The sequence below is a fragment of the Manis javanica genome, chromosome 3 (genome assembly GCF_040802235.1).
Source record: "Manis javanica isolate MJ-LG chromosome 3, MJ_LKY, whole genome shotgun sequence".
In the NCBI taxonomy this organism is placed as follows: Eukaryota; Metazoa; Chordata; class Mammalia; order Pholidota; family Manidae; genus Manis; species Manis javanica.
This window is the reverse complement of record NC_133158.1, coordinates 204642814-204698014: the sequence shown is the minus strand read 5'-3', so window position 1 is coordinate 204698014 and position 55201 is coordinate 204642814. Positions and strand designations below refer to the sequence as shown.

The window sequence follows — 55201 nt, the reverse complement described above, 5'->3', positions numbered from 1 at the left end:
CTGCGCCCCGCCAGCACCAGGGGAGTACAGTACCAGGGTGCTGTCCCCTCGCCCCAGACAGACGGTGGGCGCTCTGTGCCTGTGAGGAGGAGGCGAGCTCGCCATCATCCACAGGCAGCCATAGCAGGTGCTTCCCGAGTTATATGAAGAAGGTGAAGGTCGTGGGGCCCCAAATTTCTCCCCAACCCAGGTGTCACATAGCCCGAGACACCACCATTCCATTCATGCATGTGTGTGTGCATGTATTCATTCGACAAATGTGTATCAAGCACCTACTTTGTGGGAAGCTCTGTTCTAGAGCCCAGAAATACAGAGGTGAAAAAAACAGCCAGGGTCCTTCCTCCTTAGGGCACCTATGCTCTGGAAGTCCACAAACCAATCCGACAATTTTCCATTGTAAGTGCTCTGAAGGAAATAAACAGGATGTCCCAGGCCAGCAGTACACAGGGTGCTGATCTGAAAGGTGGGGGAACCCACTGAGCAAGGAAGCCTGGAGAACCAAAGTGTCCTCTTATTTCAACATTTTGGGAAATGGCCAGTCGCTGTCCCTTCCTGAGGTGGACCCGTTCCCCCAAATCCCGCTGCCCCTGCCCCATGCACCCTGGGCTCTCTGTATTGGAATCTCACTTCCTCTGGGCCCTCAGCAGACACCTTAACAGGCTGACTTGCCTGAGGCTCCAACCTCAGTTGTCTTACTGCCCCTAAGCATCCCCTGCAGAACCCTGCACAGCCCACACCCTCATCTTCCTGTCCCTTGGAAGCAACTCCACCCATGACTTCCCTTGGAGACCATGGAAAAGACTGAAGCAGTAAACATTGTTTTTCAACACGTGAAAACTAAAAGCAAAACTGTAAGATGACACAGTCCCCATAGGGATCCTGCAGTTAAAACAGTATCTTTTTATGTAACTTTACTGAAAAATGTTCAGCTTTGATTAATTTCTCCATTTATAATATGTTTATTGTTTGTTTGGTGGGAGGGGTCTGCTCTGCTGCGGTTCAGGGCAAGTTTATTCTGCCTACTGTGTCATCCAGCTGGTTCCTCAGGGTGTCTCTTTTCTGCCATCTCTCCTTGCAGTTTGGAGCCACTGCTGACCCCTGCCTTTCTGTCACCCTCTATCCAAGCAGATCTCAGAGCAGTGAAACCCACTTCTGAAAGTTCCGCCTTCCATCCTCTATGCTTCCTGCACCTCCTAGTGCAGCTGAGGACAGCAAAAGCATCACAGGATGCCCGACGTATCTTAGGACACCTCCTGAATCCAAAGGGGCAAAAGAGAGCAGAGAGGACTTTCTCAAGACCACACAGCTGCTGGTCCCCACACACAGGTTCCTGGGCACCCGTGCCAGTCCACTAGACCCACTGACACACACGTTCAGGTTTATCCCCCAGCGCGGCTCTGCCCATGTCTCTCCTCTGCTCAAAACCTTCAGGGGCTCCCCCCAGACCTGAGAATAAAGGGCAACCCCCTTGGCTGGCTTTAAGTCTCTTTACTTCATGGCTCCAACACCAACCTCAGCAAACCTGAATCTAACCGCAGGTGAAGCACATTCCCTAACACATCCCCTCCACCATCAGTAAAAGCCCAATAAATGCCGAGGCATTCCTGGTGCCTGTCACAGCTTTTGTGGACACCCCAAGCTGCCGCCTAGTCCTGTGTTCTACCCAAGTCCTGGCCACAGGGGCCTCAGTGGGAGGCAGTGTGGCCAGGGCTCAAGTGCTCAGACTGCAGAATCAGCGCTAGCTTAGTTCACCTCCAGAAGCGAGCGCTACTGGGCTGTGTGACGTGGAATTAGGTACTTAGCCTCCTGTGCTTCAGAGGGTTGTTTGGACAATTAAATGAGGTAATGCCCAATAAGTATTAACTAAAGTGTTGCTATTATTTTTATTACTATCATAATTCATTGCTACTATAATAATTATTATTTGTTACCATCAGGCCACTGCTTCAAGCTGTGATGAACTCCAGCGTGCCCCAAGCTCCTGCAGCCCAGCAAAGCCCCACCTTTTGCGGAACAGCTGACTTTGTTCTGGTCTGTTCTGTCTCACCCATCCCACCTGTGCCCCCGCTTTTCCTCGAACCCAGCTCTCCACCCCAGAAGGCTGGTTTGTGATGGAGCCCCTGGGAAAGAGGGCACAGCTGGGGAAGGCAGGAACAAAACGGGATTTGCAGGGGATGTGGTGGGGCCAGCCTGTGACACTGACTGAACCCCACGCCCAAAGAGAGCTGGCTCGAATTCTGGAGTCCCCTCACCACCTCCCCAGGGCAGCCTCTCCGGGCTCCTGGCTCCCCACCCCCACCCCTGCCACGCAGTGCCAGGCACACACATACACGTGCACATATGCACATGCAGGTCCCCACTGCACCCTCCCTTCTGCTCCCCCACCCCCACTGCTTCAATTACAGCTAATTGAGCAGTAAGTAGGCTCACGACAGCTTTTGTAAACAGGTAAGGCAAATTTAACCCCTCACACCAAAAATAACACGACAATTTGCCTGCCACAACCCATCAGCCAGTGCACCTTCGTGGCTGCGATGGCCCAGAGTGAGGTGGTGTACACTCAGCCTGACGTTCCAGGCCTACAGCTGCCTTTGCTTGACTGGGTCTTTCAGGCAGGAGGGTGGGCCCAGCACAGTAGGCAGGGTGCGGGGTGAGGGAAGCTGCCCACACGGAGGAGAAGGGGAAGCTGGCCTTTGCTGGGCTGGGGGCTGGGGGGCTTCCCCATCCCAGCACTGGCAGTAGACCCTGCAATAAAGAAGCTGTGGCTCGGGGAGGCTGGGCCCTCAGGGAGGGGGCCTGATCCCAGCCATAGCACAAGCTCACTCTGACCCAGGGCTGCCTCTTCCGTTCACCCTTATCCCAGCCAGGGATCCCACTGTCCCTGACTAGCCATATAAGGCTGTGTTCTGAGCTGCTCTTCTCCCCCTTCCCACAGACTGAGAGAGGCCCCAGCAGGCCCTTCCCGTCACAGTCCTGAAATTCTCCCCTTAGAAAGGCATGCCACTGGGCTGAGCTTCCAGAAGAACGTCTGCCCCAGGAGAGGAGCTACCTCAGGAGAGGAGACCCCTGAGTAAGTGAATGGGTTTCTGAGGCTTTTCCAGACCTGGAGAAAAATGGGGTCATATGAGATGGCCGGCTCAGGCCGGGGAGAGCTGGGCATGGGCACAGACAGCAAGGAAACGGGGGTGAGTCAAACAGCCAGGGTCGGTCCATTCCAGCCCGCCCTGCCTTACTCCCTGGCTGCTCATCACAGTGGCGTTGCAACCTCTGCAGGCCCACCCAGCCTCCAGTCAATTGAGCAAGCCTGTGGTTCGGCCTGCTCTGGCCCCAGCTTTGGCCAGGAGCAGACTAGAAGGAGTGGGTTGTCCCCCGACAGGTCAGCCTGGGAGGAACCTCAGGGCCACCCACCCACTCAAGCCTCTCATGTAAGGACAGGGAGCCAAGGGAACAGACCCGCCCAGGACAGAAGGCATGGAGAGGGGGCTGAGCACGTTTGCCTGCACTCCATTCCCGCCAGCCCCTGCACTAGTTTCCCGGCCCTGCCCTGTGAAAGCTAATGCTTTCCAGGGAAATGCTGGCTCTGGCTGCCATCTGGCTGGGCCTCAAAGTACTATACTTAGAAAGCGGGAGGGGCTGCAGCAATACCAACCAGCCGGCTCCAAGCAAGAGCTTACATCACGGAGAGACACAGCCACAGGAAGACCAGAGTAACCCCCCAGCCCAAAGGCCTGTTTCTCAAAATCTGGTTACCACCTCCCTCCTCTTCTTCCCAAGCCTGAGAAAAGCAGAGTGTTCCCAGGCTTGATTTCACACCATCTTCACAATATCTTAGCTTGGTAGAGTCTTTTCCTAATTACAGACTCCCAAACAGCACAGCTATGTCAGAAAAGGCAAAAGCCTATTAAGCTAATTTACTTCTCTTGGGCGCGCGCGCGCGCACACACACACAGTAAACCAGTAAAAAAGGCAGTTTAGCTTTTCTCTACTTTCTAGATTTTTGAAAATTAGGGCTTGAAAGGTGTGTGTATGTGTGAGTGTGTGTATGTGTGAGTGAATGTGCATAGGTGTATGTGGGAGTTGGTGTGAGTGTGTGCGTGTGGGCTGGAGGAGGCTGAAGGTGCTTCCGCATGGGAAGGGGCTGCCATGGAAAGGAGCCTGGGGGCATGTCATGTCATGTCATGTTGTGTTGAGTTGTTCTGTGTATTGTCCAGGAGCCAGAGGTCAGCTTCAGGGAGCCTCTGAGCAGTGGCCCCAGGAGCTGGGCCACCCGTCCTCGGCCACAGCGGGCACTCAGTACTTGGGAGAGGTCTCTGGATGGGGAGTCAGACCTACCATGGGGCTCCACTGCCAGTTTCCCCCAGTGACCCGGAGCAAAGGGCCCGGTTCCCCTGTCCACACGTCAATGTGATCTGGAGGAAACTCGGCAAACCTCTTACCGCGGGCTGCCTGCTGACGCCGTCCTGGCAGTAGATGACTGAGGAAACGGCCATTTCCAGGCTTCTGTGCTCTGCACAGAGGAGAGGGTAAGGCCGGGCGACAAATGGCTGACAATGGGGAGGCCAGCCTGGGAGGGTGAGGCTTCTCCATTCAACAGCCTAATGAGGCCAGTGGATCACTAAGGCTGCTTCAGCTTCCAGGGATGCGGCCAGGGCAGAACCAGGCTGGCAAGTGATCCCCTGCTTTGTGTCCCAAAAAGGGCAGGCACAGTAACTGGCCCTCTTTCCTCTCAGAGGCACTTAGAGTAGGGTGGCTGGCAACTCCAGACCCTGTGGGGAGAAGCACAGTTCACATGGCTTCAGGTCCCCAGCCCACCAAGGCCAAGGTGACCAGAGCACGGGTGCCCTGCCTGGCTGAGACATGGCCCAGGAGCACCCACATGGTTTGTGGCAGCTGCAACAACACTTCCCTGGTCCCCACTTGGGGGTCTTCTCCTTGTCATGCTCCCGTCTGCACCCCTGAGGCCATGCTGGCAGCCAGGAGGGAGGGTAACATCTGCCCATCTCTCAGACAATTGCCTCTGGCAGCCTCCCTCCTGTCCATACAGAAGGCTAGCAGGGTCCAAGCCTGAGAGAGGGAGAGGGTTCCTGGATCATCCACAAGCTGGCTTCTACTCCTTGGAATGTTGGCGGCTGACACCTCTGAAAAGAAACTTGGAGGGGGCTGTTCTATGGTGACGGGCCTGGGCTGTGGGTGGGGCCCTAACAGTGCTCGTGGATGCCAGCAGCCTTCATTCTGACCCATTAAGTCACCCACTGCCTCCTCCTGTTCACAAGCCTGCGACGAGTTGAAACATGGCATCCTTTATGCTTTCCTTCAGACTGTAACTGCTTGAGGGTGCTAACCCTGCACCAAAGCCAGCCAAGGGCAGTCCGCACTCACTGAGCAGAGGGGAGAGGTGGGCAAGGGTCGGTGCTGTTCCCTTGCTCAGGGCGGAGCCTCCATCTGAGAAGACGGCAAACGCGAGTAATTAGGGGCCAGGCTGTGCCAGCCGCACACAGGGCCCCGGGAGGGCGGAGGTGGGCCTGGGTGGAGGAGGGCGGGCTCTAGCTTCTCATCCAGCCTTCCTTCCATTTCATTATGTGGTTTCAGGGCCCTGGGTGCATCTTAACTACCGTGGGCTTAATGATGGCGCGGGCACCAGGGCTGGTGTCCCCTGCCTCAGTGCGGTGATGAGGTCCTTGGGAAGCTGTGTCACAGCGTGCTGTGCAGACAGCAGCAGCCCCACGACTTAGCTCTCTGCCCCAGGGAGTCGGGGAAGCTCCTGGAGCCTGTTTCCTCTTTAGTTAGACAGGGAAAACACCTCCTCCCTTTCAGGGGTCTGCTAGTGTCCTAGGGATGCCTAAAGTGCCACAAGCCAAATGACTGAAACAACAGAATCTCTTCTCCTGTAGTCCTGGAAGCCAGAACCCTGAAATCAAGGGGTTGCAAGTCTGTTCTCCTTTGGAAGCATCCTGGGGAGGGTTCCCCCTTTTCTCCCAGCTTCCAGGCCCCAGGCCCCCTCAGTGTGTGGCAGTACCACTCGGATCTTCACCTTGGGCTTCCCCTGGCTGTCTTGTCCCAGGGGCCTCGGTGCCCTATGTGCCATCCTCTCCATGCATCTCCTCTTCTTGTTAAGGACACAGGTCACATTGGGTTAGGGGCTGCCTCATCATAACTTGCTACATCTGCAATTACCCTGTTTCCAACTTAAAGTTATGTTCAGAGGTCCTGGGGTCAGGAGAAGAACACATCCTTCAGGGGACACAAATCAACCCATAACAAGGAGTGTTTGGGAGGTCTGAGGTTACAAGGTGGGGTGCACACCAGAGGCCCTTACCCCCAGCACACCAACACATCAGAAGGAGTGCTGCCAGGCCGGGAGGGCCCCCAGGAATGCCTGGCGAGTGGGTGGGCTTTAACTCCTGGGCTTGTTTAAAAAGCCCTCATGTTAAAGGGGCGGGGCCGGGTTGTATAACTCACTCAAAGCAACTTGATTTTTCCAGAATAGACCAGGTCCCCAGAGTGGAGAACTGGGGCCTTACCCTTTTGAAATGCAAATGTGCCCCTTGCAGCCTGCCCCCCAGAATAATCAGGCCTCCTCGCATCTGCGCCCTTGGCGGCCAGGAAGCGCCCTGCCAGCTGCCGGCTCTCCCAGTGCAGTACTGGCTGCAGTCAGGCGCTGAAGAACCAGGCCCCAGGCAGTCCCAGTAATGCCACTTAGCAGGAGGAGGAATTAAGAAAACAGGGTGTTTAATGTGTGATACGGCAGCTGGGTTCTGTTTCCCCCTTTGCCTAGAGACCTGCTGTCCCTGCTGGGCTGGGACAGGAGGGAGAAGGGGAGGGGAGGGCGGGCTCTTTGTCTAACAGGCAGCTTACTTCCAGACAGCTCCGGGGGCATCTGGGCCGGTCACAAGAGGGGGACAGGACAATTGGTGGCTTTGATAAGAATCAGAGAGTGAACTTGGTGATGGGGAGGTACACAGGTCCCCTGTGGCAGAAGGGGTCCCAGCTGGCTGCTCCAGTGACAGTTTGATCCATCTCAAACCCAGGGCCAAAGCCAGCACCCGTAACCAGGGGGCTTCTGCTCCAAAAGCTGAGGCTTGGCGATCAGAGCAGATTTGGTGACTATGGCTCACCCTCAGCCAACCTGGGGCTTTAGCCAAGTTAGCTGAGGCAAGCCCTAGTTTTCTCCTCTGTAAAATATGAGTCATAATGCCTCCTGGATCGTTCGTTGGGACGGGCAAGGGGCAGTGTATTTGGAAGGCCTATCAATACTATTTAACAGGCTTTTCCTCCACAGGAACCAGCGGGCCTCAGGAAAGTGCTAGCACCACCCCCAGAAGGTGGGCTGATGAGGTGAGGAAAACAGCAGGCGGGGTAGCTCCCAGGGCCGGCTGTGGCTCCCAGACGTGCAGAGGCAGGACTGCCTCCCTCCTTCCTCCCTCCGGCCCATGGATTTGCTCCTTCTCTGCTGCCCTGGTCTCCTTACCATGTCGGGCACAGGGTCAGTAGCCTCTTTCAGGGCCCTGGTGCACATCTAGATCAGCTGAGGTCAACAGGGCACTGTCCCCGAACAGCTCCCAGCCTGAGGGAAGACAGGCATCATCTGAAATGCGGGGCCCATCTGACACTCAGCGTCGTCAGTGACCAAACCAGGAGCATGGTGGCTGGGGCTTGGTGTCTAAGGGCCCAGCCAGAGCAGGGGGATCCGTCTCTCAGGCATGTTCAGCGGCAGCTTGGAGACGACGCCAAGGCTGCTGATCCAGAGCTTCTCCTTAGGGAAGGGCACCCTCTCTCGGACAGGACAGGGCTGTGTCACTGAGATTCTGCAGCCCGCTGGGGACAGCCTTCTGGAGCTGAGACCAGCTCCCACGCCTTCCTGGGCCCCTCAGGAGCCACAGGATCTGGGCTGTCCCTAAGGCTGTGAGGGCCCCCTAGTCACTGCCTCCCCTGTCCTCTGAGGCCTGCTTCTTGGTGGGCACCAAGGGGTGGGGGGTGGGCCATACCTCCCAGCTAACATCTGAGGTCTCTCCTGATCCAGTTGGGAGTGGTGGTGCCAGGTGAGGAGAGAATTCTGTACAGTCACTAGGATTTGCTGCTTTATTTTGATTTTCTGAAAAAGATGTCTGTCCTGAGCCCCTCTTGCCCCAAGGCCCCAAACAGTTTTGCATAGGAACACAACCCTAGCAGCCCTGAGATGAGCCATTCCACTGAGAGGGTCTGCAGACCCCGCATGGTGGCCTTTGGTCTCATTTCTCTAATACCACTTAAGGTCCTGGTCATGACCTTCCTATCCTAAAAAAACACTGTCTTGGGAGAACAAGCTGAGTTAAAGCCAGGTTAATTATATACTGTATGCGTGACCTTGGGCAAGTTACTTAATACCTAGCTTCTGTACTACATCACTAAAATGGAAAGTATCTCACCAGCCATAAGAGAGACACAAGACATTAGCTTCCCCTGGACACCTAAGGGTTAAGATCGTGAATTCTAAGAAACATGGAGTCTTCCTATTTCTACCTTGTTCTGAGATCATGCATTATAAAATGGTTTTCATTCACCTTTGGTTCCTACAGCCACCAGGTGATACCGGGGGACCCCAGCTCAGATGGTCTTACTGATGAAGAAACCAAGTGACAGAGTCGTTGAGGTGTGGGCATCTAATTTCTCCAGCTGCAAACCAGGTGATCATTAATAAAATAAATAGGCAGTTTTTCTTTTTTTTTTAAATAAAAGGTATAATTATTATCAACATAGAAAGGGAGGGCTAGAGATCACATAATATTTCAATCAGAAAGAAGCAAAGCCGGGATTGAAGAGCAGATACCCTCCTAGGTATTTTGTTTTCATTTAATTTTTAACAGTTTAGAGTGGTTATTACCCCCACCGATGTGATAAACAGAAATGGTCAGAGAATTTGCATAGGAACACAATCCTCAGCCCTGAGATTAGCCATTCCACTGAGAAGCTCTGCTCAATCTTTATATAATTTAGTGGTAGAGCCTAGACCGCCTCTTGGGACTGTTGTTCTCCAAAGCCCATGACTTTTCACGACAGGCTGCCGTAGTCTGAGGACTTCGAACCACAGCAGAGATACAGAAGGGTGCTTAACTAGAATTTAGGATCCCCAGGTTCCGATCCCTCTTCTACCATCAAGTTGGGTCAGTTACCTGACCTCTGCAAGTCTTGGCCAAGTCATCCTGCCCTGTCTTGGGATGGCTGTGAAGAATGTGCAATGTGGTGGGTTAAAGGGTGGTCAGGTGCTGAGAGAGCAATACACGGTCTTCCAAGAGAGCGAAGAACCTATTCCTTCTCCTTACACGGCAGCAGCAGAGAACTGAGCGCTCTCCCGGAGCTCCAGTCCCCTGCACCTGTGCTGACATCGCTTTCTGTATGTACATTCTTGGGTTTCAAGGACAGGGGAAGACTAGGGAACAGAGTTCACTGGCAGGGCTGGAGAAAATGCCAGGTCTGATCTGAGAAAGGTCTCCTGTGTTCCCAGACCTGGAAAAACAAGAATTCCCCCATCCCAGGCTTCTGCCAAGATCTGTGAGGAAAAATCAAGGGCCTCCCAAGAAATTATTTTTCCCTGTTCTAGAAAATGCTTTCACCCCTCAGAAAAATTGAAAAGGAGTACAGCCATGTGCCCAGCAGTGGTCTTGCCTTGGGTAAAATGGTTCCTTCATTGTGTGAAAGTTCTGCTGGCTTAGACTCCTAGCATGGCATCATCTGGAGTTTGGTTTGATGATATATGAGGGGCAAGAATAAGCCCAACATTACCTATGCAAGATGGTACAAAGAACCACAGGGTTTCCAAGGGGGACACTGGACACAGGCATGGGAACCCGGCATAGGTCAAATCTGAGATCCTGAGATTTAGAAATCATGTGGGGCCCCTTTCCTCACTCAGCTAGGGACCCTGAAATAAGAAAACCTGTTTTTGTGAAATCTGGGCCCTGCATTTCCAAAAGAAACACAAATGGCTAACAGGGTTGGGAATGTGATGGTTTACTTTAACAATATATACATTTTTATGCATTGAATTAGCAAGGCTTTCCCCCCCCTACCCCCATGGCATTAGAAATTAGGATAGTGGTTTCCCTGTGGAGGGAGTAAGGATGGTTGGTCACTGGAAGGGGGCATGATGGTAATTTCTGAGGTGCTGGAAATGTCCTGGTGAGTTGGCAGTGTTTACACTGTGAAAATATGTCAAGCTACATATTAACGATGTACGCAATTTTCTTTTTTTTTTTTTTCCCACGCAAGAGATTTTATTATCTGAAAGAGAGAGTGGCTACCCCAGATGGGGGTGGGGAGACAGAGAGAGAGAGAGAAAGAGAGAGAGAGAGAGGGAGCAGCAGAGAGAGCAGCGGGACAGAGAGCAGAGAGAGAGGGAGGGAGAGAGCACAGGGGGACAGAGACAGAGAGCAGAGAGCAGAGAGAGAGGGAGAGAGCAGGGGGACAGAGACAGAGACAAAGAGAGAGAGAGAGACCGAGACAGAGAGCGCAATTTTCTATATGTCACTTTAATAGAAAATTTTCCTTTAAAATTAACATTTTGTTTTTTAACAAGAAAGAACACCCAGGGCCCAGCAGAGCACAATGTAATTGTCACAGAGTGAAAAAGTTGGCATCTCTGCCTCCATGTTGTATCTGCCTCCTTTGCAGCTTAATCTTGGGTCAAAAAGCTTCTGCTTAGCCCTGCAGCCCCGCATGTGGGCCTGTCAATTATCAGAAGGAATTTTGCTCAAGACTTAAGATTGATGTAACCAGCCCCTTTCGTCAAACATGCCTGCCCCAAGGAGATAAAGAAGTACATACAAAAATGATGACGGGATTGTCAAAGATTTAGAGGAACATCATGACCAGACCCATGTCAATAAAATGATGAGTCAGCTAACCAAGGATAGTTTTACAGCCCTCAGACCCTTGCTGACATCCAGATGTCTGAGGTCAAATGTTACCTCCTGACCTCAGTCCCCATGTGTTCCCCCTTCCCTAGTGTAAAGAAGGTATTTTAGGACCTAGGTTCCCCATCTTCTCGTCTGCTGAATCTCCGAATAAAGTCATTTTCCTTGCCCCAACATCTTGTCTCTCAACTTAATGGCATGTCGTGCAGCGATTGGAACGAGCTTGGATTCTGTGACATGATGAACAATCATACACTGATGTAAGCTGTCATAAATATTTTTAAAAAATGGTTTGCCAGTTAAGTCAAGAGCTTCAGTGTTGTTCATATTCTGTGTCCTGTACTTTCAGAAATCTCTTAATATCTCAGCATACAAATATTTATATACCAACAAACTCATAACAGGGTAAGTGAAAAGTTGAAAATATTCTAAAAATTAAACAACAGAGGAAATATGGTATATTTGTGATACAGCATTATCTAGTCATTAAACACTGAATGCTTGATCAGTGCACCTTCTCATGTAAATTAATAAGGCAGGATGCATAATGTATGTATCTTTAGTTTCAACTGTATTAAAGCATTCGGTCTCAGAGTAAATAAAGGTCTATTTAAAAAAGAAGAGAAAGTTTTAAGTATATATTTAAAAGCACAGCAAATGATACAAGTTCTAGAAGCTCCCAAGCAAACGAAGTTCTTTGGCATTAAAAAACTCCACCCTCACACACTGCTGGTGGGAATGTAAAATAATACAGCTGCTTTGGAAAACAGTTCGGTAGTTTCTCAAGATGTTACTCGTAGAGTTACCACATGACCCAGCAATTTCACTCAAGAGAACATACATCCACATAATGCTGTGTACATGCATGTTCATTGCAGTATTATTCAGAATAGCCCCAAAGTGAAAACCCAAATTCCATCAACCAATAAATGGATAAATTAAAAAAATGAAGCATGATACATGCTTAGATCTTGAAACATTGGCTGAGTGAAAGAAATGGTCACAAAGGACCATGCAGTATATGACTCCATTTATATGATATGTCCAGAATAGGCAAATGCATAGGGACTGATAAAGTTGGGGAGGAAATGGGGACAACTTCTCATGGGTACAAATTTTGGGGGGGGGGATATCAAGATGTTATAAATTGATCATGGTGATGAATAACTGTGACTATACTAAAAAACATTGAATGGCTCACTATACATGGGTGAATTGTTGGGTATATGAATTGCATCTCAATAAAGAGTTTGTTTTAAAAGCCCCGCACAGTAGTACCCATTCTCCTGCACGACCTGCGATGGTCCAGGGCACATTAGTGCTCTAGGTTATGATCTAAGCAGATTCTCCTGAAAACCGAGGAATGCAGACAGAACCTGATTAAACTTCTTCATGCCAACCTTTATTGCTTAAAACACCTTTCATTCTCCTGTTCTTTTTATCTTTGGAATCCTTGGCAAAACACACACATAACAGCTTGGTATTTTCAGGTTATTGAAGACTGATGGGTATACGTCTTGGGCTAAGTCCCTCTCTGGCTGGCCCAGAAACAAGCACCCCAACCTCCAGCTTGGCCCTGCCCTGCCTGCCAGTAGGGGGCTGGGGGCTTCTGGCTTTGCTCACACTTCAGCCTTACTACTAGAGGCCTTGGCCTGACTCCACCTGAGGTCTCCTGACAGAACAGGGGAAGGGAAGCATGGGAAGGAACATGAGGGGCGGCTTCCTCAAGCCTCCAAGGTTTTGAATGAAGGAGTTGGAGAAGACAGCAGTGGACAGATCAGAAGACCAGAATTCCCTTGTGATCGCTGAAGAAATCCAAACACAAGAACTTTATTTTGAAATTCCTTTTTGTTGCTAGCTGTGTTGTTTTAACTGACACACATTAAGCCGCATGGCTCAGTGTTTTGTAAGTGTAGTATTAAAAGAGTATGTAGTTTAAATTCTTGACGTGACTCCCATGATCTTGTCTCCATGGTCTGTTTGATAAAGAACCCATCATGGCCACAGGCTTTGGCTTTTACCAAGATAGGTGGGCGCAGCCACAGTTGGTAGTCATGATTCCTAAGGGTTTTTGTGACAGAATGTTAATGGTTTCCTCTGAGTGACAGGATCATAAGATTCTTATTTCTTTGTACTTGTATTTTTAGAGTCTTACCTGGACAATGAGTATCTATTAAGTAAACCATTAATGAAACTTCCCTAGTGCTAGGGTTACACCTGAGTGCTAAAGAGCAGATCCTGAGAAAAAGTACAGCAGAACCAGGAACACAATGTCTTAACTCAGAGCATATGGAGATTTCTAGTACCCCAAGCTTGTATCAGAGTCCCGGCCTTGGTGAGAGTTGGTTCCAAAGACCGTGTTCAGTATTTCCAGCCACTGCTCTGGAGACCTTCTCCTGGGAAGAAGAGAAGTGGCCACAAGCTTCAAAATGATGGTGGTGGTGGTGGGGGGTCATCACATGGAAAAGGCCTGAGGGACAGGGGAAGGGAAGCATGGGAAGGAACATAATGAGGGGCGGCTTCCTCAACCCTCCAAGGTTTGGATCGAAGCAGTTGGAGAAGATACTAGTGGATAGATCAGAAGACCAGAATTCCCTTATCACCACACATGAACTTAGAGGCAAGTCATACCTGACTGGGAAGGGCATTCTAAACATGAAAGGCATCCCTGGAGTGGACTGCCTGCTTAGACACTTCCATATCCACCCAACTCACTGCACCAGATGCAGAAAAAAACCTGTTACAAGGACAGAGTCGGATCAGGCAATCTCTGCAATCCTCCTAACCCAGACGTCTTTATTCTAGTCCCAGGCTCTTTGCAGCAATTCTGTTTTGGCTTATTTTCATTAGAACACGTTCCCTTATAAACCCCAGGCTAATGTGCAGCTCCTAAAACCACCACCTGATTCAGTGACTCTTGACTGCCTGCTGCTGCAGCTGAAAAACCTCCATTTCCGGAGCTCCAAGTGCAGCCAGGGCATGGCTGCTCCCTCTTGTGGAGATGAAGAGCACAACCACTCAGAAAGGATTCCAGGTGCATTTTGAGGCTACTTGTCTGCATATATTATCAGCCCCTGCTCAAAAAGCTTACCCTTGTGGCATGAGCCCCGAAGTTCCTGACCCATGCCCATCAGGGCCTCTCGTTAATGTTTACACCACCATTATGTCCCATAAAATAATAGCATTTTAGCCACTATACAAAATACTGGTCTTCAGAGATTAGTTGGATCCTGTACAAACCAATTCAGTTTACGGCGAGGCCTGTGGATGTTACCATGCCATGGAGAGAGCACACTCGGTTTAAGGGCCCAGGTTCCAGCTCAGGTTCTGCCACTCCTTTTGTGACCTTGAGCAAGTCACAAATTTATTAAGTTCATCAATGAAATCTGTGGAGAAAAGTGCCCTCCACATGTGTACTACTTACAGCTGTTGAGCACAGCAAATGGCCGCGGGCTCTGTTCTAGGCTGGGGACCCTCATAAAAGAGACTGGCCAGCTGCGCATCCTACTCATCCTGTCTTCAACCTTGGGGAGGGATTTAACTACTCCCAGGTTGTCCATGTGTCTGAGAGCATTCACCAAGCTGTCTGGTCAGGTTTTGCCACTCTTGCTGAGGATAGAAAGTTCTGTGATTAGTCACTCGAAGGGATTTCTCATTGTTTCTCGACATCAGTCACAGCTCGCTGCTGCCACTGAGGGGCTTCATATGGAGGAGGGGGCTGAGGATGCCACATGGTTTGAGTGCTGGATGGGGGCTCAGCCCCCTAATAAAACCAGTTGGGAAATGAGTAAAGAATTTACCTTTCATTTTAAAAAACTTCTTTGTACTTGAGTTTTCCCACAAAAGATCATCTTCCCTGCTGACTTACCTCGCTATGGTTTTCTGGGTAGTCTCCAAATGGTGTTTTTAGCTTAGTCTCAGGAACTATTTTTCGTTGCCTCCTAATATTGGATTAAGCTAACTTGCCCTTACTAGTGTTAACAGAAAATTTCAAAAACAATGTGTTGTTGACCTCAAGACACTACACCACCTCCATTTACTGAAAATAAAATATCTTAGTGAGGTATTTATTACACTTGTCTGAGAACATTTTTTCACTTACATGGAATCTCACCAACTGAAGTGACGGTCAACTGCAAACAGTCAGTTCAGTGAGCTGTTTACTCAGCCTGATCTTCAGACACCTCTCCCTTCTCAAATACTTGAAGCTGACTGAAATGAAGTCTTTTTCTTAGAAAATTTAATTAATAGCAGGAGTCCATGTTAAAACTGCACTTTTTAATCAGGTTTTATCACTAGTACAAAAAGGCGCATTAAGAAAATGTTTTCACTAAAAAAATAAGTAAACTAACAAGAGTGCTAAACAATATTAAGTATTACATGAGAGTAATGAATCAAATCAAATCAAATGCCCTAATAAAGGTCTTTTAGTTTTCACTAAGCTAATTCATAGCCTACTACGGTGCCTACCATGGGCCAGGCACTATTCTAGGGTTTTACATGTAAAATTTCTACTCCTTATGACAACCCTAAAAGGAACATAAGCAAACATACTCAAATCTGTTAGATGACTAAGTGAGGCCACAGTTATTGACAGTCAGAATCAGAGCCCATTCTACCCAGTTCTTGCCCTGACTGAGCCTTTCCCCGACGTCTCCTAAAAGCTGCCTTCAACTGAAGAAGGGAGTGAAAGGGAAGCCTCCAAATGCCACACCCTTGGGCTTTAACCAGCATGTTTTTATATACAATTTTGGCTTCTTCAATAGGTATTTCATTTCCTATTTATCACCTTCTTTCATTCATGGGTCTAGAGGTTCTGAAAATGTCTGAAACAAAAAGACTACTCTCGATGACCTGCAGCAGCTTTTGTCCTTGGATCCGACTAGTGTGTTTGAGGAGACATTACTGAAAAGAGCTTGAAAGGGCAGCCTCGGAGACAGAGGGTATAAAACCTGGGCATGGCATGGCCCTACTACACAGGGGGGCTGTCCACAGTACTGGTTGTGATGTTCAAAACTGAATCAAAGAGTTGCATTTTATACATTATGTATGCGTTGCTACTGCTTTTTTGATTAGAAGACAGAATCACTTTATGTAACTTCCATTTAATTTAACATTTATTTTCATTTTATATCCAGATGTCACATTTTCTACATTAAATATAATCATGCTGTCTCCCCCACCCCACCCACTATACCCTCAGAGAAAAAAAGGAAGAACTTTACACAACTTGAAAGATGGAATGCAGAGAGCTGAGAAGTTGCTATTGTACCCAAGTGACAAGGAACACAGAGACCAAACAGGGCAGGAGTGCACAGAAGGCAGCTCAGGGCTCACAGCAAGAAGCAGCAGGAATTAACAGGCTGAAGCTTGTAAATGCTATCACCGTGCCACAAGATTACCCTGAAAAGGCAAAGATAGGTCAGAAAAGAACCAAACAGGATTTTCCAAAGGCTGCTCTCAGAGTTTAGAATATCCATACGTGAGCTTCCCGCCTTGCCTTCAGCATCTGGTAAACACTTTAGAAACTTACACCACTGTTAGCATGTCAGAATGTAGAACAGATACAGGTTTTCCTTTCTTCATCTTTATTACACCCCAATTCTTTCCAAGCAACAGTTCCAGTAGTTATTTTAATGATTCCTCTGCATGGAAAGCCAGTAAGGATCAAGGCCAGGCATCTCACTCTACCAGATCAATGCCAGCTGTGCAAAAGCTGCATGACTCAGTGCTACTCAGAGGGGGCGAGAAAGTTCACACACAGGAGTCCTGACTCACACGGACTAAAGAGGAGAGGAAACTCCTTTTCTAATCCCATCATTGAACAGGAAAGAGAAGGTAGACAGTAAAAACCATCTGCTTAGAGCAAGCAGTGTAGACCTGGAGGCACGCCAACCATACAAAAACAAATGCTCAGGAAGAAGCCTTTTGGCTCTTCCAAAAGGATGCTTTCAGACCTGATTCTGACCCTAATTTGGAAATCGAAGTATTTTAACTTCATATATAGATACTTTGAGGGGGTTGAGAGGTAAGGTCTAGGAGACCGAAATAATGAGGACGTGATAAGGCAACTAACTACACCACTGTGCACAAACGCATCAGGAAGAAAACTTCACCTCCATCCCTGCAGCTGCTTTAAACACAGCATTGAGGATCCAGGTTTTCTGAATAGGGGGATATTTTAAAACCTGTTAGCAGTTTAAGACATTGCAACAGTGGCACAATATGTTACCTATTCTGCATTTTTAATTACAGGGTAACACAGTAAACTCCAATTCAAGGTGGGGTTGGTGCACTTACAGGGAATAAAGAAAACAGAATCAGCATTTCACAAGAGTATTGAGCCGGTGATGGAGCAGCAGCTAATGTTTTGCAGAGTCTCGAGGGTAAAACTCGCTCAGGGTGCTCTGAGGGATTCTCTTCAGCATTTCTTTGGGGAAGATTCGGAGCAATTGCCAGCCAATGTCCAAAGTCTCAAAGACAGTGCGGTTTTCGTAAGGACCTTACAAAAAATTGAGATTGAATGAATAAAGGCAAACTACTTCCAACTTCTCAGTGTTATTCAGTATTATTCTGTTATATGACCAGCACTACGAGCAGAATATACAAAAAAGAAGAGAGAAGCAGTTAGATCTCCCAAGACTGTATGTGACGGACTGGAAATGAGGGTCCAGACAGGGAAGGTCAGATGCAGAGGTCTAGCCAGCACCGGGAACCAGAGGAAAGGGAGTGCCCTGGACAAGGGACAGCAGGCAGTCTAGAGGGAGTGGGTCGGGGGAACTTTCTTGACAACTGGGTAGGACCTAAATACCCTGCCTCATGGAAGTTAGTGTTTTGTCTGAAGCTCAGTGAAAAAGGCAGTTTCTCAGGAACAGAGGCTAAATTTGAGGGAGGCTAGTACAGACACTTAGAGAGCCTTAAATGCCACATAAACACCAATAATTTTCAGTTATTATTTTTTAATACGATAATCACCTTTATCCTGTAAATAAATCTCATTTTATAACTAAGGAGTCAGAGTGACTGGAGTTCTGGGTTATTTTCTCTACCAGAAGAATGTCATTTTTAAATTCTAAAGGTATTAAGGTTCTGCATAAAAAATCCAAACAAACAACAAGCACACATATGTTGGGGAGTTTAATGTTAACAAGAAAATGTACTGTATATATATATATAGGAAAGTGCACAAATCCTACGTGTGTAGCTTCATGCATTATTCTGAATTCAACACATCTGCTCTGAGTACCAATGAGGCCAAGCAGAGAGTACTGGCAGCTCTGGCACAGGTACAGTGGAGACAAGTGAAACAGCCTGAAAACCCTACAGGTGCTATGTAATGAAAACCAATACAGACTTTTTTAGTAGAGGAACAATTAATAAAATTAGTAATGAATTTACTCTGGTATCAGGAAGTCAGGAAAGCTGGAGAAAGAGCTGGCATCAATGGCCAGGGATGACGGGACAAGGGTTTGACCTAGGCCGTAAGACTCAGTGTGGTCCCACTCAGTGTCCGAGATCACCAGTATCACCAGCATCCAGGAACTTGTCAAGTACAGAATTTCTGGACCCACCCAGATCTGCTGAATCAGAATCTGCATATCAACAAGATCCCCAGCTGATTCAAAAGCATATTAAAATGTGAGAAACACTGGCCTAAGGTACTGTAATGGGACTGAAAACAGTAAGATATTTTAAAGGACAACACCACAAATTGGTAAATCTTGGATCCCAGGAGAATGTGTAAAGAAGGGTCAGGACAATGCCTAGGTACTGAGTTTGGGCTCTGTAGGACAGCTGTGCCAGAGGTGGGCAAAATAAAAAGGGAATTGTTAGGCAGGTAGTCAGTTGGCATAAAACACTGGTTCTGATCACTGTGACCCTGAGGTGACGATGGGTAAACAAAGGTATTCCAGCTGGAGATGCGGCATTTAAAAGAGCTTCAGAAGGCGGGTAAGGATAATACATGACAGTTCAGTCAACAGCATAGGGGAAAAGTCAAAGCTGTGGGGGGAAAAGCCCAGAAAGAACAAATAAGTAAGCCTTTGGGAACATAAATAATTAAGGAGCTAGAAGGGAGCTCTTTAAAATACTTAAATCTAAAATGGAGATAAAAATAGATGAATCAGAAAAGTCCCAAACCCCCAAAGCCAGAGCAGACCACTGCAGAGGGGTCAGGAGGAAGGAGAACCAGAAATGGAGGCAGCAGAGCAGAAGACCAGGTATAAGGAAGGGAAAATTCAGGTAACAGAGTTGAAAGCAGCGGGGAAGGAGCCAGAGGGCGAAATGCAAAGACAGGACAGGAAGCTGGAAGAACCTCATCTAATCAGAAGGAAAATCATACTGAGACCAACGTAAAATTCTCTCAGCCTGGGAAAGTCTTTAAAAGTACATATGCAGCTGTTCATGTTTAGAAGAAAGTAGTTATCTTACCCTGAGCAATAAAGTTCCGTTCAAATTTCTGCAGAAATTCCAAGTAAAGAAGATCGTCTGAGGTAAGGGCTTCTTCTCCAACTACGGCTTTCATGGCCTGTACATCCTTACCGATAGCATAGCATGCATACTAAGGAGAAAAAAGGTTTAGGTGAACAGAGATAAGATTTCTTAAATGTTAACAGTAATCTGGGCTACTTTAAGTGTACTGCTGTGGCTATGTCCATAACAGACCACAGAAAGAATTTCACATTACTTCCAAACCCAGTTCACATAAAACTTAAATTAAAGTATGAGACCTTTACTCATAAAGTAGTCTAAGCAGTCTTCAGGCATTCAGTACAAAGACATTACTAACACTCCAAAAAAAATACACATCAACTGTCAATGAGCTTACATTTTATACAGCATTTAAAAATAAGAACTCATACCATGGAGAAATCCATCTCTAAGTTCTATTCAAGAGAAATAAATATTTGTGGTATGAGCAGGTCTGCCATTTCTACTGTAAGGTGAAGCACTCTTGTTTGTGCTTTGTGATACAATCTCGTATGATTATAGAAAACAAGGATCTCAGAATATATAAAGCTATATCTCTTAGGTCTGGTGATTGTTGAACATGTTAAACAAGGAATACTTTATAATTATCATTAAGGCTATTAATAAACAAAATGGCTTTATGTCTTGGTTTTTTATTTAGAAATTATATAGCATTAGATGTGGGTTTCAAACACATGATTTTTCATCTTGGTCATCAAAATCAGTTCTTACAGAAAAAGGCTGCTTAGTTCTAATGAATGATTATATATTCCACATGACGCCTATACTAAAATTCTACTTGAATGTTAGGGGAGAAGTAAAGTGATATGGGAGAGAGAGAAGAGGGGTAAGAAAGGTATTTACTTCTTTAATTGCCACCCTTGCGAGGCTACACCTACCAGCTGGTTGGATACATCAGCGTGGTCCTTTCTGGTCATGCCTTCTCCAATGGCAGACTTCATCAGCCGTGATAATGAGGGCAGCACATTTATAGGCGGGTAAATCTTAGGTAGAATGGAAGGAAAAAAGACTATGTTTAAATATAAAATTCAAGCTTTACTGGTAGTAAAGAAGCAACTGAAACTCATTATTCTTTAAATTCCATAAAACTACTGCATTTGTTTCCTAGATGAGTTCTAGTATCTTCTCCTAGTAGGAAAAGGAAGTAACACTTTATGACATGTATTTCCTTTGGGAATCAAACCTGAAAAGTAAAATCTACAAAACAGCATATGATTATACTGAAAAACTTAATTTTCAACATCTACCTACAACATGAAATCCAAATGGTCTTCTGAACTCTGACCCATAAACTCACATACAAAATAAAGATTAACAATAATTCCACCTCAAAGCTGATATTAGAAACCAGCATCTGTTACAGAATCACCAAATACTGTTTTTGTTTTTCAACCACAAAAGGAATGAAATCTTGCTATAGGCCTTGATGGCATTACAATCAGTGAAGTAAGTCAGACAGAAAAAGATAAATACTGTATGATCACACTTATATGTAAAATCTTAAAAAATAGAAAAATTAAGCCAAAAATAAAAAAAAAAAACCCTAAGCTCAAGGATACAGAGAACAGATTGGTGGCAGCTGCCTAAGGCTGGGGCAGGCAACAATGGGTGAAGTGGGTCAAAAGATACCAAGTTCTAGTTACAGAAATGAGCTAAGTCATGGGAGTGCAATGTACAGCCTCCTGACCACGGTGAATAACACTGCAAGGCATATTTGAGAGTAGCTAGGAGAGTGGATCTTCAAAGTTCTCATCAAAAACAAAAACAAAAACAAAAACAAAAACCTGCTTCTTGTGGTGGTCATTTTGCAATATTAAATTGCAAAAATAAACTGTACAAACGGCAGTTTCATTACACTGTGTACCTGAAACTAATAGAATGTTAATTATACCTCAATTAAAAAAGAAAAAAATCTGTTTTTGTATTAATAACAAGATTGGTAGATTATGCCATTATGGAATAGAATACCCCCCCATATAGGTTCTTTGAGACAACTGACTCCATTTTAAGGCGCAACAAAGGAACATGGATATTTAATTCTTAATTCTGGCACTCTTATCCACATCAGGATTTTAGTATACAGAAATGACAATTTTATAGCCATATTAAAAACCAAAGTTGCTGTCTTCTCAACAAGTATTTCCAACAGCAAAGTCAAAGTCACAAAAGAGTAACTGAGGAGCAGACCTGCAAGCTCTACAGAATCGCTCAGGTGTCCAATACCTGTCTATTGTGCAGCTGTCTGTCCACGTAGATCTGCCCCTCTGTAATATATCCAGTCAAGTCAGGGATGGGATGAGTGATATCTACCAGAGGAAGACATCTCACATTAGTTAAAGTGTCCATCTCATAGGAACAAAGTCCATCTGCACTACCAGCAGCACTGCCTACAACAGTACCATACAGGGTAATTTTCTGTGGTGATAGGAAAGTTCTAGATCTGTGATATCCAGTACAGTAGCCACAAGCCAAATGTGGCTCCTGGGCACTTGAAATGTGGCTGATATGAGAAACTTTTTTTCAAACTTTATCTAATTTTAATTAACTGTGGGATTTAAATAGCCAAATGTGGCTGGAGGTCAACATACTGGACGGTTTAATTTGTTGAACTGAAGCACAGTCAGACCTGCGTTGGCACATACAGTAAATTAGCTGCATTCATAAAAAGTACTATTTCTCTTAGTTATATGAACCTCTCTCCAAAATATAAACAAAATTCCATTTTAAACACAAAGTTTCCCTGCAGAGATTTGCCAATTTGATGTATACTGAGAAAACATTCTTTATTCAAAAAGCTATCTGATGGATGGGCAACATTTCATGGAAAATACAGGGATGCCAGACATGTAAAGCAACGCTGTGTAGGCAGCTAAAAAGGTCTCACACAAAAAAGCCATTTCTGTTAAATTATATCAGGTAAATCTGTAGCTACCTCCTTGGAACAAAACAAATCATTTTTATGTCAGAGACACACAGTGTACCGGTTAGTGTGAATTACGGACTCAGACTGCCTGGGTTCAAAAGCTATCACCTCCTAACCTTGGCAGACACTTCCCCTCCTTGTTTCTTAGATTAGAGCACCTACCCCAAAGTCGCTGTGAGAAGCAGATGAGTCAATATTTATAAAGCGCTCAGAACAGTGCCTAGCTATAGTGAGCAACCCTATGCCCAAAACTACCTTATAAAAGCCCATTTTAAAAACTGGTAAGAGGAAAAAAAGGCAGTAAGAAAAGGCGGATGCTGAGCAGTGTCCCCCAAGGAGCACACATTTCAACAGGCATTGCACGATATGCTTCCGACATGCAGAAGAAAAGCAAGTACTTATTCATCAGTGTTTCTGAGGTCTTGTTGCATTACTATTTGTGCTCTTCACTTGGCACTTTAGTTACCTTACTGATGTATATACATAAAAAATATCCAACTAGACAGAGTAACTTACATTATAGACCATATATACATATTTTAAAAAGTTTCTTACATCTAGTCCAGTGTCCTACAAACGGCAGGCACTTTGTAGTACTTAATGAAAAATAAAAATTTAAATTACAGAGAAACTTATTTTTCTTCCACAAAAGGATTATTATTATGGACAGTTTTCACGTGAAAATGTTTATTTAGGTGCAAATTACTAGTTCAGGTAAACTCTTGGAGGATAAGTTGTCAAAAGAATTTCAACTCAGAAAGGTAGATGGTCTTCTCTCTTAGAATCAAAGCCCTTACAGTGAGGTCTGCTGAAATCCAAAAACCAAAAACTTACCATCATTAGGCATGGTGAGAATAGGGATTTGAGTAATAGAGCCATTTCTACCTTCCACTCGACCAGCACGTTCATATATTGTGGCTAAATCTGTATACATGTAACCTGGGAAACCTCGTCGACCAGGAACCTCTTCCCTGGCAGCTGACACCTGACAGTAAGTCAAAAAGGAGGATGTCACACACCAGGAACATGAAAAGTAAGGCTTGGTTAGAACACGCTTGTTTGAACAAGACAAATTACAAAGTTGGAAATACCATTTTTCATTTTGAATACTGTCTCTATAGGATGATATAGAAAAATCTACAAGTTCTAATTATTTCTGCAACAAAAATGTTGTCAACTGGGGACCAGAAGTTTTTTGCTAAAATCACATGGTCACAATGCAAATCTCCAAATACCTTACTAGAATAAAATCTATTTGCAATTTTATATATCAAAGGAAGTTAATTAAGAGAATATTCTTAGTTCACAAAATGTATTTCATGCTATGGATCTTGCCATATTTATGCAAGCTAATCCTGAAAAGGTTAAAAAGGAATGAAATATTTCATGCACTTCATACATATCATTTAATTCACAACAACCTTTTGAAAAAGGTAAGACTGCTAACCCCAATTTACAGCTGGAATCAAGGGTCAATTAAATAATTCCCAAGATCCCAGAGCCAGGAGTCCATTCATTGCACGAAATGAAAATAAGTCATAAGTGGTCTTTCTTTGAGACATGCATACTGGAATACAGGCATACCTATTAATCTACAACCATCAGGAACCCTAAATCATTAAGACCAACGTTTAAAGTGCTACTTTAGCACCTCCAGAGTGTGAGCTGCAGCAGTGCTACTCAGAGCATGGTCTGCATACCAGCTTTTATCCCTGTGCACTGAGGTAACACGGAAAGCAAGAAAAATATTTAGAAAACTGTAATGGCAACTTGACAGAATAATTTTATGTCTTTTGAACCCAATAAAAAAAGTCTGGGCTTATAAAGCATGTATCTTTTTAAAAATGTTCCCTTTTTACTGTATTTTAGAAAAGTATTGGTCTGTGGTGGATGGGGGAAGACAAGTCCTACACTGAAGTAACATGGTGATGGAGCTTAGGGATTTGAGAAGTTGGTTATTTATAGAAAATGTCTCTTCAGAAGCCTTTTCCTTTTACATGCTTAGAAGAGTAACTTACTCAAAATTTCAGTAACTTGCATTAGAACAAACACCCCAAACTCTGGGTGATAAATGCTAGGATTTTCTGAAGGAAAAAGTTCTTAAGAGGATGCTGCCAGACTACGGCTTTTATTTATTTAAATACAAGCATCATTAAAAATAAGACTCCAAAAAGGATTAAAAAAGATAATTAAAAATGGATGGAAACAGAACTCTCTCGCTAGAACATTAACTGAAATATCTATATCATTTACTCTACTTTAGAATCAAGGGGACAGTGACAGGGTGACCAACAAGCTAATGATTTAAATCTCATCCTCTAATCATTTCAACTAAGCTGACAGAAAAGAATGTATTTTCCTTTCTGATTAATTACGGTATTCTACAAATCCATAAGCAATGAAGTTTAAAAAACATGATTAAAGAAAGGCAAAAACCTGTGAAGGGACAAGATAACTCTGAAAATTAGTCCATTTTAATTGAGAAAAAAATTACCTCTCGAAGTGCCTCTGCATAAGAACTCATATCTGTTAGGATAACCAACACATGTTTCTCACACTGATAGGCCAGGAACTCCGCCGTGGTTAGAGCCAGGCGAGGAGTGATAATTCGCTCAATACTGAAATGGAACATTAAGTCCTTTGTCAAACAAAAAGGCCAAAAATAAAACAAAATGATTCTGGAAATAATAGTACAATCTCCCTTTTCAAGTTTTAAGTAGATTGATGAGGGTAAAGCAATAATTACTTTTAAAGTTCTTAAGTAAAGCACTTATTTTGTAATTATCTAAGAATTATTGAATGCTACAAAGTTAAAATGACTACCTATGTCTCAGAACCATACAGTTCTCAAAACTGAGACAGAGAGGAGAGAAACAGAGAGAAAGGGAGGGAAGAAATAGGGACCAGATTTTTCAGGTAAGAGAAAAGATTATTCATTGAGTATGGACTGTGTGCTAGGTAGTTTATATACATTATCTCATTTAATATGCCCACCCACCTGTGAGACGAGTGTTACTTCTCACATCTGATCAAAGAGGAAACTGAGCTTCAGAGCCTAAGAGCTCTGCCCAAAGCCAAGTAACCAGCAAGAAGCAGAGCTGGGTTTTACAGTCACCTCATTCCTGGCCCACGCTGCCTTCGCATTTTACCTCCCTCACCTTAGGTAACATTTTGACCTGAAGCCTGAGTGAACAGAAAGAAATAGCTCTATTTACTTACGTTGGGTCATTAGCCAAGTTCAAAAAGAGGCAGACATTGTCCATTGAGCCATTTTCTTCAAAGTCAGATTTGAAGAACCGGGCAGTTTCCATGTTTACCTAAATAGCAATGACTTCATCAGTGCTGGGAGGAGAAAAATTCTGAGTATTTATTTCTGATGAATGGTAAGCTATGGATCTGTATCTTTCCTTCAAGTTTCAAATACCCCAACACTTTTCACAAAGCCAACAGAGTAAAAAGCCCACTTCTCATACAGAGAGAATTATTCTTCAAGTTCACAAATGCCAAATTTTAATCCGTAGTTTGCCCAAAATGCCAAGTTGCAATTTCCCTACCCAAAGATATATTCAATGACATATATATATACACACACAGTTTTCTATATTGTTAAAATAACGTAAGAATTTTATATTTCATACTGAAACAGAAAAAGAAATACTTACACCCATAGCAGCAAATACAATTGCAAAATTTTCCTCACTGTAGTCTACTACATCTTTGGATTTCTTTACCAAACCAGCCTGGCGACAGATTTGAGCTGCAATCTGATGAAGAATACAAAAGAACTGAGCTGAAATCTAAAATAACATTCCTACAACAAAGTAACTTTTATCCTAAACTTCTGTGAATTGCAATTATAAATGAAACTGGGATGTTTTAAAGGACTTTAACTAACAAAATAATGTACTTCTTGCAAAGATTTGTAATAGTAATTAAGCAAGAAGCCTGGTATCATGCATGGACAGCCATTCAATGTAACTGGATTATAATATTTATGTTGAAAACCCCTTATTTGGTTTCTTATTAACAGTGAAGCATTTAAAGATCCTTCCTTGTTAAACATCACATTAAGCAGATCCTAGTTCTCACCTCATTGTGTGGTAAGCCAGCAGCAGAGAAGATGGGAATTTTCTGCCCCCTTGCAATACTGTTCATGCCGTCTATGGCGGAAATGCCAGTCTGAATCATCTCCTCTGGGTATATTCGACACTGAGGATTGATTGGCTGGCCTAATGCATTTCCAAAAGAGAAAATTTTAATACAGTTGTAGTTAAGACTAGACTCATATACAGGATTTCTTTCCATTCTTAAAAAAATCAGTTATTTTGGAAATCTGAAACTGTTTAAATTTTTTCCATTAGTCTTTTGTAGATGGATGAAAAATACAGTAGCAGAACTCAATTTCTATAGTGAAATAAAGATATAGCAAATAAGAAAAATCCTACTTCAGAGCAATGGTTTTACTATTTACATTTTGGGTATAGCCTCGTGTTAGTCTGAAGTATCTTAATATATTTTATATACATTTTAAGATTATTTCTAGAAAAATTAATTTATTATGTAATAAATAAAATAATTAAATACGGAATGTGTTGGTTATCTACTTATAATAGCATACACAAAAAATCACTATTTGGCACAGGTGTAAGACAGATAGAGGCTGTTTTCTCCAAAACACAGAAATTCATTTAATGCCCTTACCCATGATGTCAAGGAAGTCTTCAGCCAGTACAATAGGACCTCTGTCAATAGGTTTTCCTGATCCATTGAATACCCGACCTATGACACAATAACAAGACAGGACAGAGTGGATAATAACTCAAATATTCACATTTTTAAAAAGACTTTATGGAAACAGACCTCTGCCCAGTATGAGTTACAGCATTCATTTACCAAGCATATCCTCAGACACTGGTGTTCGGAGAATATCCCCAGTAAACTCACAGGATGTTTTCTTGGCATCTATACCCGAAGTCCCTTCAAACACCTATCAAGAAATAGAAGTAATCAGAAGGTTAAAAGAAATTTACATCATAAACACTTAATTTTATTTTTATCTGTTTAACAGCCCACATAAAGTAAAATACAATGTGTTATCAGATTTGACATGATGAACAAAGAAATGTTCATGGTGATGAACAACACTGTTAACCTCTAGACCAAGGGTGATGTCTGTGGGGCAAATCTATTAAGCAAGCTAAGAATGTGTTTAACACTTTTAAAGGGTTATTTAAAAAAGAAGAACAAAGGAAGAATGAACAATTCAGAGACTTTAGATGACCCCACAAAGCCTAGAAAGTTTACTACCTGACAATTTACAGAAATTCTGCTGACCTTGCTCTGTTAATTTTTTAGGGGAACATGTTATCTGAGAAAACTTGAATTTCCCAGAATCAGTAACATAAAAAACTAGGAATTATAATAGATAATTTAAAGAAACAGACTCACTCTTTCAGTTTCATCCCATAAACTGAATTCTGCTTTCACCTCTCCTATGATTATCTTGTCCATTAGACCCATTGCGGAGGCAGGTAGGGGGAAGGAAGCCATTTTACCAGTGGAGCTAACTGGGCTAGAATGGATATAGGTGTCCTGTACTTAGAAAGAAAACATGCAAAAATATCCACCCCTCCCCACCAGTCAGTAATTAATCTCTAAAGATATACTTATTCTGTGATGCTAGAAAAAACAACCAGTATTCCTTATGTTTTGTGATTGGGAAAAAGATCAAATAGCCAGGTTTTGAAAATGATGCTTACCTGAACTACTGCTTTGGAACCACTAACTTCTAGAACTTGCCCACTTCTCTTCGTGCCATCTGGTAACGTCAAGTGGACAATCTCAGCATATCTGGGAAACTATACATGAAAAAATAAGGGATCAATAACCAACATCTTAAAAGCTCCCCCAATTACTCTATATGCTCTACCATGGCATGTATACATGTACAATTCCCATCTCCCCACAGGTATATTATACATACAGGTACATTATGAGAGTTTGTAATATCCTCAGGTAGTAGTTTATATCCTTAAAACATTTAACACCAGCACACACAGCACAAGGTACAGAGAATTCATTAAAACAAAGCCATTAATTTATCTTTCACCTGTGTATATGTTTTATTAAAGTTCTGAGACTAAATAAAGGCACAAAACTTTGCAAATAACCATGTTCCCACTACTCAGAACTGATGTTTGCTTCTGGACTGAGTACGTAATCATCTTTGCGCTTTATGAGGTGAGGGGTAAAATGCAACTAAGTAATAAAATACATATTACTTTAATATAATAATGCTAACATTTCCTCCTCAATGTAATTCTAACTAGATACATACTCCTCTAATCTATTAAAAAAAATTTTAAATGCATGTTTCTAAAAATGTAGTGCCAAAACATTTAATATTTTAAAATGCATGTTTCTAAAATATGTAGTGCCTAAAGTATGAACAGCAACATACTTACTATATCATTCTGCAACAGGTTTTTGTTTTTTCACTTGACCTAATGTTGTGGTTCTGCCATGATAATATTTACTTATTTTGCCAACATAATCTATTGAAAGATGCATCAATATTTTGTGTGATATGAAGGGAGGTATCTGTCAGTTAAACTGTGGTGCACCACTGATTGTGATACCTGATTTTGGAGATGCTAGTATGTGAATAAAAGGACATCTTATAATTAATGTTAAACAGATGTAAAAAATAAAATCAAATGATGACACCACATTGTATTCACTTTTTCTTCCGCCAATGGAGTTCAAGCTTACTCCAACTTATGCTATTATGAACATGCGGCAATGAACATTCTCCCATGTGGCTCCTCATAAAATGGTCCAAGTTTTCCTAGGGTATTTGGTTACCTGGTGGTGGACTACAAGCTGTGCCATTTTCTGCCAAATTAATACTGCGAAGGACTGTAGTAATTTACAATCTCCCTAGCAATATACAAAAATACCTTTTTCCTATATCTCTGGCAATCGCGTATCATTGAATTGTAATTGCTGCCATGCCAGAAAACCAAAAAAAAAAAAAAAAAAGGCATCTACTCAATTTACATTTTCCTGATTCTACTAATATTGAGCATCTTTTGTGTTAATATTCAAACTTCATTTCTTTTGATTGGCTTATTAACATCTTTTCGCCACTTTTCATCTGGATCTGCTTTTTCTTACTTATTTGTATGAGTTTTATAGATTCTGGAAATCAATCCTCTTATAAATATTTGTCCTCAGTCTGTTTCCTGTCTTTTAATTTCCTTTGTAATATCTCATATAGAAATTTTAAAACTTTAATAAAATGACTTGTTTTTCTTTATGATTTGTGCCTTTTCTTTTTTAGGAAAACCTTCTGCAGTATAAAAATGGTCTCCTATACTCTTTTGTTTTTAACTTAAAGCACGCACAAAGGTCATCATATTTAAGTTTGGATTTATTTGTGGTATGCAGTTTTATTTTATTTTTCTCATGATTATTCTTTCTCATGTAGGAAGCCAAATGCCCCAATGATATTTACTGAGTAGCACAAAATGTTCTCCACTAACTTGTAATGTCACTTTTATAATTTACCAAGTCCTGGTTTAGGACTGTTAATTTTGTTCCACTTATACACTTGTTTATTCCTACACCAAATCTTTAACTTAATAACTCTAATTGGATTTGTTACATGGGACAATGAATATCTTTACTATTCTGAGTCTTTTCATTCACAATTATGGAAGCTCCATTTAAGTCTTCTTTTATGTCTTTCAACAAAGTTTTGCAGCTTTTTGTAAATTATTAGTGACTATTTTAATTCATTACTTCAGGCACATAGAACACTACTGATTTCTGTAGATTAATTCTTGCATCCAGCAACTCTGTTTTACATCACTGTTTTTGGTGAATATATGAAGTAACTGAAATATGACCAGGAGGTAAGCTTTGCTATGCTTAATCTTGAGATTAATTTGTGTAGGTATCTTGGCACACACAAAAATACAAACTTAGTGATAAAGCTGAAGAGACAAGGCACCTTGCCCTTTCTTTTAAGAAATGTTTTTTGACTTTTTTTTTTGTTTCCAGATGGGTCACATGCCAAACATACTTCATTTTACTTCTCCTAACAAATCAGTAATCATGTGCCTTTCCCTTGAGTCTACCCCAACACCAGCCAAGGTAGAATTACTGTTCTAGAGAGCATACTATATAATTTTCTCTGAGATATGTTGATCATAGAGCTCAGGCAGGTGCTTTTGCCTAGGGTATTCAATTAGACTATATTCAATGCCTCTTTTTCTAAGATAATACTAACAGTGTTTGTAGTTCTTATGTATAGGGGTGACTAAAAAAATAAGTAACTAAAGATCTTTACAACAAACTCAGTAAGTAAAAACTATTCCTTGCCTTTAGGGTTTTAGTTACTGTTGTTATAATCTGTTCTTATTTATTCATTACTTGAATACCAGAGTCAGGCCCCTAAAGACAAAAGTAACATTGTTTATTCAAAGACCTTAAATTTTAGTAGGGAAGACAAATACCATACTTAGTAAACACCTGGCAGTCTATGACAAGTGCTGCAAGGTATCACTTATCTATATGGTGTCCTACAGGTTATGCAACACATTCATAAATGTTGCTGCTACCTGATAAACCTGTAAGGTCAGACTGACCAAAAATAGATAAATATTAAAAAAAAATTTTTCAGACAAAGGACTCTAGCCACAAGCAGTCTACAGTAGATGGAGTACTAGATTCTAGTCTTCTTTTGATCTAAAATTCTTGTATCCTATATAACACTGACATTCAGACCAACGAATGGCTTAAAAATCGTAACATAAAATTTATAAAGTGTACTAAACAGGACTTAATACCACGTTTTTAACTATATTAATACGTAAACAAAAAATGAGAGTGGTATTACCTTAACATGATCTAAGATCACTAGTGGACCATTGACTCCTGATACTGTCTTGTATGCTGGAAAGGAAATAGAAGAGTCAGCTTTAGTCAACTAGGACAGCAGCATAAATAATGTCTAGTATCACCCAAAAGCTCTCTCTACTTTATCTTACCTATTATAATATGTAGCACTGTTTTAAAATTTTTTCACCGAACTTATAAAATATGCCTGTGCAACTTTTCATAACCCATTCTCATCCAATCAAAGGCATTTTGAGTCCTTACTATATAAGTCACATTGTTTTAAGGACCCAGAATACAAAAACAAATGTGGAAAGTTATGAGGTTAGAGGTTCATATGGAGACACGGGGAGGCAGGGGCTCTGACAGAGGTGCGCAAAGGGTATGTGGGAGCATAGGAAAAACCTAGCAGTTCTTACCTTAAAGAGAAAAGGGAAAGCTTTATAGAACAGGTGGCACTTAGAAACATAGACAAGGAAGGGAAAGGAAGTCATTAACAACTTTAAGCACAAGTGACAAAACTCACAAAAGGAAATTTGAGAAAATGTAGTCTGTACGGTAAAAAGCCATGATTACATGGTGTCATAAGCACTATGGGAAAAGAGCTTGATGAAGGGGGTGGTGGGCAATGAAATCAAAGGCCAGAGGGTTGAGTAGGAAAAATATCCAAAGTAGTCAAATGTTAGTATCAGTTTAGAGACTTCCATTTGCCACTGTAAATTATTCCCTAGGAATAAACCTGCACTCTGTAAGGTATCCAAATCTTGAACCCTATCATATGTCATGTGTAATCATAATTAATAAAACAGAACACTCAGAAGGAGAGTAATTCTAGCATCAGAATTGGTTAAGTTTCATAATCAGCTGAAGAAACAAATTAAATGTTTAAAGAAAACTTAACACAAGGCCTAAAATAATTTGTAAGAAACTGTCAACCAAATAGGAATTTTTCACTTGCTTGATTTCTTCTTAGGTCTTGGACAGAGATTTCTGGCACAAATGCAGACTCCCAAGAATGAGGAAACCATTTAATAACCAGTCTGTCCACTCAAGGCGCTTCAGAATTTAAAAGCACAATTTCTTCAGTCAGGAAGCAAATGCTCTAGTACAAACACTGGGAACGGACAAGCACTAAAGGGCCCTCCTCTTTCTCACTGGACATTTAAATTCTGACACCAAATATTCGCTTGAATGTGTGTAATTGTGTATTTGTGATAATTGTGATAACTTCAACAGAAGCCCCAAAATGACCTATTTATTTTTAAAGGACAACTCACAAATTTAAGTTACTCGAATGGGTAGTACATGTAAAAGAATTAATCATTCCCTTAAAATTATAGAAAGACCCTAGTTGTTACATTTTTTTGCTACTTTTATAAAAATCCTCTCCATGGTATTAAAATAATCCAATACTCTCACAAATAATTCCAATCCCTAAGAAAATTTCTTCATTGTTCTCACTTAGAGTCCATTCTGATTTTTAAAGACTTTCTAAAATTGCTAGTGGAAATGCAAAGTGAGCTACATCAGAAACATATTTTCTTAGGACCCATTTTTTTCAGAATATAGAAACACAGACCTTTTCAAAACCCTTATCTGAACAGTTGGGATGGGAGGAGGGAGTGCATTGGTGGTGGGGGAGCCGTCTCTCTCAGATTTACAGGCCACTCCTTATTGAATAAAATGTAACAAATAGAATTCTTTGGATTCTGAAAAATCTCTTTAATTCTTTGTCCAGATGCTCCTTTGAACTTCTAACCTCTACAACAATGATGCTTCAGAATCTCATGCTTAAATTCGAGCTAATTTAAATTACGAAGTTTTGCAGGTCAAGAGCAAAAACTTGACGAAGAAAAATAATCACTAGTCACTGCTGTTTCTGGAAACAGAATCAAGTTGACTTCTACTACAGAAGACCAGATTCTACTTCATAAAGCAGTCTCCAAATTTGGGACAACGTATATAGCCACACACACACACAAAAAAAAGGCAGCCATTCAAATCGATGAACACCAACACCACCAACAGATATTTAACAAATACTTGTCAGAAACTATCATTTAATTGTCATAAGAGGTTTATGAATTAATTGACACCACTCCAAGTTTTAGAAGAGAAATAGGATTCTCAGAAATTAAGTTAACAACCCTGAGGACCTGAACTTGCTCCAGTCTGATTCTGGAGTTGCTTTATTCTTTAACTCTGTACTGCAGCTCAAATTCTGAAACTGAATTGGTTGTTTTTTTGAAGTCTGATACACACTTGTAATTATTTGCAAGACTTCTTTTTATTGGCAAAGTAATCTTATGGCTGCAAGTTCAACAATGAAAATATAAGGTGTTTTTACTCTTTAATGCACTGGACAGTATTTCCTTTGTCTCTACATTTTGTCATTACTGTAAAGCAATCTCTAATGGAGTGCAGCCACTGGAAGAGTTTAAGTAGACAGAGAGAAGAAGCTAATAGAGATGCTTTCTTCAGCAGTCTTGCCTGCTGGAAAGCATGAAAAACTGGATGTTACTTCAGATGCAAATCAGAGGCCAGGCAACATGCCTGACTTAAATTATTTCTGAACTTAGTTTCTGGTATAACCAAAAAATATGCAAATACAATTTGTGGGTAAAATTGTAACATTTCCAGAATATCTTGCCTGGCTTTAGTACATCTGCATATCAATAGGTGCTCAAGAGTGGAGAGAAGTATGGCCTTAGCGCATTTGCATCATTCCTCAGGGGTGCAGAGAACTTCATCTCCGTATCAGCAGGAATTACCTGGGCAACAGAGGGCTTATCAGTACCTGAGAGGGGAGGGGAGGGCTGATTTTTGCTTCTTCCAGAGCAGAGGAGAAAGACAGCCTGGGACTGCAGCAGTTTGTGAGAAATAAATGCATTTTAAACTTTATTTCTCCCTTTGACTGATTTTGGTTTTTAGAGGTATTTTGTCCCGGGATTTCCTCTTCCCAGATTTACATCTGGCACAGTCGTCAGGATTCCTTTGAACCCTAAATCTGTCATAATGGGTGCTACCTTTGGGAGGGCCGCCTATAGAAACGATGGGGAGAGGTGGCACTTGTGCCAAGGGACATGTGTCTACATTCGTGTGGTCTTGGAGGCACTACCGCCGCTGTTGGCCATGCTGACTCCGGCCGATGGCCCAAGCCTAAGGCTACTGCTTCTGCCACTGCTGCTGGCTGGAGCCTGGTCACAACTATGGAAATGAGCAGAGATCTGGTATATCTTAATAGAGAAGCAATTGGCTGCTGTGTACCACACCTTACTGGCTACAGAGCCCATTGCCAGAAGAGCTCCGACCAAGGTAATAACCACCTATCCCATTGCAGGGTGGGTGAGAGACTGGACCCAAAGGCCACGGAGTGGCATGGCGCAGACACCTACCATGTATCATGTGACTGGCCATTTGCCTTTGGCATCCCCAGGGAATAATGAAGCCAATACATTGGCCCGGGTGCGCTGCCTAAAAGGAAAGCCTGCCTCTGATGTGGCCCAATGGCTACATCAGCATTTGTTGCAAGTGGGGCAAAAGACAGTGTGGGCTGTAGCCCATCAGTGGGGCTTGTCATTGACCTTTGAAGAAGTCAGCTAAGCCTGGAAGGAGTGCCCCGCACATTGTCAGATCAGCAAACCACCAAGAGGGGCCTAGAGCATCTCTTTGCAGCCTATGGCTTGTCGCCAGTAATTGAGAGAGATCAAGGCACCCACTTTATTGGACATGCGTTGCAAGGATGGGTACAGCAATTAGGAATAAAATGGATGTGGCCCTGGACATTTCGACTCATGGACTGGTGATGGCTGGCTCTTCTGGCACCTTGAGGTAAAGGCCTGGAAGCAGGCCTCCTGTGTATTCCTGGAATAACAGCAAAGTAGCCTCCCCAAATCACGGTTATTTGCTTCTATAGTTCTTGTGTTCGGGATGTGCCCCCTGGCTGCAGATGCCACGTGATGGCTTGAATGGACGAGCTTTGGACTTAATCTGCATGGTACTTTGAACCTAGCTGAATCCTCTGAATCGAGAATTTTCACGATTGTGTTGTTGTTGTCAAGAAAAAAAATGCTTAAAGAGACGCTTGAATTTGTGTAATGTTTGGTAAAGTTTTGTGAGCAATCTAGCATGGTTGTTAGGAATGAATAAACAAGGGTAGAAACATATTTTGTGCTTAGTGAGAGATTGTGCTGTAAAGTACATTTACTTAATCTGCATAGGCTGAATCCTCTGGCTTGAGAATTATCAAAATTTTATTGCTGTTGCTATTGTATGTTATTAGATTGGTCAAAAGAGGAGGAAGAGGGGGAACGAATAAATTGTAAAGCGAAATTTCTGGAGGGGTGGCCTGTGGGTAGAATTGTAACATTTCCAGAATATCTCACCTGGCTTTAGTACATCTGCATATCAACAGGTGCTCAAAGGTGGAGAGAAGTATGGCTTTAGTGAATTTGCATCATACCTCAGGGGTGGAGAGAAGTTCATTTCCGTATCAGTGGGAATTAGGTGGGCAACAGAGGGCTTATCTGTACCTGAAGAGTTGGGGGTAGGGGGACGGTTTTTGCTTTTTCCATAGCAGAGGAGAAAGATGGCCCGGGACTGCAGTTTGTGAGCAATAAATGGATTTTAAACTTTATTTCTCCCTTTGACTTCAGTTTTTAGAGGTATTTTTCCCCAGAATTTCCTCTCCCTGGACTTACACAATTCCTAGTACTTGGATTACAAAAAGGTACTAAGAGAGTTTTTGGAAGAAAAAACAAAAGCAAAGAAAATATCAAACACTACCTTTTATCTCTCAACAATATTTATCCAGCTTCCTCATCATTACTATTAAGAGCCACCAAAGCAAAGGTAACAGTTCAGAGTAAAGCTGCCTTTCAAGAGTCAAAAACCCATTCACAATTATAGAAACACTTCTGATTACCAAAATAATGACCACTTTAAAATTTCCAAGCGAACAAGAACTTGGGTCTGCAGGGGATAATTAGAACTTCTGACTAACACAGCAGATACATGTTTACATTACATGCTGAACATATTTTACAACTAGAAAGTCCCATCTGTGATTCTGAACTATCAAGCAGGCAATAGATATTTATGGAGTAACATTTAAAAACCAAAATTTATAAAGGTTTTAAGAAGCACATATTTTGTCAGATGACATCCTCTTCCTGCAGGATGTAAGATTGTTCAACACCACTAACACCACTTAATGATTGTGAAATTGTCAGAGAAAATTCAACTGCTATTGCACAAAAGATATCTAGTCCTTGAGCCTCCACCTTATTAGCAAAACAAAAACCCAGAGCATCATCTTCTGTTGTGCAAGAATAGAGAGACCCACACCCTGAGCAGTGGGTGCTATGGGAGGGGCTCTAAATAGAGGGCCAGAACTAATACAGGAATTCCTCTACTTGACTTTTCATTTGAGCTAGCTCAGCTGTACAATGTAAGAAAGTTAACATTAGTTGAATTAGGATCCCAAGAACAATGGAGATTACTAACTGGAAATGTTTAGCATCCAAAAGCTCTGTGTATATTATTGACCATTGCTCAAAGTTTAACAGAAAATCAAGTTTTCTTTACTTGTGACTTTATAAATTCAACTAAAGTGCTCAAGATTATTCCAAGTCTGCATATCTCATTTTCCATTTCTTGTGAACAGCCCGATAATCCTGAAGTTGTTTTGAGAGAATCCAATTTGTACAACGAAACTTTCAATTTCTATTGTTTCAATAAATACACAACATTAACTGTAATACGTAACACTTAAAATGGCATTAATCTTCGGAAAAATTATGGTTAATGAGTATTCGGAAGTAATTAAAACTGTTGACTTGAATCAAGAATGTGACAATATAGTAAAAAGATGATATCCAAATGCAGTTAACCTGTGAGCATAAATATGATAAATCATTTATGATGATATATATAATTTATGATCACTTAAGAATAACCCAGGCACAAAAGAGGAACTCAAGTATCCCAACTCCCTACCTTAATTTCATCTGTATTAAAAATTATCCATTAAAGTATAAGAAGTTTAAACACAAGCTATGCAACAACTACAAGACACTTTCTACATGTCAAGCACTGTGCCAGGCATAGAGGATACAAAAAGGATTCCTGAGGTTCATTTTTAAATATTATGTTGCAATAATTCTTCCAGGAGGGATCTTATCTGGAGAAGCTCTTTAGTGTCTGGCTAAGCACACAGAATGTTGAGAAATCATACTCATCTCCTGTAAGGGTTTACAAACTCAATCATGGCATACTCTTTTAACAGTATTATTAGTTCAGTTGATACAGTCTGAATTGATGTTGAGCAAATAATTATCTAGCAAATGGTTCCTGAACCCTTAAATCTATTCCTAGAAGCACCATTAATGTCTATTTGTTCAACACGAAAAAAGCAAAGCACAGAAATCCAATTCATAAAAGAGAATTTGCAAGTGTTAGGTATTAATTTATTGTCAAAGTCTATATACGAATGCAACATCTGTCAATTTCCTGAAACATTTACTTCAGCTCATATAAACACCCAGCAGATATTTTCTAATTCAGATAATTCCAAGTGTAAAAAGCACATTTCAGTAAACCACAGAATCGAGTGTTTTCCTTCTTCCTCACACTGCAATGCTGTCATATGACCCAGTGGCAGATCAGGATGGGATTAGTCAGGCTGGACAGCACGGAGGCTGAAAACCTTTCATCTGAAATCTTTTTTCACCATGAGCCACCTACCAACAGGCACTCTGGCAATTAACCAGTGCAAGTAGTTTCACCACCTGGGGAAACATCAGGTGCTTTCCCAAGTTTTAAAAAGTCTATTTTCAGGGCTTATACCCGGTTCCTAAGGAAGCTGTAAAGAGGTCTGATGCTACACAACTACATTGTTTAGTTAAAAAACCCACTTCTCAGAACTGCTAAGCAGCCCACTTACACCTGGTTTGTTAAGGCTTTTTTAATAATCACAACATTTAAACATGCCTATGCACATGTACATGTTTTACATACACACCATTTAATATGGGCAAAATTGCTTTGCTTCCCCAAGATAGCCTTGCACTCAACCAAATCAGGTTAGCTGGCAGTAAAAGAAGAGGCAGTGGTAGAAAAGACCCAATGAGAATTAAGAAACCTGGAATTTTAGTTCCTGCTCTGCCCATAGTGAGGTGTCTGAAGCTTGGCAAGTGCTGTCCCTCCCAGAACCTTAGGCTTCTCGCTGTAAAATGAGAGGGTGAGACTAGCTGCTCTGCAGGGTACCTTTCAGCTCTGGTGTTCTCGGATATCTAGGCGTCCCTCCTGTGGAGCAGCCCCTCCACCGAACAACAGGCCCCTCTGGCTGCGGGCCTGACCTCCATCCAGGGAAGGCCTGACCGCGTAAGCGATGGCACTACACCGCCTGCCTCGGTAGGAGCTCAAGATCTGCCCTGAGGTCCACACCACGGGGATGGGAAGGGGCGCTCCCTCGACCCCTGGCTGCGCAAATCAGATCAGGGGAAAATGAAGATTGGAAAGAGGGCCAGCGGCCCTCCCTCGGAGGCAGGAAACAGGTGCCTGGGGATGCCCCGGTCCAGGTGGGCTGGAGGGCGTCACAGCTAGGAGCCCATCGCCACCAGGCAAAAGCGGCTGTCAGCGCTCCTGCCCTCAGCCCACGCACATCATGGAATCGCTGGGTACGTTCAAGCCTCCTTCTAGGGACAGACTTAAGGCTCAGGGTTCGGGGCCGCGAGAGGGATAAATTTTCCCCAACCTCTCGGGCCGGCTAGGCAGGGGGGTGGGAGCAAGGGGCTGGGCTGAGGAGCGGACAGGGTTCGTCTGGCTCTCCGATACTCACTGAGGCGAGGCTGGGAAAGGTAGTTCCGGCTCACCGCCAGCGCCTGCTCCCGGGATCCCACCACGGGCCCGCTGGTGGGTACGGGTAGCTCGGGCGCAGCCCCGTTCACGATCCCCCGCATCGCCCGCAACGCCATCTTGTCTCCTCCGTCCCGACTGTCCCGCAGCAGCGCCGCGCAGGCGCACATATAGCAGGATGGCCCGCGCGCCGGACTCCGCCCAAGGCCGCCGCAGTCGTCCTGGCTCCGCCCCTTGGCGTCCGTGCGCCGTAACCTCGTGACTCGGGCCCCCCGATGGGCGGGGCCTTGTGGCTGGCGAGAGGAGCTGGCCAGCGTGCTGGGGGGAGGGGCGGCCGGGGCCAGGGGTGGAGCGGCAGCTGGGCTGGGCGGGAGACAGGCGGGAAGGGAAGCAAATGAGGGAGGGGCGAGGAGGGCCAGCGCGTCCAAGGAAGGCCTTCTGATGTCCGTTTCATGGCACTGAATGAAGAGAGCTCAAGTCACAAAAAACACTGTGAAAACCAGAAGAAATGTAAAACTTAGCCCAGTGATTATTGACTTGGGCACTATGTGACATCACTAATTTCACTTTACTATCTTCCTGTCGCTCAGGTATCCATTAAAAAAACATGTGGCTTCAGGGTGGTGATAGTTCTGTAAAACACAGTTGGCCGTATCTGGAAGGATTTGGAGACAGAACTAATACAGGAATGACTGGAGGGCTGCGGACGGTGGCAGCAGGGCAGGGAATAGAGACAAAGTGAGGGACTGCTAGTGTGAGGAGTGCCAGGGGCAAGCGAATTGCTTGGGGATCTGCTACATTTCCTGTGGGATATTCAGAATGGGGTTTCTGTTGGACTATTTAGGTAAATACTCCAGGAGAAGACATCTGAGCTAAACTGAGATAAAAATTTATGACGAATGCTGGAAATACGGAAGTAAAAGGGATGACCAGAGAGTGCTTATCCTGTGGAAAGAGGCTATGATAAGTTTCACAAGACCACTCCGATTAGGGATGGACATAGGGGGAGTATTCAGCAATGAAACTTGTAATGAAGTTAGAGCCGGAGAGAACCCAGAGCACATGCCCTGGAAGGAAAAGGAAGAGAAGATCTTGAGGGATTATAGTGCCAAGAACTGAACAGAAGGTAAGTAATAGGGGCATGACAAGAGTCCCCTGTATCTGGCCATTAGAAGACCGTTGTGATATAATGGGAAGACAGATGCTTAATAGAGAGCAATACAGTTTTTCATACAGGCAGAATTTTCAGGGTTTCAACCACACGTAATGGTGGTATAATACAAATGAAGTGAACATTGCTCAGTTATGTCTATTTTAGGTGCATCGAATTTCCATTCCCTTTGGTATAAATACCCACAGCCCTTTTGAACTACACCACTGAAGTAAGCATTCCTTTATTTTGAGTGAGCTTGATCATTCAGTATATCTTATAATTAAAGAAAAGAAAGGCAAAAGAATATGGGACATTTTGTTTTAATTCATGAGACTGACTAGGAACTTAACCTTAAGAAAATTGTGTGTGTGTGTGTGTGTGTGTGTATATATATATATATATATATATATCACTCACTATGTGTGTGTGTATATGTGTGTATATATATCACTATGACAAATATTTTCAATTATATATGATACATTATATATCATATACATCTCATATATATTATTATATGATATATGATCTATATACATATACATGTGTATATACAGAACATTTCATTGAAATATTTTTGAAATAGCAAAAATCTAGAAATAATCCAAATGCTCATCTTAAGTTATGGCCTATCCATATTAAAAAAAAGAAAGAAAAGTTATGGCCTATCCAAGCAAAGGTATTCCTCAACCTTTGAAGAATTCAGTATAGACTTATGTGTTGAAGTTCAAAAAATCCTTCAGGACAAATTATTAAGTTTTTTAAAGTAATTGTTAAACGGTATGTAATTTGTATACATTTTAAGTTTATAAATATATATATACTTAAATATGTATGTATATAAATATATGTATATCTTTTATATATATGTATATGAGATAATTCTATTTTTAATTTAATAGCCTTTCTGTGTAGTTTCAGTTCTTTAATATGTGTTTGCACTAATTTCTTTTTTCAAATACAATGTGTGATACCTTTTGTTTTTATAAAAATTACAAGTCTGATCTTCTCATGTTAATTTTTCAAAACAGTAGTTAAGTTTCAGATATGAATTTCAGGCTGTTATCCTATTTTAGGAGTAGTTCAAGATTTTTACCTTTAAAAATTTTTCTTCAACTGTTTACTCTGTGAGCAGGAATCAGTTATGGTCTCTATAGTACATAAGCAAAGTATTTATTTATTTAACAAATATTTGAACCATTTATTTAACAAATATTTGAAGTTTATTATGTGTTTTGGGTACTGTTCTAAGGCCTAGAGACACACCAGTAAATAAACAGTCCCTGTCCTCATGGCACTTATAAGAGTGGGAAAATCAGAAAACAAACAACATATTAATAAAGTACCTGGCAGTGACAGGTGTGATAAAAAATAATAAAACAGGATGAAGGAGTGATCAGGATGTAGAGGACATTTTAGATGGTGTGGTCAGGGAGTGCACCTCCCAGCTCTCCAAGACCTAAATGAAGAGAGAAAGTTGTAGAAGATCCAGGAGGTAGATGATCCAGGTAAGGGGAAAAGCAAGTGGAAAATCCCTGGAGGCAGAAGGAAAGTGGGACTGGAATGAATTAAGCTCACCAGAGCAGTAGAAGAGAGGGCTGAGTCAGGTCAGAAAGAGCCCTGGACGCTATGGATAGGTGTTGAAATTATATTCTTGGTTGGATTATAGAGTTTTACAACAGGTGATATCATCTGATTAGTCTTCAATAGGACATCTGTTCTACTGAGCAAGAAGTAAACCTGGAAGAGAAGGTAAGAGGGAAACCAAGAGACCAGTTAGGAAACTATTGTAACTATTTGGGTGAGTAATGGTGACTCAAAGGAGTGTGGTGGCTCTTCTCCAGCATACCTCCACAGCACTCCAGCCTCACCTCTATCACAATCAGCATCACGGTAATGAAAGTATGGGCAAGTGGCTATTTATATTTTTCTCCTATGCCGTTCCTCTCTGTAACCTCAGACGTAAAACAAGGGCATTGGCCTTGGGGACATGGAGAAAAATGCAGCTAAGAGAAACATTGTGAAGGAAAAATGATAGAAGTCTAAGATTGTTGTAAAATAGGGGTCATTAACTGGAGACCCATTAAATGGAAATTTGTGAAACATTATGCAAAATGCATGCATTTTCCAGGAAGATGATCCACAGATCACATTCTCAAAGGAACTTGAATCTTTTAAAGAAAGTAAAATAGCTAAGCACCACTGAGTAACTGGAAGAGCGGTATTTCCATTTATAGAATCACAGGTGTTAAATCAAATTTCTGTATGGTAGTATCAGATAGCTGGTACTACTTGGCACCATCTCCAACTTCTTGGACAACTTACAATTCATTTTGCAATTTCTTAGCACCTTCTGATGGTATCTGTTTAGGCTGCAGGTAACTCAAAAATGTTAATTAACTGAAACTGAACATGAGACTTTCCCGCGTATTTAAAGCATTAATATTTAAACACCTTTCCTCAAATTTTAAAAAATATCTTTTCTTTATTTATAAGAAAGGCAAAGGATAAAACAAATATTTTACACAGAAAAATACAGGTAGGAAATGAAGAAAACATTTTAGTTTCCCTAATAATGAAGACATTCAAACTGAAACAGCCAATGAGGTTCTACTGTCTCTATAAATTAGCAAAACGAAACAAATAATTCTTTTAAAGGTGTTGGCAGGATTAGGGACTAAGAGGTACACCAACACATTTCCCCTGTCTTTGTAAATTGGCCAGTCCTGCTGGAGAGCAACCCGCCATGGGCTCATAAAACTGTTCATAGTGTTTGGCCCATTAATTTGTTTCAGTAATGTCAATAATGTGATTATTAACCAAAGGAATACGTTTATAGCTTGTATGGCAATACTATTATTCATCAAAGTAAAATGAAGTAGTAACCTAATATCTAATAATCGAGAACTGGGGCAAAGATTCTGTATTTAATGGATACTGGCATGCATATAATATATAGCTAATGGAATTTATGTATATGAAACTGTTTATACAGAATAATGTGATAGTGAGTAAAAGGAGCAAAACAGATATAGACCGGTTATGATAGTGTAAAACATTTGTGTGCACTGATAAAAATCAGAAGACATTGTACAATGATATAAATAATTGATAAATGCCAGGGTTTTTTTTCCTTCTAAAATGGATGGTAATTACCCACAGTCACATAGTACGCAGACAGCATTATCTGAGGTAAGGGGTGGGATACAGGATTAGGATTCAGAGGCTTTCTAGCCAGATAGACTTAAAGTACTGGTTTTATTAGTTCTATGACCTTAAACAAAACTGTGTCTGTGTAGTTATTCTCTCAGGTCTCATTTGCAAACCGAGGATCATGATAAAGCTTTGTTTATAAACTTGTAAGCATTAAAAGTGATTAATGCAAAAGCGTTTGGTAAATAGCACGGGCTAAGTATGTTTTAACTAGAATTATATATGCTTTGATTGACTGATTAATGAACATTTACATATTAATTACTACATGCCAGGCTGTTACCTAAGAGCTTTTATAAATGACATATCCCCTTGACTAGTTTGTATTAAGCAGAGACTATATCTTATAATTTTTTGTGTGTTTCTGTTCATAGAACTTAGCAATGTAACTTACACATAGTACTTAATAAATACCTATTAGATGAATGAAAATGTATTGCTTCTTTCCTAAAGATGAACAGTTCTTCACCAATCCTATACTCACATATGGAGGGTTTTCCCCTAAGGAACACTCACCCAATATGCTGATTATTGTCCTCCTGTTATTTGGCGAAATCGTATCCTTACTTTACCCCCAAGGAATGCAAGACCAGCCAGCCCCAGCAGTAGGCGATGTGGTCAGAACATGAGACTCATAGTCACCAGCCCTCGTCTCAGGGTTGACTTGTCTCCTTACCCACAGTGTGACCTTGGGCCAATCCTCAGTTTCTTCTCTCTCTGAGTCTACTTACGTCAGTTGGGAAGATTTCATGTTATATTCTCAAGAATTTAAAACAAGGCTTCTAGAAATCAACATTTCAGACATAAATGCAAACACTTATTCTTTCACTGCAAATGCTTATTGGGGAGGAATATTATTATTATTGCAAATGATTTTTAGAGAAGGGAAGGGGAAGAAAAGCTCATGCCAGTGACCTAATTTTCCCCATATAATGTGTGTCTCTGTTCATTTGCTGGAAAATCCTAATCAAGGAAAGCATTATGAAGACAAACCACAGCAGATTAAATAAAAAGGCCTGTATTTCCATGTAACGTTTCCATGTATAAGGCACAAGCCAGTATGAGACTATCAATATCAAATTTTCAGCATAAGATGGGAAAGTATGAATATATATATATATATTCTTCTCTTTTTGTTGTGTGCTGGCTATTTTCTAATTCTGACCATCAGATATAGAGTGAGCTTTATAGGTTCAAAACTGCGCTTTGATGTCCTGAAAGCTTGAGATCTCTGGTTCTAGTACATATCACTTCTGCTGTCACTAGGCTCACTGACGTGCTGTGGAAAGAGAGGAGGGAACAGCAGAGGGCCCCCTGCGATCAGAAATAAAGGCTACTGAGCAAATGGTGCAAATATTTAAGTGTATAAATCCAAGAAGAGGACAATGGCTGACATCCCTTACCATATACGGGTTTCATCACCTGGGAGTGTGAAGCAGGGTTAAGTGTCCTCCAAACTGCAGGTATAAAGGTTTTCTTTTGTTCTCATCCCAAATGTTCCAAACAAAAGGGAACAGTTGCATAAATTCTCATCATCTACTTGATGGAATATTATTCAGATATTAAGGGAGACAGAAAAATATTTTGAGTATGGGAAAATTTTCACAATACAGTATTGAGTAAAAATTCTGCATGTAATGGTCTACACACTGCAATCTTATCTATATGTATACGCATACTCTCAGAGAAGATATTGGAAATGAATACATACAGATGTTAACAGTGACTGTCTTTGACTTATGGGATGAGATTGTACTTTTTATATTCATAAAATTTTCTTTGCATAAGCCACCGTTACATTTTTTAATAAGAAATAAAATTAGGAATATAAAGGTGCTTCTGTTTAAAATGGTAAGGTTTGGTTGGCTAAAGTAAGCAAGCATTCAGATGAATGAAAAGTTCTGTGTTATAGAGATCTGGAAGGAATCTGGGTCAAAGAAAGTAGTGACAGATGACACAGAGTCAACATCTGATGAACACTCATTGTTTTACCTCTAAGACTAGTTTAAGGTGGTTAGACCTGGCTTAGACCTAAAGGATCACCTAGACTGAAATCTCCCAGGTACATATGATGAAACTGAAGCTTGAGGAAGCAAAGTGATTATCCCAAGTTCTGAAAACAAGATAGTAGCAAGGCTAGGGAAACAATCTAACCTTCCTAGATTTTAGACTATGGAGAAAGTGAGGGTTCCTATGGCCAAGATTCTCACCTGGCCCTGGTCAGCTTGCTCACTACACACATGTGGGCAAACTATAAAGAGTTTCACTCAGTGCTCTGGGTTGCTGCACGGCTGTAGGGCTGCAGGGCTGCATGGCTGCAGGAAAGCAGAGGCTGGAGTGGTGGCAGTGCTGTGGACAGAGACTGAGAAGCCTATGGGGACAGAGAGGCCTGGAGGCAGAGACCAGCTTGCTGCATGCAGACTCACTCTGAGTAGATGGGATTCTAGTGAATGATCTGCCACTGTGGGAATAAAGTTGGGTATAAACTCTTTCACTCCAAAAACATTCCTTTGTTATTTTTTAATCCATAGTGAACTTGTCTGGGGCTGAAACCCATTGGCAAGACATAGACCTTTTTTTTTTTCTTTATAGCCTCCATAACTGCCCAGCTCTGCCTCTGTCTCCTACATACACATTTTGATGAGTCTACAACATTCCCTCTGCTGCAGGGTAATTACAGATGCTCTACTTTCTCCCCATCTAAGGAAACTTTGGAAGGCTGAATTAATTCTAAGACAGGTGGGGGCTTCTGATTCTCTGAAATGACAACCCAAGGCCCAGGCTCCAACCTTGATATCTGCCTAAAGTCCCTTATCTGACTGCAAAGATAAGCTGAGCAAGAGCTGGACTTAGAACATTTAGGGTTCTCAGGAAATATTCTAGGGATTTATTCTAATTTGGATCATCTCTACTTTCCCAGTAGTTGTCATGGCAATGTGCCTGCACTGCCTGAGTGTCTGAATCTGACCATCGCCAAGAAAAGTCTTATTTCCTGGCTTGCTTATGATGCATTCATCAGGGAGGTACAGTGAAATCTTGAATGGCATTTTCCATCAGCAGCTGTGTACTGAGTGAACACTGATAATTAACTTTGCATGGTACTAGGCGTTGGAAAACCCTGGATGAACTAGAGGACGTGTTCCTGCTCTCAACTGGTAAGTACATTAGACTGAGCTTGTGTCCTCAGGCAGATAGTTTCTCTGGGCCTGTGTCCCATCTTTAAAGCAAAGGGGCCGTTATTGTAAAATATGTTATTTCTTGGAGCTAAAGGCTAAATTGTGGAGACAAGATCAATATACATGATTTGACAAAGAGAATATAAAAAATAGCACAGAATGACATGTGGGATTGTCTAACCAGTAAGAGAAAGGTCGGCTATGATTTGCTTAGGTCCAGTTGGTCTCCACAGAATGGCAGATTTTCTCAAGTTTTAAAGAGGATTTGGATTAGAGGAACAAGGACAGATGTCCCATGACTGCCTTGAGCAAGGCATGTACATTCTCATGGTTAGCAAGACGTAATACCTCTGAAGCAGTTCATGCTGGACACTGCATTTAGAAGAGGAATTTGTTTTGGGGAACTTGGTGTTTGGAAATTCCCCCAACAAACAGAGGAGTTCAGTCAGAGCAGAGTCAATGTTTCACTGTCTTCCTGATGGATAAGTGCACGGGATCCAACATTTGTCCCCATTATTTGCCAGGCACTCTTACAAGTGCTTATTGTTAATTTACTCACTGCATCTCCTCAAGAACTCCATAAATTAGAAACTGTGGCCCAGAGAAATCAAGTTGTTTGTCCAAATCTCACAGCTGGTGAATGGTAGAAGCAGGACCTGAACCCTGCTCATTCAAGTGCTGTTTTTCTGTTTCCTGGTGTTTATGGAAAAGAGTTATAGAAAACCTGGCCCTTGTTCCTAAGAGACATTACCACTGGCCTTTCTTACCCCACTGAAGTAATGGATATGTGTACAGGCTCTCTGATCTGTGCAGTGGTTTAGAGGGTGGTAGATTTTTTTCATCTCTGGTCTATGAATTAAGTTAATAAGGAGCCATTTCTGAAACTAAGATTCCAAGGATCAGTGGTAGATTTTAAAACCTTTAGTTGTGTTTGTGGAATTCTGCTCACAGTCAAGGATGGGTGGTTTGGGGAGCTGAATTACAAATGGAAGGTGGAACTGCTTTACTCCCATTCTTAAGTAATGAAGCTCTGGGAAAATGCAAGTTTTCAGGGCTTCTAATACCTCAGTGGGTCTTGCGTGATGCTCAGAGAGGCAAGAATGTTTGCCGTCATCGTCATCATCAGCAAATAGTTATCAAGTCCCTCTATTGGGCAAGATGCCAGGTGCTGTGTGGAATATGAAGATGGGGAAGAGGAACCCTGCCTTCAAGTAGCTTACTGTCAGGAGGCCGATTACTGCAATTTCAGGAAAACTGTCACAAGTGTCATAAAGTGCTCTGTCTCTGCTTCTGACTTTTGGCCAGTCTTGTGGTTAAATGACTCCTGCATGTCTCCAAGGTGGGCATTGAAGGAAAGGAGGTGGGCATGCAGAAGCTGCAGCTGGGGCTGCATTTCCTGAGCAGAGCACAGTGGCCTTGAGTCACACCAGGCAGAGGTGGTACATCCTGATAATCAGAAGATGGTGGCCAGCCGGAAGTATGGTAGAAAAGAAGGATTTTTGGAATGACATACTGAAAGGTGGTAAAAAACTAGAAAGGAGGGACTGATAGCACTGGGGCAGAAGAGATGAAGGGAGATTGAAAGCAGGTAGAAAATACAAGGTAGGCAGGAGTATGGACATGTGGCTCAAGTCTGTGCTAAGGGAACAAAGGAAATGATTAAGGTAGCAGGTGAGAGGCACCAGCCAGAAGAGCCCACCTAGGGCCAGTACCTCAGGGCGACCCGCTGTCAGGTTCTACAGTGTAATGGAACAGCCACGAGCTTCCCTTGGCAGCCCTGGACAAAGGAAATTCAGACTGAATTTGAAGGGACCTGATTCTAGGAATGAGGAAGCTGGTATCCCAGGTGCAGTTTCTCTATCTTCTTTGGCTTTAACCACTTCTCATCCGCTATCTCAACAGGCAGAGTTATCACCTCAAGCACACTGAGAATGAAGGGATGCTCGGGAGTGGGGGCTGAATTTCCCTAATCCCTAATCTATTTATTCATTGCTGAGTTTACCACCATGTCCCTACAATACAACATTCAATGAGGTTCCAGCTAATTTTGATTGTGGTTTTTAAAGTGCCTCATTTCCCTTCATCTGAAACAAGCTCTTCCCTGCTTTACCAGGCACAACAATATTCTGCCGTTTTGGACACAGACCCGTCTCTACAGGGTCCACAGTGCTATGTAGATATAGCCATAAAGTAACTCCTTCCTGACCCTCTTTTCAGAGCCTGTGACAAGCCAAGGCTGGGATGCTGACATACACTTGATATAAGGGGAAGTCTGAACTGATTGTTAAATATTTGAACAGCAAGAGAATCAGGAAGCAACGACAAACAAAAACACCCTCCAGATCTGAGTCACAGGACTACTGATGCTGGCAGGCCATGCCAGCCACAGCCAGAGGTAGGCGTAATTACGTTATACATGTTATTTGACCTGGAGAAAAGGATGCCTGGTGATGCTGTGTGCCAGCCATTTTAACTGGAGTGATACCAGAACCACAGTCAAAGAGCCTCAAATCTCCATCTCAGTCCCAGGCTGCGCTCAACAGGCTACCTTGGCCGGATCATTAGTCCTTATCAAGGACTCAGAGCCCACCAATCTATAAACAAATAGACCAAGTTGTTCCTTTTTACTGGTGACTTTATTTTTACATGTTTACACTGTAAATTGGATAGTAAATAAACCATCTCCCATGGTATTGCCATGTCACAAAACCACTAGTATAATTTATGTGTATCTATCCTTTGCATATGCAGTTTTTATGGATATATAATTACAATGTATATAAAGTTTAGTTTACATTAACCTTTAATTTACAGTAAAGCTTAATTTACATTAAAAAAGTTAAAACAATTTTAATTGTGGTAAAAATACATAAAATCTAATCTCTCAAGTTTACAGTTCAGTAGTATTAAGTATGTTCATATTGTGGTGGAACCAGTCTCCAGTTTTTCATCCTGCATAACTGTATTTTTTCTTTGGAAAAATGTCCATTCAGGTCCTCTGCCCATTTTGAATTGCCTATGAGTTCTTTATATATATTGGATGTTAACCCCTTACTAGATATATCATTTACAGATATAGTCTTCCATATTGTAGGTTGTCTTTTTGCTTTGTTGATGATGTCTTTTGCTGTACAGATGCTTTCTCATTTGATGTAGTCCCACTTGCTTATTTTTGCTTTTGTTTCTTTGCCTGGGAAGCTGTGTCCAGAAAAGAATCGCTCATGCTTATTTTCATGAGATTTTTGCCTATGTTTTCTTCTAAGAATTTTATAGTATTATGTCTTACATTTAGGTCTTTAATCCATTTTGAGCTTACTTTTGTGTATGGTGTTAGACATTAATCCAGTTCCATTCTCTTGCATGTACTTGTCCAGTTTTCCCAACACCGTTTATTAAAGAGACTGTCTTTTCCCCATTGTTTATTCATGGCTCTTTTGTCATATATTAATTGACCATATATACTTGGGCTTATTTCTGGGCTCTTTATTCTCTTCCATTGATCTATGGGTCTGTTCTTGTGCCTGTTTCATACTGTTTTGATTACTGTAGCTTTCTAGTATAGTTTTAAGTCAGGGAGTTTGATAACCCCAGCTTTGTTCTTCTTTCTCAAGATTGCTTTGGCTATTTGGGGTATTTTGTGGTTCCATATAAATTTTAGGATTATTGTTCTAGTTCATTGAAAAAGGCCATTGTGTTTTTGATGGGGATTGCACTGAATCTATAAATTCCCTTGGGGAGGATGGCCATTTTAACAATGTTAATTCTTCCTATCCATGAGCATGGGATAAATTTCCATGTATTTGTGTTTTCTTCAATTTCTTTCATCAATGTCTTATAGTTTTCAAGGTATAGGTCTTTCATCCCCTTGGTTAGGTTTATTCCTGGGTATTTTATGCAGTTATCAATGGAATTGTTTTCCTTATTTCTCTTCCTGCTGGTTCCTTGTTAGCATATAAAAATGCAACATATTTCTGATTACTGGTTTTGTATCCTGCAACTTTACTGACCAGTTATTAGTTCTAATAGTTTTTTGGTGGAGTCTTTAGGGTTTTCTATATATAGTATCATGTCATCTGCAAATACTGAGAGTTTTACTTCTTCCTCACCAATTTGTATGCCTTTTATCTCTTTTCCTTGTTTGATTGGCATGGCTAGGATTTCCAGTACTATGTTGAATAAAAGTGGTAGGAGTGGGTATTCTTAGAGGATTAGGTTCCTGATCTTAGAGGAAAAGCTTTCAGCTTTTTGTCATTGAGTATAATGTTAGCTGTGGGTTGGCCATATATGGCCTTTATTATGTTGAGGTGTGTTCCTTCTATACCCATTTTGTTGAGGTTTTTTTATCATGAATGGATGTTGAATTTTGTCAAATGCTTTTTCATAATCTATTGAGATGATCATGCAGTTTTTATCCTTTACTTAATGTGGTGCATAATATTGATTGTTTTATGAATATTTTACCATTCTTGCATCCCTGGAATAAATCCCACTTGGTCATGATAGATGACCCTTTTGATATATTTTTGCATTCAGTTTGCTAATATTTTCTTGAGGATTTTTGCATCTATGTTCATCAGGGATATTGGTTTGTGATTTTCTTTTTTTGTATTGCTTTTTTCTGGTTTTGGTATTAGAATGATGCTGGCCTCATAGAATGAGTTTAGAAGTATTCCCTCCTCTACTACTTTTTGGAATACTTTAAGAAGGATGTATATTAACTCTTCTTTAAATGTTTGATAGAATTCAGCTGTGAAACCATCTTAATCTGGAATTTTGTTTGTTGGGATTTTTTTGATTACCAATTCAGTTTTATTACTGGTGATCAGTCTGTTCAGATTTTTGGTTTCTTTCTGGGTCAGTCTTGGAAGGTTGTATGTTTCTAGGAATTTATCCATTTCTTCTAGATTCCAGTTTGTTGGCATATAATTTTTCATAGAATTATCTTATAATTACTTGAATTTCTGTGGTATTAGTTGTAAATTCTTTTTTGTTTCTGATTTTATTTGTGTACTCTCTCTTATTTTAAGATAAGTTGGCTAGGGGTTTTTCTATTTTGTTTATCTTCTCAAAGAACCAGCTCTTGATTTCATCAATTTTTTCTACTGTTTTATTATTCTCTATTTTATTTATTTCTACTCTGATCTTTATATCTCATCTTCTACTAGCATTGGACTTTGTTCTTCTCTTCCTAGTTCCTTTACTTGTGAGGGCAGACTGTTTATTTGGGATTGGTCTTGTGTTTTGAGGTAAGACTTTATTCCTATGTACTTTCCTCTTAGAACCACTTTTGCTGCATCCCACATATTTTGAACAGTTGTGTTTCTCCATGTATTTTTTGATTTCCTCATTGTTTGTTCATTGATCCATTTATTATTTGGAAGCATGATGCTTAGCCTACATGTGTTTGTGGGTTTTTTTTGGTTTTCTTCATGTAATTGATTTCTAGTTTCCTACAATTTTGATCTGAAAAAATGCTTGATGAAATTTCAATCCTTTTGAGTTTATTGAGGCTCTTTTTGTGTCCTAATATGTGATCTATTTTGGAGAATGTTCCATGTGCACTTAAGAAAAGTGTGTATTTTGCTGCTTTTGGGTGGAATGTTTTGTATGTGTTTGTTAAGCCCATCTGGTCTAATATATCACTTAATGCCTCTGTTTCCTTATTTATTTTCTGTCTGCATGATCTGTTATTGATGTGAGTGGGGTGTTAAAATCCCCTCTATGATTGCACTGCTATTTCTCCCTTTAGGTCTGTTAGTATTTGTTTTATATATTTAGGTGCTCCTATATTAGATGCATTTACAATTGTTATAGCCTCTTGTTGGACTGATCCCTTTATCCCTCTTTGTCTCTTGTTATTTTCTTTGTTTTGAAATCTTTTTTGTCTGATATAAATACTGCTATTCCTGCTTTTTCTTACTTTTATTTTCATGAATGTCTTTTTCCATCCCTTCACTTTCAGTCTGTATATACCTTTGGGTCTGAACTAAGTCTCTTGTAGGCAGCATATAGATGGGGCTTGTTTCTTTATCCCTTCTGCCAGTCTATGTCTTTTTATTGGTGCATTCAGCCCATTTATTTTTATGATAATTATTGGTAGGTATGTACTTATTGCCATTTAATTGTTTTCTGGTTGTTTTTATATTTCTTCTCTGTTCTTTTCTTCCTTTCTTGTTATTTGATGGTTTTCTTTAGAGTTATTCTTGAATCACTTTTTAAAAAAATTTTGTGTATCTATTATAGGCTTTAGGTTTTGGTTACCATAAAGTTCATAGATAGTTTCCTAAATATTTAACACTCTCTATTAAGTTGATGGTCTCTCAAGTTTGAACACATTCTGAAAGTAGTACTTTTTTATTCTTCTTCCTCCTTCAAACTTTATGTATGTCATAATATGCATCTTTTCTGTATCCCTTGGCTGATTCTGTGTATAGTAATTTTACTACTTTTGTTATTTTCTTTTAACTTCATACTTGCTTAGTAAGTTATTGGTCTACTACCTTTACTGTAGGCTAGTTTTAACTGATGAAAATATTTGATCTTAAGAACATTTAAAGAAGTCCCTTTAACATTTCCTGTAAGGCCTCATTAATGGTGGTGAATTTTTTTAAACCTTCATTTATCTGGGACACTTTTAAGCCCTCCTTCATTCTGAATGATAACCTTGCTGGATAGAGGATTCTTGGTTGTAGGTTTTCCCTTTCAATACACTAAATATTTCATTCCACTCCCTCCTGGCCTGTAAAATTTCTGCTGAGAAATCTGCTGTAGACTTAGAGTTTCCCTTACAGGTAACTGTCTGCCTCTGTCTTACTGCTTTTGAGATTCCATCTTTGTTGATAGATAATAACTGCACTGGAGAGGGTGAGGATTTAATAATATGTGGGTAACTGTTGAACCATTGTGTTATACATTTGAACCAATATAAGATTGTATATCAACAATACTTCAATTAAAAAAAGATTCTGTCTTTGTCTTTAATTTTTGCCATTTTAATTACTGTATGTCTTGATGTTGTCTTCCTGGGGTTCCTCTTCTTAGGAGCTGTCTGTACTTCCAGGACCTTGGAGCCTATTTGCTTACCAGTTTGGGGGAGTTTTCAGGTATTCTTTCTTCAAATAGACTTCCTACCCCTTTGTTGCTCTCTTCTTCTGGGGCCCCTATTATGTGACTGTTGCTCATTTGGAGTTGTCACACAGCTCTCTTAGCATCTTCTCATTTTTAGAAATTTTTTTCTCTGTGTTCTTCAGCTTGGTTAGTCTGCTCTTCTCTATCTTCCACCTCATTGATTCTTTCTTCTGCCTCCTGAAGTCTGCTATTCATTTCCCTTTATTGTATTTTTCATTTCAGTTATTGTATTTCTCAGCTTTGAGTGGCCCTTTTTCATATTTTCTATCTGTTTGTTGAAATTCTCTTTGAGCTCCTAAATTTATTTTCCCATTTCAGTGGATGTCTTTGTAACTGTTACATTGAATTCTTTATCAGGAAAATTTCTTATCTCATTTAGCCCTTTTTTCTGGTGTTTTATCTTGGTTTTCTTGTTTGTTTGTTTGGAGCACATTCCTCCGCATCCTCATTTTGTCTCGGTTTCTGTGTTTCTTCCTTTTTATTAGATAGATCAGCTATGTCTCCTGGTCTTGAAAACAACTGCTTTATTTTGGTTTACTGTGGTGCCTAGAAGCTTAAGATTTTCTACTCGTCAGTCCCTGGCCCTCTTCTCTGCCTGGACACAGTCGGTGTTGATGGGCTGTGGGCAGGGCTCCCAGCAGTTTGCCTTTTCATGTCCTTTGCGTGACACGAGGCGCTTCTTGCAGCTTCCTCCACCAGCAATGGGAATCTCAGCCCCCACAGTGCTCTACTCCACGCTGTCCAGTCCTGTTAATCATCAAAGCCCGATGCAACGTGAACTCCTATTTCTAGAGCAGATCTCCAGGACCAGGCATGCCAGATCCCTAAGCATTTATCTCCTTCCCACTCTGTTCCTCTCTTGCTTGTGGTCTGGGATGGGCAGGGTAGGGCTTCGATCCCAATCAATTGTGGCTCTACCTCTTTACCCTTCTCGGTGTGGTTTTCTCTTTTTCAGGGTTAGTTGTATTTTCTGTAGTTGTTTCCTTAGTGTGTAAGTGGGAGCAAGTTTTCACCGTGCTGTCCTACTCTAACATCTTTTTGCCACCCGGATCTAGAATTTGTCTTTTTATGACTGGCTTATTTCACTTAGCATAATGTCCTCAAGGTTCATCCATGTTGTGCATGTGTCAGGATTTCCTTCCTTTTTAAGGCTTAATAATATTCCACTGTATGCCTATACCACAATTGTTCATAATGCTTCCGTGAATGCGCATAAAGTTTTATATCCTATCTTATCACTTCCCATTATAATATCTATCTATATATACACATAAACATTTTTTCCAGGTTGATATATAGTTTTTTGTAATTAAAGAATAGTTGGTATACAATCTTATATTGATTTCAAGTATACAACACAGTGATTCAACAGTTATCCATATTATTGAATCCTTATACCAACCAGTGCAGTTACTATATGTCAACATAAGAAGATGTTACAGAATCATTGGCTATATTCTCCATGCTGTAC

General features: G+C 41.6%; 1 protein-coding gene and 1 long non-coding RNA gene across 2 annotated transcripts; one reads left to right on the top strand and one right to left on the bottom strand.

Annotated features, from left to right (window-relative positions):
• The first annotated feature begins 2665 nt into the window (after positions 1–2665).
• LOC118973572 (uncharacterized) lies at positions 2666–10713 on the top strand. The gene is made up of 4 exons (XR_005062985.2): positions 2666–3070; positions 4212–4523; positions 7280–7335; positions 8556–10713. It is a non-coding gene; the product is annotated as an uncharacterized lncRNA (long non-coding RNA).
• Positions 10714–15988: 5275 nt separating this feature from the next.
• On the bottom strand, positions 15989–39233 carry ATP6V1B2 (ATPase H+ transporting V1 subunit B2). Its single transcript, XM_017641113.3, has 14 exons — positions 39044–39233; positions 31205–31260; positions 28062–28160; positions 27196–27289; positions 27004–27081; positions 26392–26531; positions 25965–26066; positions 25522–25619; positions 24797–24920; positions 23137–23287; positions 21603–21685; positions 20258–20362; positions 19320–19449; positions 15989–17391 (listed from the first exon to the last, which is right to left on the bottom strand). The coding sequence occupies exons 1-14, from the start codon at positions 39228–39230 to the stop codon at positions 17252–17254; spliced, it is 1587 nt and encodes a 528-aa protein (XP_017496602.2). The 5' UTR covers positions 39231–39233; the 3' UTR covers positions 15989–17251.
• Between the last annotated feature and the right edge of the window lie 15968 nt (positions 39234–55201).

Bases quoted from the DNA above. Each gene is read 5' to 3' on its own strand.
- ATP6V1B2 (XM_017641113.3), bottom strand. From the start codon at position 39,230: ATGTGCGCCTGCGCGGCGCTGCTGCGGGACAGTCGGGACGGAGGAGAC. The intron at 26,067-26,391 runs GTGAGAACTAGG...ATTCTTCATCAG, and splicing joins CTGGCTTACCACACAATGAG to ATTGCAGCTCAAATCTGTCG. The intron at 20,363-21,602 runs GTATTGGACACC...ATTCTACCTAAG, and splicing joins GACAGCTGCACAATAGACAG to ATTTACCCGCCTATAAATGT.